This window comes from Arvicanthis niloticus, chromosome 1 (assembly GCF_011762505.2).
Source record: "Arvicanthis niloticus isolate mArvNil1 chromosome 1, mArvNil1.pat.X, whole genome shotgun sequence".
In the NCBI taxonomy this organism is placed as follows: domain Eukaryota; kingdom Metazoa; phylum Chordata; class Mammalia; order Rodentia; family Muridae; genus Arvicanthis; species Arvicanthis niloticus.
This window is the reverse complement of record NC_047658.1, coordinates 166,651,598-166,723,143: the sequence shown is the minus strand read 5'-3', so window position 1 is coordinate 166,723,143 and position 71,546 is coordinate 166,651,598. Positions and strand designations below refer to the sequence as shown.

The following is a 71,546-nucleotide window of genomic DNA, read 5'->3' as shown; positions in this document are numbered from 1 at the left end:
AACTCCCTATGGAAACCAAGCTGGCCTCAAACTTTGAGATCCACCTGCCTCCCAAGTGCTGGGAATTACAGGTGCAATACACCTTACCCAGTCCTAAAATAGTTTTCAGTTATAGAAAACAGTTCTCGCTGGGCGGTGGTGGTGCACGCCTTTAATCCCAGCACTTGGGAGGCAGAGGCAGGCGGATTTCTGAGTTCGAGGCCAGCCTGGTCTACAGAGTGAGTTCCAGGACAGCCAGGACACAGAGAAACCCTGTCTTGAAAAAAACAAAAACAAAAACAAAAAAACAGTTCTCACTTTTATTCAATATGACTCTGAAACTGCCTTATATCTCTAGTCCATCAGACTATGAGAGACTATATGTTCTCAAACTGTTCAGCATGCAACTAACCACAGTGGATACCAGTCTTCACAGATCGAATGGAATGTTAAAGGAAATAGTTTCAGTGAAAATAAGATTTAATGTTTTCAAGTGTGTATCAGACAGAATCTAAAGCTTATATTCTTAAGTCCTTTTAGATATTTTGGTTGGTTTGTTTGTTTGGTTGGTTGGTTTTTGTTTTTGACCTTGAAGCAGTCATACCTTTTTCAAAACTGAAGAATCTGGAACTTCAACTGTAGTGACATAAAACCATGTTCTTCGGTACTGACCAAAAACAAAAGGGTGGAGAAGTTTGTTTTCATCAGTTAGACAGCATTTTCGGAGCAGCAGATTCCTGAGTGAGGCTGTCGTAGAAGGATAACACCACACCCACAGAACTTCTCCATTAGTGTCCTTTTCTATGGTGGAAAGATGGTCACTGTGAGAATGTCAAACAGCAGCAAGGAAGTAAATTGATTGGTTACTCAGAAACATTTTGTGGAATCAGTTTTACCACCCCGTTTACAAAGCAACCCAGGTCATGAGACATGAAATTCCTATGAACTCATGATTTGTATTTGCTTGGTTGTTTTTATTATCACTCAAGCTAGTCATATGATACAGTCAAAGGCAACCTTGAACTCCAGATTCTAAGTCTTATCTCCTAAAACTTGAGATTCCAAGGTATCATGTAATCTTATGATCATGTAAACATGACATCACTATCATTTTGTTTTTAGGCTACCTAAGCAAAGCAGGTAAAAGTGCTTGCTACTAATCCTGATGACCTGTGTTTTACCCCCAGGTCACACATGGTCAAAGGAGAGAACTGACTCCCCAAAACTGTCCTCAGACCTCCATGTGAGCAAGCCTGCCACATGTTCACATACACAAATAATTAAATGGAAAACTAGCCTTAGATATTTGTTAAGATCCTCTATCACCTCTCACAAAATGGCTATTGACTTATGTTTTTATGCAACTGGAAGAATTTTTAATAAAAATATATAGAAAGGGTTGTTAAAGGGAAAAATGGAGGGCTGGAGAGATGGCTCAGTGGTTATGTGCACTGACCTCTAGAAGTCCTGAGTTCAATTCAATAGATTTGTGTCACTATGCCTCTGATAACCCCTTTACTTAGAAACACTTTTTTTTTTTTTTTTTTTTTTTTTTTTTTTAGACAGGATTTCCTTGTGTATCCCTGGCTTTCCTGGAACTTTCCTGCATAGACCAGGCCCAGAAACCCACCTGCTGCCCCCAAGTGCTAAGCTAAAAGCAGGTCACCACCACCTAGCTTAGAAATAAATATCCTTTAAGTGTATGTAGAAATAAAATCAAAGGAAAAAAAGGAGAATAAAAACTAAAGAACTGTTGAGCAGGCAAATATATTGAGTTTTTGTTTGTTTTGTTGAGAAAGAGTTTTTCTGTGTACCCCTGCCTGTCCTGGAACTCTGTAGACCAGGCTGGCTTTGAACTCAGAAATCTGCCTGTCTGCCTCCTGAGTGCTAAGATTAAAGTGCACCACACCCTGGCACTTTAAAAATGACTTTATAAGTCATTTTTATCTTCATAGTTTAACTCAATCTTAATTTTGAAGTGCTGACAGGTCCAAGATTCCTGAGGTACTTAGGTTTTGTTTTCAAGTAGTTTTAAAATCACATTAGAAATGAATACAAGCCCGGCGGTGGTGGCGCACGCCTTTAATCCCAGCACTTGGGAGGCAGAGGCAGGTGGATTTCTGAGTTCAAGGCCAGCCTGGTCTACAGAGTGAGTTCCAGGACAGCCAGGACTACACAGAGAAACCCTGTCTCGAAAAAACAAACCAAAAAAAAAAAAATTAATACAAAGGAACTAGAGATAGTTCTGCAGTTAAGAGCACTGGTTGTTTTTCAAGATTAGGTTCGATTTCCAGCACCTACATGACAGCTCACAATTGGCTCCAGGTCCAAGGGATCTGATGATCTCTTCTGACCTCCACTAAGAATGCACAAGGTGCACAAACATACAGTCAGGCAAACATTCACACTAAAAAAATTAAATTTTACACAAAAAGAGAAAGCAAATAAGGATAAAGTCACTCCTTTGAGCTCCTGAAAAATAATTACAGCAGTTATTTGATAAGCCTAAGGAACTCGATTGTACTCTGCCAGGAAGCATAGTGTCCTACGTGTATTAGAACCCCAGGAGACTATTCAAAGAAATTCATAAAGAGCCATGCATTCATGCAGTTAACTATCACCTACCACCTGCTAGGGCTGCCACGGCTCACACATAGTTTGAACTATACAAAAATACCTATGAATTCCCTCCGCATGAATTCCTATTAACTAGCCGGGGTCCCACATGTGACCATGAAGGAACTCCAGGAACATCTGGATCAACTGACACGAAGTTCTCCGCCGTGGGGGTGGAAGCTCTGGGTTACCCTCCACCGGTTTCAACATCGGTTCTGCCACTTCCTGGCATGTCCTGACAATGGCACCCGGGACTCTTGGGGTGTCACCCATACTCCCGGGGAGGCGCAAGCAAGCACAGCCCAACCCTAGCTCTCCAACCCATAGTCCCAAAGTGGACCATCAACGGGAGTACGGAGCCCCGCCCGCTCGCCCGCAGGCCCCACGTCAGCCCCGGGGCTGAGGAGGCCGAAGTCCTTGGCCCAAGTCTAGCTCCTCCATGGAGAGGCAGACCCGGGGATCCCAGAACCCAGGCGGAGCTGCGGAATGGCCTGGCGGACAGAGAGCCTGCATCCTCACCGATCAGCCCAACTCCGAGCATCAGCTGGGTGTCCAATGCCACAACCGCAGCCATCTTCCGCCGCTACCCGGGCTCCGCACTGCAGGTCCCACCCCTCCTCTTGGCCACGCCCACACACAAGTCCCGTCCCTTCCGGCAGGGTGCAGCAGGCACTACAGGTGGCGCCCCAGGCTTCCCTCTCCTGGCCAAGCTTCCTTCTTGCAGCCCTTCTACCCTTAGGTCCTTGTTCCAATCACAGGGACACATCACATTTCACATCCAGCTCTGCTCTGGCAGAGAATGATGTCCTCAACTTGATCTGCTTCGAGAGGTATCCTGGCAATCCTTTGGAGCCTCCAATCCTGGGAGCCAAGGAGTACAGTCACATCACACAACAAACCTCACACAAGAGATTTATTTGGGGATTGGGAATGAATCTAGGAGGGTGGCTGCCTCTATTCAGCAGGAAAATGAGTAAAAGGCAGGGTTTATAGAATTTCTTGGGAGGCTGAGCTTTCCAGGGTGGAGATTGGTAGGATTTAAAATCTCGAGTTTAGGACTAGCTCAGGGATTGGTGGGAATCTGTTTCTTTCAAGTTAGGGTCAGAGTGTTCTTTCCCAGGCCTTTTACCCTACACAGTATGTGTTGGGTGTGCTCAACTTCCTAAATTCATGACCTTGAAAGGATTTCAATACATTTATTTAGAGGGTGTGGAGGCAAAGCATGTAAGAGTTAAAATACTGAATTCACTGATAATAATGCTTTAGGGGCTGGAGAGATGGCTCAGTGGTTAGGAGCACTGAGTGCACTTTCAGAGGTCCTGAGTTCAAATCCCAGCAACCACATGGTGGCTCACAACCATCTGTAATGAGATCTGATGCTCTCTTCTGGTGTGTCTGAAGACAGTGTACCCATATATAATAAATAAATCTTTTTTTTTAAAGGATGCTCTAGGATGTTGCAGGATATTTGATCACACTGTGAACCCCAAGATTGTGGTATTTACTGCAAAAAAGAAAGAAAAAAATCTGTTTCTATTTGTGGTGTGGCTCAGCCCTTAACACACACTAATCTCTCTGGCTGGAATTCAGACACACCCTTAGTGCATATCTTTAATACCAAACAATGAAGGTAAAGTTAGTTTGTAGAAGGAAACACCCATGTTTCAAAGTGAAATCAAAGAAAAATTTGACAGAACAGGATATGTCCAACTCTCATTAGAAGAGAGAGGAAAGGCAAGCTACTTGAGGGGCAGTGGAGAGAAAAAGGAAGGGGAAAACTTTACTGGGACAGTTGTACAGAGACAGGTTGCAGAGAGAGAACAAGCTACACACAGGTGAAAACAGAATGAGCCAGAGAATGAGAAGGAGCCAGAAGATTAGAACAGATTGCCAAAGTCAGTATGAGACCAAGGAGAGCAATTCAGGAAAAGCCAGATTGAATCTGTCAGCTTGGAGAGGAGTTTGAGCTAGCCAGCCAGAGTTCAGAAAGGATTAGAAAGGATGAGCAGTAAGTCTCAGAGGCTGAAAACATTCTAGGCCGAGATGAGATTGTAAAGAGGCTAGAAGCTTCCACAACTAGGTTAATAGACAGAGGCAGTAAACCACCAAGATGCAAGTTATTACAGGTGAATAAAAGATACATTTACACTAGGATTTAATGTGAAAGATAATATCAGCATCACTGCAATTGCATCCTGATTTTGTGGCAGTTCATAATGATTTTCTGGAAAGTATTTGAGTTCACTTGTGTAAAGAAAATATACTAATGAATGAAGCTTTTTACAAAGTAGATTGACAGTGTCTACAGAAATAGAAAAGTAAATAACCATTAATTTATATTTTTTGTTGTTGCTAAGATAGCTCTGTCTAATTATCCCTAGCTAGCCTTGAACTCAAAATTCTTCCGCCTCAGACTCCTAAGTAGCAGGAATTTCAGACCTGTGCCGCAGCACTAAGCGTTCAGTATGCTACTTTTAGGGAACAGACCAAGCCTATAAAGGGGAACCAGCTATCTTTGAGCAACAGGTCAGAGTTGATTCCAAGGTCCATCATTTCACACACAGGATTTTAGGAATTGAAGAAAGCACTAAATGAATTAGGTCCTGAGAGAATGTGTATTTTGAAATGAGAAAGTTCTGCCAAAGACTCCAAGGCCAGGTGGCACATGGGAAATTGGCAAAGTCGTTATCCTTATGAGATAGGCTCAAGAGGGAGGAAAAACCTTTCCTTAGGAGTCCAGGTATGGCTGGGCAGTGGTGGCGCATGCCTTTAATTCCAGCACTTAGGAGGCAGAGGCAGGTGGATTTCTGAGTTCGAGGCCAGCCTGGTCTACAGAGTGAGTTCCGGGACAGCCAGGCTTACGCAGAGAAACCCTGTTTCAAAAAACCAAAAACCAAAACCAAAACAAATAAACAAACAAAAAAAGGAGTCCACAGATGAGTGTTTATGAACAATTAATCACTAGCAACTGCATCTTTCTTCTCCCTGATCTTTATAGCATGAGACCAGTGGCCTAGAGATAACTCCTATAGAGACTAGCTATCCCCTCCACCAGTGCTGTACCTAACAGATATGCTGAGGTTCAGAGATGTGGAGGTTAGAGACTGCCACCTGATTCCAATGATTCCAATTCACTGTATGTATGTCTTTGTATCTGTCCTTTCCTCATTCTCTCACCACTCCTTGCTAGGATCTAGGATCCTGGGACCCAAGTCTCCATGATTGAGCCACAGATCCTTTGTTACCACTGCTTGGATGCAATAAAGTCCCTGAAGAAATCTTTCCCCCTTAATATACAGGTACAAAGATGTTCATTAGGTGCTGCTGATAGTAGTGAGAATGTGTAAACGCACTTTTAAAAAGCTTTTTTTTTAAATGATGGAGGGATGGAGAGATGTCTCAGCAGTTAAGAACACTTTTTGCAGAGGACCAAGGTTCAATTCCCAGCACCAACATGAAAGCTCATGACTGTCTATGACTTCCACTCCAGGGCATCTGACACTCTTGTCTGACTTCTATGTATACCAGGAATGCACATGATAAACATTCATATACATTCAGGCCAAATACCTGATATGGGGGTTGGGGAGAAAGAGAGAGAGAGAGAGAGAGAGAGAGAGAGAGAGAGAGAGAGAGAGAGAGAGAGAATGAATATGAATCTTGTACTATTCTGTGCTATGAAGTTGTGATGAAAAGAGAGGTAGAGATCTCAAATGACCACTCTTCTCAGGGGGTCCTTAGTGGTCACTTCTGCTCCCACTCACTTTGTTCTTCTGCAAGGCTGCTTGCTTGACTTTCCTAATTCTTCACACAGATTAGATCTCATTCTCTTTTGCCAAACATTATGGTTTGCATCTTTTAAATTATTTAATTTTTAAAATTTTATGTGTTTAGGTCTGAATGTATATCTACCACATGCATGCAGTGCCTGAGGAGGCCAGAAAAGGCATTCAGATACTTCCATTACTCAAATTAGGGATGATTGTAAGCTGCCATGTGGTACTGGGAACAAGACCTGGGTACTCAAGAAGAGCAGCAATAACCACTGAACCATCTCTTCTAGCCCCTTAAAAGATATTTAACTGTGTGTGTGTGTGTGTGTGTGTGTGTGTGTGTGTAATAGGGAACCCTAAAACAGCCCCCCAAAGCTCATGTGTTGAAGGCTTGATCCCCAGTTGACAGTATCACTAAGAGGTGGCAGAAACTAGGGGTGGGGGTTAGTGGAAGGAAGACAGCATTGGGGCATGCTCTTTTTAATTTGTTTAACCACATTTATTTACTTATTAATATTTGCTTTTTTTTGGTTTTTCAATAATATTTGCTTTTTAAAGACAGGATTTAACTATGTAGTCCTGGCTGACCTGGAACTTGCTATGTAGAACTTGCTTTGAATTTGTAGAGATCTGCCTGCCTCTGTACTGCCTGAGTACTGGAATTAACAGCCCACTATTTATATGTTTTTTGAGGCAAGTCCTCACTCTAGCCCAGTCTGACCTACAAGTCATTTTGTTGCCCAGGCTTGCCTCAAACTTATGAAGCTCTTCTTATCTCAGCCTCCTTAATGCTAGAATCACATCATATCCAGCCTTTTCTCTCTTTTCAACCACACATTCCCCATCACAATGTCCTGCTTCACCACAAGCCCAGAGAAGGAACCCAGCTGACTAGGGACTGAAACTTCAGAAGCCATGAGCCAAAATAAACCTTTTGTCCTTTTATTTCATATATTTTGACCACAATGACAGAAAGGTAACATGCAGCATTCTAAGTTCTAAAGATACATCTCACTTTAAATGTTTACTGATAAAAATAACTTTTTTTCCAGACAGTTTGGCTATGTAGCCCAGGCTAGCCTTGAGCTTGAATTTTGTACCTTGACTAATACAAAACATGTAACTTGCTGTGAGGAATTTGCAAAAAAAAAAAGTAGTGTCTGTCTAAAAAGAACTAAAGGAACCAGTCCCAAAGAGTTGAAGTCCATTGTGATGTTCTGACCAGAGGAGAAAGGACACTTCCTGGATGATGAAGACCACCTCATCATCTTCCCACTCCACTCCCCATTACCACCTCTATTAAAAAGACAGGTTCCCTGAGATGGAGCTCTGAGTGTGACAGATTGTCCAACTTCTTGATATTGTCCCTTGTAGGAGGCACAGGGAGGGGTTCTTGTGTACACATGTAAGCACCAGGAAAATCAGGAATGTTAAACACAAACTGTTGCCTCTTCAAGAGAAAAAACACATAACCTGGTTTCCACTCAGAAGGATGGGAGCAGAGGTAGTTAACAGCCTAGTGACATTTGTGCTATCTGTATGACTGAGCCCACATCTGTATTTCCTCCCCAGACCCTTAAGATGTCACATGTACTCAATCTACAGAAGCTATCTTTATGGAAGCTCTCACATGCATTTAAAAAGAGTCCTAATGTAGTCATGTCTTAAGCTATATGGTAATATGGAATTGTGATATTACCTCCAGGAATCTTTTCCTCAAATTGCATTGTGCTTAAATATGTTTAAAACAAACTACTCATGGTCAGACTCTAGATCCTTGACTCAACACCGGCTACTGAGTTATGTTGAACTAGACTGGACAGTCTTCTTGCTTCAAGTGAAATCGGCACTCTGCTGGCCATGGTGGTTGCAGAGACCCCCCCCCCCCCCAGACCCTTGAATAAATATCATTCTTTCCACCAACTTAAAGTTACCAGATATTTGTTTTTGGAGCTTCTGTTAGAATCCTTTGTTGATAAAGTCCTTGCAGCAGGGACACACAGGTTTTAGAGGATTGGGAGAACTGGTGACATATTAAGTAAAATTCTCTCTTATTTTTCTTTTGAGCCAGGATCTTCTGAATTTCAGATTGGTCTCCAACTTTCTATGTAGCTGGAGATGACTTTGAACTTAAGCTCCTAAGTGCTGGATTTAAGGAAGATGGTGTTGAGTGCAGAAAGGGGAAGGATATTGAAGGCTGTGTTTAGTCTATACTGTGGGACTCTAGGCTGGAGGTGGAAGTATGATTTATGGGAAGATAGGTTTGGTGATTTGAGTAAGAATGTCATTGATAGGCTCATATATTTGAATATTTAATCACCAGGGAGTGGCATTATTTGAAAGAATTAGGATTGGGGATGTGACTTTGTTGGAAGAAGTATATCACTGGGGGTGAGCTTTGAGGTTTCAAAAGTCAATGATGACTTCCCCTTCTCTGTTCTCAGATCAGGATGCAGCTCTCAGCTACTTCTCCAGCACCATGTCTGCCTGCTGCCATGCTGTTTGCCATGATGATAATGGACTAAGCCCCTGAAATTATTAAATTTTTCTTTTATAAGAATTGTTTTGGTCATGGTATCTCTTCACAGCAATAGAACAGTGACTAAGAGAAAATCTGCCTCCCTTCCACCATCTTTCATTACTTACTGCTGTCAGACCTTCCAGACAAGTTAACCAGACAACCTTTGGCTGTAAGACTGGTCTCTTCCTTCTACCATAGATAAATCTGGGTGTAGAAATAGACTTTCTGGGTTCAAAGCCCAGCTCTGCACATCTTAGCTGTACATCCTGACTTACATCATTGTTCTCCTCTTGTTCCCTTGGATATCAGGGGATGCTAAACACACTTAATTGTGTGCCTCTCCCAGTAAAGTTTATATCACTATTCTCCTCTTGTTTCCTTGGAAATCAGGGGAAACTAACCACACTTAACTGTGTGCCCCTCCCAATAAAGTTTAAATTACTTTAGAAAAGTGTAGCTTTGAATTGGGGGTTTTCAAGACCACCACTAAATCTAATGGTTTGTTTGAAGGACTCATCAGTTGCCACTGACCTTTCTTATAGGTGGGGATGATTTTTATAACTTTTGACTCTTTCATCTTGCCTTCCAGTTACTGGGATTACAGGTGTATGCTGCTATACCTAGCTAATTATTTACTTATGTATTGTGGGTACTAGGGATTTTAACTCAGGGCCTGATGTATGCTGGGCAAGCACTCTTACCACTGCTTCTCTCTCCAGCCCTGTATATCAACCTCTTTTTTTTCACACCTTGCTCACTCTCTAATCCCAGAAAAGAGTCAGGAGCCATAGACATTAGCATAGATCTAGATGGTGGAGGTTGTGGTTCATGTCTTTAATCCCAGCACTCAGGATGCAGAGGCTGGTGGATCTATGAAATAGTTCGAGGCCAGCCTGGTCTATAGATTGAATTCCAGGACAGCTAGGACTACACAGAAAAACTCTGTCTCAAAACAAACAAAACAAAACAAAACAAAAATGTAAAATGTCTCAAACCTGTCTGGTCATGTGTTCAAGGGACCCCATCTCTCACAGATGGAATTTGGGAACCACCTGAGGAAGCAATGAATCTTTTTTATTGTTATTTCTGTCAGTATTAATCAGACACTGGGCCTTTCAATCAACAGAGCCATCAAAGTAGCAACTCAAATCCTCAAAGGGTACACCCAGGGTGATAGACAGACACACCAAACAGAATTGCATCAGTCTGAGTCTTTCCATCCAGTGACACACCTCCTCCAACAAGGCCACATCATTCCCAAATGGTTCACACAAGCTAGAGAACCAAACGTTCAAATATTATACGTGCCTAAGAGGGTCATTCTCATTTAAATCGCCACAGATCCTTCAAAGAGCACTAAAAAAATTATCATTTATGGTGGTGTATCTAAAAAAAATTTCTTCCTGTTTTAAAGGAAAGCCACAGGGCAGTACTGAGAGTTACCATATAACTTGCATCCGGTTTCCTCTGTCAATCTTGTATCAATCAAGACATTTGTTATAAGTAATGAACTAAGACTGCTGCAAAGCTACAGTTATTTAAATGCCCTTGGTGAGCCACCTGTGGTGGTATACTCCCTTTAATCCCAAATACTCAGGAGGCTGAGGCAGGTGGACTGCCATCTTGGCTACAGAATGAGACCAGTCTAAAAAGGAAATTCCCCTTGGTTTTATGATGTGCAGATCATATTCAGATTACTCATTCAAAAAACAAGTTCTGGGCTGGAGGGCTGGCTCAGTGGTTAAGAGTACTCATTACTCTCTTAGAGGACCTGGTTCTTCCAGCAACTATGTGGTGGTTCACATCTGTAACTCCAGGTCTAGGAGATCTGACACCCTCTATAGCATCAGGTATGTATGAGGTGTGTGGACATAAAACCATGCCAGGAAGTTTGGTAAGGTAGAGCAAGTTGAGATTCAGAGATTCGGTGGGCACACTCGTGAGGCTTAGACAGCTTCTAGCTCCCTATCAGACTCCTGACTTGGAATATGTGCCATGCTTCTCACATAAAAGAAACGTGTCCTATGGTCACATAGGCTCAAAACAGAGTTCTCCATGCTTAGCCAATAAGCTTCCCTTCTCAGACATTCCTTCCTGCAAAAGGTATTTAATCTCAGGCCCACCCTGAGAAGTGGGGTATGGTTTTATGCATCTATTTTCCACAAACTGTTTAGAACCACGAACTGTCTCTTTTCATCAAGATCTGCCGTAGGGAGCCATGAAGAAAAGCCTTTACCTACAGAGCCATAGCCTAATCTCCCGTAGAAGGCTTCTCTGTTCTCCCAGCAACAACCACCACCAAGCCTGCCTCCATCAAGCCAAGGACAATCATCCCTGTGAGACAAGCTGGAGCTCCCCTTTTCTCAGGCAAAACACTCATATACATAAAATAAAATAATCTAAACAATTTTAAAAAACTGGTGCATCCTGCATCCACAAAGCTCTTTGGGATCCTTCTGTACAGTTTCATGGCCTTCACCTTCATCTTTTTTTTTTTTTTTACGAGTTATTTTACTTATTTTATGTATGTGAGTACATTGTTGCTGTCTTCAAACACTAGAAGACAGAATCAAATCTTGTTACAGATGGTTGTGAGCCACCATGCTGGGAACTGAACTCAGGACCTTTGGAAGAGCAGTCAGTACTCTTAACCACTGAGCCATCTCTCCAGCCCCACCTTCATCCTATATATATGGGAAACATCTTATTGGTGTTCAGGGCCAGCTTTATTTCTGGCAGGTTTAACTGTATCAATTCCCAGTAAACCCGACTTATTAGATGTGATAATTAGTTGCGGTATTTATTATTGCTACTTTCTATTGAGCATTCTGTTTGAGAATCTTTTTTTTTTTTTTTAATTTTGTTTTTCAAGCCAGAGTTTTTCTGTGTTGTGTTTCAAGACAGAGTTCCTGTATGTCTTGGAACTCACTCTGTAAGCCCAGGCTGGCTTCAAACTCAGATCTGCCACCTTTCTCTGACTCCTGACTGCTGGGATTAATGGCCTTCACCACTGCCATCTGGCATGAGAATCCTAGTCAATAATGTAACTGGACTTCTGACTTTGAGTCTTGGTATTGAGTATCACCTGACCATGGCACCAACAACTTAATCTCAATGGTTCTCACCATTAGACCCTCCCTCCCGTTAAAAGATTCCTTGTATCAGGTGCACACAAGGCTTTACAGGGTTTGGGGAGAATTGATGACACATTAACCAAAATATTCTCCTCTCCTCTCCTCTCCTCTCCTCTCCTCTCCTCTCCTCTCCTCTCCTCTCTTTTCGCTCCCTCCCTTCCCCCCTCTCATAACTAAGGAAACAAAACTATCAGCCAAAGGTGAGCATTCTGCAGAAAATTCAAACTAGGATGTAGAAGGAAAAAGGGAAAGGGGAGTTAAAGGGAGTAATATTATTTCAAAGTACATGATATGCTCTTATGCAAATGCTATAATGAAGCTGGGTGATGGAGGTGTATGCCATTCCTAGTACTCAGGAGGCTGAAACAAGCAGATCTCTGAGTTCAAGGCCAGCTAGTATACACAGGAAAAAAAATCATAAAAACTAACCAACAAACAGGAAAGAAAAGAAAAGGAAAGGAAAGAAAAATAGAATGTCATAATAAAACCCCTTACTTTGTACAACTAATATACACTATTAAAGAGTCTAAATTATAGCTGTGCAGTGGTGGCACATGCCTTTAACCCCAGCACTCAGGAGGCAGAAACAGGCAGATCCCTGTCAAATTGAAGTCACCCTGGTCTACAGGGTGAATTCCAGGACAACAAGGGCTACACAGAGAAACTCTTGTTTCAAAAAAGTTAAAAAAAAAAAAAAAAAAAGCATAATTCAAACATAAGTCCACAGTAAAATATACAGAAAAAAAAAGATCTAAAGTCTAAATTAAAGGAAAACCAGAATGATCTTCAGATTTACATTTAGGTATTAGAACAGGGCTCTCTGAATAGGTTTCCTTTAAGTTCCTCTGTAGCACAATTTGAAATCTCCATAAAGATTATCTTGACCTCTCCAGAATGAAAGCCCACACCCTGTGGCTTCATGTCACCTTGTAATCATGTTTGACATATTTGACAGAGACATTTGTTTTCGAGCCACGCCCCAAAACCACTCTTCAGTGTCTTACTCATTTTGTTTTGGCTCAGTTCATTTGGGTAACTTTGAGAGACTAACTTCCTAAAGCCCCAAGCAGAAGCTGAGTTCCATAGCTACTGAGCTGCTTGGTAGAGGCACAGTACGTCCTTGGTGTATTACTGTTGAAGAGTTCAACCTTAATTGGACCTGGTGAGGTTTTGGATTTTTTTCCTTGCAGGTGGAATAATCAAGGTACTCTGAAAACAGACAGAGAATCAATGTTTTCTGAGTTTTGTCCATGAGCCTGGCACTACCTGCATACAATGATAAGCTGTTCCAGTCACTGCCTTTCTTGAGACTACCAGGATCACACAGGAAATCATCAAGCCAATAAGCAGTCATAACTGAGGATTCCTCTATGTCTCCCTGGATAGTCTGTTTCACTGGCCAGGCTACACACTACACTGTCACTGTAGCTTCCAGTGGATCCGATGACAGGTGTGTGCCACTCTGGCACTAAAGGCCTGTTTTAATCAACTAAGAAATCAACAAACACTTATTGAGTGCTTTCTAGGTGACACATACACAGCAAATAAAACAGAACTGGCCTTTGTCAAGATGACTGTATTTTAGAGGGACAGGCAACAATAAACAGATAAAATATTGGGAATTAGGTGGTGATCAACGCTATGGAGGAAATAAGAGAATTATGCTAAGAGATGTAGGAGAAAGAGAGTTGTTATTACTGTGTGAAGGAAGATTTCACCAGTGTCACCCTTACTGTGAAATCTTCCTTGACACTGGTGGTGGTGGAGACCTGATAAGATAGAGGACAGAGACTGTGCAAGGCCTTTTGAGACACAGTATAGAGTGATTTTCATCAAGTGAGCTGGAATAACAAAACAGGTCTTCATCAGGGGACCGGCACCAACTTGCTTTTACTTCACAAGAATTCCCTTCCTGATATGTGAGGAGTAAACAGAAAGGGTCAGCATGGAAACAGAAACCCAGTTTAGCAGTGTACTGATTCCTCTACACAAGAAATGTCAGTGACATGGACCAGGCCTCTTGAGGAGGTGGTGATAACTGTAGAATATGGAATTGGATGGACTGACTGATTAGATGCAGAGATGAGACAGAGAACTGGGCTCAAGGATGTCTTCGTATCTTGTATCTGCGTAGATGGCAGAACAAAATTACTGACATTAATTTGGGAAAGATGACAAGGAAGAGTGAAGGCAGAGGAAACCAAGAAGTCCAGTTTGTAATAGGCTAGATGTATATAGTATGGTAAACATTTATTTGGTATGTAAAACAGAGGTGTGGTGTGCCAAGTTTAACTCCTAGGAGAGAAATCCAAGGGTATTTTGTATATAGGGTAGAAATAATGTCTAAAACCTTGAACTAAAAACAAGGAAAATGAGATCTAATTGGAGAACAAGGTTCAAGGTCTAAGCCGTGGGATAGTTCAATTTCAGAGATCGGAGAGAGGTGAATGGTAGTCCCAAGGTGGGGTGAAAATCAGGTCCTGAAAACCAAGAGGGAGAAAATGTTCCCAAGTCCTGGAAGCTAACGGGGAGAAAATGTTCCCAGGTCAATCCTGTGTTGGAATACAGGGTGGCTTTAGCCAGATATCAAGGAAGGGTAGAGATTGTACAACACTAAGGCAGCTGGGTTTCAGACAGAAAGGGCCAACATGCTGAAGGTAGCAGAGGGAGGGATGGATGGGGTGGGAAATACTTGGCTGGGAAAATGGGTAGTGGCTTAGAGAAGTGCAAAAGAGTAGCTGAGAAGTTGCTAGGGTTATGGGATTTGAGGTGACATCTGATTCCATGGCTGCACATTTTTTTTCTAGCTAACTTTGGCTGCAGGAAGAGGTATGTGGTCAGATTTGACCTGCAGTTGGGTTTTTCAGTTGATAATAAAGTGAGAGGAGTCAGAAAATTATATTTAAATATATGTATAATATATATATATATACATATATATATAATACATATATATATATAATCACCAACAATGAGAGAATCTAAGTTGGGAAAGGAGGAAATAGAGGATGAGGGGTAGCAAAATGGAAGTGGAGTTTTCCTTGGAGGCAGAATCTGATTATATTGCCCAGCTGGCCTTGAACTCATAATCCTGACTCAACCTCTCAAGTAGCTGCGCTTACAGATATATAACACATATCTCTCTAGCTTAGAGATACAGATTTGAAAGAATGCAAATTCTAAATTATTATAAGATACCGTGTGGGTGCTGGCAACTGAACTTGGGTCCTCTGTCAGGGCAGAAAATACTGGTTTTTGAAATATTTTTATTATCATTATATGTGTGTACAATGTACATACATGAATGTGGGTGTGCATATGGAGGTCAAAGAACAGCATTCAGAAGTTTTACCTATTGAACTCAGGTTATTAGACTTGTATACAGAGCTTTTTACCTGGTGATCCATTTTGCTAGCCCTACAGTAAGTTCAGACTCAGCCTGTAACTCTAGCCACCTAGGAAGCTGATGCAAGAAGACTGGAAGTTCAAGGCTCTGCCTAAGCAATTTAGGAAGACCCTATCTCAAAACAAAAGGTAAAAAGAGGGTTGGAATACTGGCCACAGTGGTGCATGCCTTTAATCCCAGCACTTCTGAGGCAGAGGCAGGTAGATCTCTGTGAGTTTGAGGCCAGCCTGGTCTCCAAAGTGAGTTTCAGGACAGTTTAGGGTTACACAGAGAAACCCTATCTCAAACAATCAAGAGGGATGAGGATATAATTCAGTTCTGGAGGACTTGCCTAGCATGTACAATGATTGGGTTCAAACTCATTAAATGCTTTCACATGTCCCCAAACTGGGGATGAAAGGCATGGTCTAGGATTTATACATGTTTTAGGTTGTAACTGTGAGGGGTTTCTTAAACTTTTTCTATGTTTGACCCCTTTCATCTGAGAAACCTTTAAATGGCTCCAGGTATATAAAATAAGTATGTAAATTAAACTGATAAGAAATCATAAAGAACTTTATCTTAAAACAATTTTTGGTATGCATATAAATTCAAAACTTTATTAAAGATGAAAGCAAATTTGCATACTGAGATTGATATGCTTGTTTGTCTAACAGGATACAATCTAAAGATAGACTAACTTGATATATGCTGAGGAATGATGGTAGGGAATACTACAAGCCTTCATGTTTTGTAATTAAACTATTAGTTTTTTAAGAGCAGAAAACTTCCTATATAAATACTAATTTCAGTCCTCTTAAAATTTGTTTTTTCCATTTAAAAATTTCATGTGTTTGAATGTTTTACCTGCATGTCTGTTTTGTACCACTCATGTGGCTGGTACCATCAAAAGGCCAAAAGCTGGTGTCATATTCCCTGGGACCTGAGGTATAGATGGGTGTGAGCTTCCATGTGGGTGCTGAGGATCAAACCCAGGTCTGATGGAAGAGCAGCCAGTGCTTTTAACTGATAAGCCAACTCTCTGCCCTAATTCTAGCTAATTTAGCTTTTTTCAGACTTTCTCCATAGTTGGGTATAAAAGCATGTGCAAAGTGCACATGTTCAGAACCAAGGCTGTATGATGCAACATGGGGCTGGCTCTACCAGTAACCTCATGTTTTTCTATGCATTGGATTTTGAATTAATTTTTTGGCTGTGTGTGTTCAGGAACTTTTCGCTGTTGCCTAACATTTTGCAACTACCACATTTAGTTACATAATCCCATAAGCAGCTTTGGTCTAATATGAAAATAGTGAGCTTCAAAGTTCCAAGTTCACGGAGGAGGGAAAGAGAATGCTCTGAGAGTAATTACTGAGAAGTGGTTAGTGTCTGATCTCTCCTCTGGGGGCCAGTAGACTGAAGGATGAACTCAGCTAGCCCTTTCATAGGACTGCAGGATTGGCAGGGTGGCCAGAGAGATGGGTTCTGTGATGGAATTTAATGGTGTTATGGGCCAAAAGCACAGGGAGTGGGGCAGCTAAGATGTCCTATGGTCAAGAATGGTTTGGTAGTGGAAGGCTTTGAGTTGGAGCCTGAAGTATTGTGTTAAGGGGTTGGTAATCAAATACAGGAAAGTACAGTATGTTTGGACACTCAGAAAAATCACAACTGAGCATACAGGCTTAGAACTGTTGCACCCAGGAACTTTGTGTAGAGATCAGTGCATTTTCATTTATATTTGTGTTCTTGTGTTTAAGAGATCAGTGCATTTTCATTTATATTTGTGTTCTTGTGTTTAAGATGTGGGAAACTGAAAGTAGATGCTAAGAACTAAAGATGATACATATTGGGCTTCTAACCTTGTTCTTCCCTACAGATATAACTGGAAAGTCTTATTTAAATATTGATGTGGATTTTCATTTGTTAATCTCCCATGACTAGTTTGTAAGCAGCCTATCTGACTGTTGCTCTGCCAAGCATTCAGATACATCAGTGAACAATACAAAATTTTGTCCTTATCCATTTGTAAGTATATTAAAGGGTAAGACTTGATGTTATTAATGTTCAAAATACATACATATGTATATATACATATATGTATATACACAGAGAGAGAGACAGAGAGAGAGACAGAGAGAGAGACAGAGAGAGAGAGAGAGAGAGGGAGAGGGAGAGGGAGAGGGAGAGGGAGAGGGAGGGAGAGGGAGAGGGAGAGGGAGAGGGAGAGGGAGAGGGAGAGGGAGAGGGAGAGGGAGAGGGAGAGGGAGAGAGAGAGAGAGAGAGAGAGAGAAAGAGAGAGTGTCTTTCTTTGTACTCCAGGACTCACAGATACCTGAATCTAAATTTTTGGCATCTAACCTTATCTGGTGTCAAGGAAGATTTCTGAAGGAAATGACACTAAAGCAAAACTTGAATGAGAAGGTTGAGGCAAGTGTAGGGTTAGGTGGGTAGAGGTCATTAAGCTCAGAATTTAGGACACAGGGGCAGGTGGATCTCTTGTTTTGACCAGCCAGATTACATAGTGTGACTGTTTCTAAAATAAAATAAAATAAAATAAAATAAAATAAAATAAAATGGAGTGACTAGTTCCTAGTGAAGTGATGGCAGGAGGTGGGCAGGGCCTTCTAGGGTCCTGAAAGACACAGTATGTGGGCCTGGAGCCATATAAGAATCTGCACTGCAGTGGTGTCTGTCTTCATGGAGATTATGGTGAATAAGGTATGGCTTCTTCTTAGGACTCTACTAAAATAGGAAGTTAAGACTATTTTATTTACTATTGTAATCCTTACACCTATTAGAAATATATATGTTATGCTTGGCACATGGTACACAACAAAGATTTGTTGAATGAGTGCATTACTATGAATCATAGTTTATAAGTACATTGCCGTATTCTTGAGAATAAAGTAATAAATGTGACGTTCAGCATGTTGGTGCCTGTCTGTAGTTTGAGCACACTTCAGGCTATGGTGGGAGGATTGAAAATCCCAGGCCAGTTTGGAATGTTTTCGTTGCACAGTGAGATCTTATCTCAAAAGCAAAACAAAAGAGAAAAACCAAACCCCTCTCAAAAATACTCCCTACGTTGTATTAGAGAAATTATCTCAGGAAGTACAAAAGTAACTTGACAAGGAAAAAATAATTCATTGACTTTCGACATGCCTGGATGGTTGTTTTCTGCTAAGTGAGCATTAATCAGCAGACAATTATGCTTTTCTCTTGGTCCAATTAGATCCTATCTCAATTTCCATTGTATAAACATCTATTTTTTACCAGGGCCTCATTCATTAATTTTTTGAAAGGAAGCATTGAGGATCTTAACATCTCTAACACTTAACATTATGGCTGCTAGCTGGTATCAAAAACCTGTTGTGGGATGTATTTACCCCTGGTAATCAACATTATTACTTTCGTTAACAAAGAGTACCAGACTCTAAGGAAATTGTTGGAGATGATGTCTTGTTTGTTGCTCAGCTGGTCTTGAACTCCGAGATTCAAGCAATCTTTCTATCTTAGGCTTTGAGTGGCTTGGACTAGATACCAGCCACTGTATATAACTAATTTGACTCATTTTTTTAATGCACAGACATGACCATTGGCTACTATGTCACCGATGATTCCTGTGCTTTAAATAACATGAAGAGGAATCATCAATATGAGGGATATTTCATTTCGATTCTTTTAATTTTCTACTGTCCAGCTGACTGTGGGCCTACCAAATAGGTAATGCTAAACCTATTTTACCTTTATGACTATTTTGCCTTTATAAATGTTTGTGCACCACGGGTGTGCCTGGTGCTTGTAGAGGTTAAATGTGTAAGGTATCCTAGAATTGGAGTTATGGACGGATGGTTATAAACTACCTTATGGATACTTAGAATCAAACCTGGATCCTCTTCAGGAGCAAAAAGTGCTCTTAACTGCTAAGCTATTCCTTCACCTCCTATCTTTACTATTTTCTGATATGATAATGGAGTCGAGAATGTGAGAAAGCCTTTTCTGATATTTAGGCCAAGTTTCTTTTTATTTTACTGCTTGCATCTTTCTTTAGCCTATGAAGTAATTTTATGTAATTAAAAACTGCATGAAAGAACTATTTGTTCTTTATGTTTGGCTTTTAAAATGTGACTTAATAATAATATACACAAAGAAACCCTTTGATCATACCCATAAAACAGTTGCTAAAGCTTGTAAGTACTGGATTTTTTTTTACACCAATCCTATTTTAGAAGGTGAAAGTTCATTCATTTAGCATGCTTTCAATATTCTGGAGGAAGAACTCTTGAAATCAACCTTGAAATATTTTTTATTGTTTTTAGTGTGTCTGTTTCTGTGTGGGTATGTTCATGTGAGTGTAAGTGTTGGGAAAGTCAGAGATGATGGATACTGGGAAATAGAGTTATAGGTAGTTATGAGCAGCCGGATGTGGGTGCTGAGAGCTGAACTAAAGTGCTCTGCAAGATTAGTATCTCTTCAAACCTTTAAATAGCTTCAAAATATTTCAATTGATTAATTTGTTTTTCAAGAGAGGGTTTTTGTAGCTTTTGTCTATAGAATTTGCTTTATAGACCAGGCTGGCCTCAAACTAACAGGGATCTGCCTGACTCTGCCTCCTGAGTCCTGGGACCAAAGGCATGGATTCTCACGGCGCTCAGGTTTTTTTTTTTTTTTTTTTAAAGGTTTCTTTATTCATTGATACAATATCTCATTAATTCACATATCCCATATTATTGTAAAATATGTAATAAACTTGCAATAATTTATTCTTTTCCTTCTAAATTTTCTCTGAACCTTTCTTTGTGTGGTGCCAGGGATTATGGGCCTGTGCGTGCTAGAGAGCTCAGCCACTGTACATTAGCAGCCCTGAACTCAAGTCAGTTTCCCACCAAGAGCCTAATAATTTGACGCGGTTTAAATGGCTTTCAAGCTCTAAGCATAGTAATTGATCTGTGAACACTGAATTTGTTAGGTAGCAATAAAAGACATGGCTTGCAATAAGCCATTCCCTCACCAATACACATTTCTTGTATTTGTTTGTGACGTGAGCTGTATGTAAAAACCGATGACACTCGCGTATTTTCAAACATACAAGTCAGCTCCTGGGTTTTCTACTCATAGGAGGTGGCTCTGCTCCTGCTCGCCTTCTTTCGGGAATCCTTGAGACACTAACCCTACAAGGATCCCAAATAACTCTGTTTATTATTCGTTTGTTCCCGCCCCTTCCTTGTCAATCAAGCGACTGGTGCCCTATTTCTTAGCGATGAGCACCACTGGCCAGCGATACTGGCTCAGCAGCACTTCCGTTAAGTATTTTCAACCTTTCCGGGCGAGGTCCCAGCAGAGCCGAAGCGACCTTAACGCGGCCTGCTTCCGCGCACGTCATTTTGGGAATGACTGTGTAGATACTTCCTTTTCCCGTTGTAGATCTGACTATAAATTTCCCTTCCTCACTCCCATGTCCGACCGGACAGAGGTGGTCGGAGAAAACTGTTCTTAAGGTTCCCTCCCGCGACCCAAAGAACACAACAGCTCGCGCTGCCCGGCACCCAGCGCCACGTCAGCCCGCGCTTGAGACGCCAGCGCGCCTGCGCGCGGAGAAAGGCGGAGCATGCGCAAAGGCCCGCCTCCTACATCCGGGGCTCGGGCGGCGGCGCTGCCGCCGCGAGGGAATCACGTGGCCCCTTCCTTTCCGTCTCTGGCCGGCTGGGCGCGGGCGACTGCTGGCGAGGCGCGTGGAAGCTCGCGCTAGTTCCCCTCCGCCTCCTCTCCCGGTCCAGGCCACTAGGGAGTTCGCTGACGCCGGGTGAACTGAGCGTACCGCCAAGATGCCGGCCTATTTCCAGAGGCCGGAAAATGCCCTCAAGCGCGCCAACGGTGAGTAAGAGAGCGGGTCGCGCCGCGCAGGGCCGGCCCGAGGCCTGGGAGTTCGAGGGCCCCCGCCTGCTGCCCGCAGCCCGGGCTGTGAAGGCCAGTGGTCACGTCCGCCGCCACCCGGCCGTGTCTTCGCACGGCCTCCCTACTCAAGCGGGCCGCGGCGGAAGGCGAGGATCAGGAACCGTCGCTCCGGTGTTCACTGGCTACCGCCCGGGGCTTGCGTCGCAGGGCCACGGTCCGCGGGTCAGGTCTCTCTGGTCTTGCGATCCTTCGCCACGATCGGCCTCCCGGTGGCTTTTCAGACCCGCGGGCTGCTTGAGAAGCCCAGCGCTCCCTGCCGCCATCTGGGAGTGCCGAGAGGAGGAAACATGGCTCCCTCCCGGGGACAATGCACGCGAGAACCTCGGCTCCACCTCCCGCCGGGGTCGGGATCCCGGCCAGTCTACCTTCACTCCACCTCCGGCACGTCTGGCTTCAGATCCCACGCGGAGGCCTTCTGGGTCAGGGTCTACTTCCCTCACTACTAGTTTGCACTTTAGGCCTCTGTCCCATTAACTTGTTTCCTGTGGTGTTTCCCTTCCCTCGAATTGATGAGGGTCATTTCGAAAGTAATTCGAATCAAGAAAAGTTAATATTCTTTAGGGATTTAAAAATCATCCTCCCCAGAGAAGCCCTAGAAAGAGTGGTTTCCCCAAGGTCACTTGGGAGTGTCAGGAAACTAAGACCAAGGTCTCTTGATATCCAGATCAGTTTTTGTTTTTTTGTTTTTTTTCTTCCACCGCAATGCCACTGAGTGCTATTTCTATTTCCATACGTGTGCTTAATTAAGGCTGGTGCTTGCAGGAAAGACTTGTCCGGATCTCTGACATTGTGTGGTGGAAAAGTCGTGTGCACATATCTGATCTAACCTTTAAAAACTGCCTTTTCCTTAAAATAAAACCTGACAATTCTGTATCTGTGCCATTTTTAACCCCTCCAGTTCAAGCAGGTATACCATTTATGTTCCAGGTTTATGTTTGGCAAGCTTGCTAGAAGTGGAAGTCTTATTTTGTGAAAAGGCCATTTGAGTCAAAACTTATAAGAGAATACTGCTGATAATTTGTCAGGAATAAATGTGTGCTTACATAATTTTTTTGTGGCTAGGAAGCAGTCTGGAATAGAATAATGCAGTGTGGATAACTTAATACTACTAGCACTAATGACTATTGAAATTAGTACTGTAGCTAATTTAGGACTTTTTGACGGTTTGAAACTTAGAATTACATTGTGCTGTAGAAAATGGAATTGGGTAGACTTTACTAGGTATAGCTATTGTATATGTTTAAGATGTAACATTCAGCAGCAGTCACTTTTTCCCAAGTCTTTGGCCTACATACATACATAGGAACATGCTGACCTTATTTTTCTCCTGTTTGGAATCTTCATGTGAACTTGGTTAATATTTCATTAACTTTTTTTAAGTAGAAAGGTTACATAATGTGTTCTAAATTTTTTTCACAGTTTCTTAAGTTGACTTGATTAATGATGAGTAAGTTGGAGAAAGTATCAGCAAAGTAGGCTAGTACTTTGTGGTACTGTGTGGCTAACTTGGGTCTTGGTGAATTTTTCCTAAAGCCTGTATGTATTGACTTCTTGTTGCAGCCCAATTACAGTTTCTGAAGTAGCAAGTAGTGATGCCTTAACTTCCAAGGGACTGGACAGGCACAGATTGTCTATTGGCATTGTTTATAGAACAACTAGATGATAAAATGGGTTGTCACTTCTCAGAAATCTGTTTACCTAAATGTTTTATCTGTAGCACTTTTAGCCCCAGGGATATTTAGACCTAACCTATTGCATAATTTTAATAACTAAAATAGTTCTTCAAGTCACTCGTAAGCAGTAATTTGGGGGTGGGAAAATGTCAAAGCCTTTTACTCACACTCTACAACTCCTGCCTTAAAAGGTAAAACTTATGAAACACCACAACTGAGTAGTAACATTATTGTTTAGATAACTTAATCTGTTGCACAAAATAGTGAAAAACGAAGGATTGATTGATGGTTTCATTTCAGTCATATTCTAAATATAAATGCAGAGTGCCTATTCTAATAATACATATAATTCTGGATTTTAGTTTATAGAACTTTAATCTCAAAATCATCTATGTGTTGAAATAATACCTTCTAGCTGCAAAAACCTTCCCACACTATTAATTAGATAATTTCAAGGAGCTAAGTCTCAGTTGTAAGTTAAGAGTAAGGACTCACAGCCATGGATCATCATGAAGGGTTTTTTCGATTTCAGTATATTGTCTATATTTTCTCTCCCCCTATTTTCTTACGGGGGTGGGGGTGTTAAGGGGTGTGTGAGTGTGTGCATGCCTGTGGTCGTTCCCAGCTCTTCTGTGTTTTTGGAAACCCGCTGTGATCTGTCTCTGCCTTCTGAGTGTTGAAGTTAAAGGCATGCTCTATCATACCGAGCAAATGATTTATATTCAAGTGAGCTCTTTTAGCTTATTTTTTTTTTTTGGTGATAGAGACTTAGGTTTTTAATTTAATTTAGGTTAAATTGCTTTGAAAAACACCTAAAGTAACATGGAAAACAACCTTAGGCACATTTCCAGGAAGAGGATAATACTAAAAACAGGAAGGCATTTTTGTTCCAATATAGTATCTAGTTATACTTGGCCCAAGTGAAATGGTCTTTCCCTACATATTTGTTTGCATGTGAATGCTATTTGATATAAGGGGTAGGGCTAGGGTTGTGACATGGCCTGGCACTCTGTAGGCAAGCCCCTAGGTTTGGTCTCCAGCACTGGAGGAAAAACCATTGCTGATAAATATGAGTCAGAATATTTTGTAAAGATGTTTAATATGGTATGTTTGATATGCTATGGTTTTTGGTTAGTAGTTTGGTATGTGATTTGTTCAGGTATAAACTGAATATATGGGAGAATTGGAGTAATATGTTTCACTGGAAGAACTGGGAAGCACCATTCCTGAAACCAGAGTCATTAAACCTGTAGATCTAGTAAGCTTCTAAATAATAAACTTTTATAGGCCTTTTATGTGTATGGGTGTTTTGCCTGTATGTGTGTTTATGCACCATGTGTGTCTGATGTCCACAGAGATCAGAAGAGAGGGTATCAGAGTCCTGGGATAGTCGTGAGCCACAATGTGGGTGCTGGGGACAGCTTGTGTCCTCTGAAAGAGGAATAAGTGCTCTTGGACCACCTCTCCAGCCTCAATTCTGTTCACTGAAAAAAATGGTGCTGGGATTCAATCTAAGGCTTCTAATGTACTTGTTTTAAGCTAGAGCTTCTCCACTTAATTCAGGTATATCCAGAAAAAAAATTGTTCAAGATTATTATTTTTTAGGGGGTGCTGGAGACAGGGTTTTATTGTATAGACCAGGTTGGCTGACCTCATACTCAGGTTTGCTTGTCTGAGCTTCCCGGCTGGATTGAAGATGTGGGCCACTACCTCTGGCCCCAATATTCTATTTTTTTCATATGAGTACACTTTAGCTGTCTTGAGATATACCAGAAGAGGACATCGGATTCTACTTATTACAGATGGTTGTGAGCCACTATGTGGTTGCTAGGAATTGAACTCAGGACCTCTCTATAGGAGCAGTCAGTGCTCTTAACCACTGTTGCATCTCTCCAGCCCCTAATATTATTCTTTCTTTCTTTCTTTCTTTATTTATTTATTTTTATTTATTTATTTTTTTGGTTTGTTTTTTGAGACAGGGTTTCTCTGTGTAGCTCTGGCTGTCCTGGAGCTCACTCTGTAGACTAGGCTAGCCTTGAATCCGCCTGCCTCTGCCTCCCAAGTGCTGGGATTAAAGGCGTGCACCACCACAATGTACCACCACCGCCCGGCACCTAATGTTATTCTTTAGGAGGAAAATAAACATTTTTTAAAAAACCTGAAGATGTAGTAAAACTAGTGTCTTAGCTTTCTCAAATAATGTTTTAAATGTGCACGTTTTAAATGTGCACGTGGAACCTTTTTGTGTTTGTGTGAAATTTGGCTTTTCTGTCTTTTTTTTTTTTTCAGCTTTTCAAGATTATAGGCATAAACCACCACTCCTGGCTTTAAGATAATATTTTTAATCTAGAGTCTTTTCTGTTGCCTAATTTGAAAAGTTGCTACATATGGCAGCTAGATTTGGAAATCTAGTTATTATACACAATGCTTTCAAGCTCATAAAGTCAAAAGTTTAAAAACCTTAATTTAAATTTTATAGGACAATTTTTAGTTTCACAGAATCATTCAAAGATAGCACAGAGTTGTCACCGTATCCATTTGTTCTCATTAATGAACATCTAAAATTTGCTATGCCTCTTTTATAACTGAGGAGTCATCAACTGAAGTTATTTATTCATTTATTTTGTTTTGTAGTAGAGGTAGGATCTTAACTTTGTAGGCCTGGAACTCACTAAGTAGATCCAGCCAGCCTCCAACTCACAGATTTGCCTATGTTTACTGTGCTTTCCCTATTGTGCACTAGGATCCTGTTCATATACCACATCACATTTAATTGTCATGTCTTCATTGTCAGTGTCTTAGACTTTTCTATTTTTTTCTTTCATCATCACAGATATGAGAAGTACTCCTGCATTTTGTAGAATGTCCTTTATTTTGATCTGTTTGTGTTACTGTAGCAAAATATCACATCTTGGGTACATTATCAAAACCAAGAATATATTTCTCTTATTTCTGATGGCTAAAAAAAATCCACAGCAGGTAGCAGGTTCAGTATCTGGTTAGAACTGGCTGGCTTGTTACTGTTACTTGTTACTAAGGAGATTAATGATGTTCCCTTGCCTGATAAGAGAGGAAAAAAAAAGGGAAGCTATCAAATATCTAGTATAACAGCTACTTGTTGCATCCAGTCACCTCTTTAAAGGACAACTCCTAATGGTATTTGGTTAGGGAGTATGTGTCAATCCAAAGTTTAGGGGGACACTTAAACATTTAGACCACTGAATCTTAATCAGTATTTCTCTTGATAATTGTTTGAAAAGTACTAGTTTTATTTTTCCCTCAAGTCAATGTTTTTCTGTGTAGCCCTGGTTATCCTGAAACTCTTTAGACCATAGACCAGGTTGGTGTTGAATTTTTGCCTATGCCTCCTGAGGGCTGGGACTGAAGGCATGTGCCACCCACCGACCAGCAAAGTTAATTTTAAAAATACATTTCTGGGGCTAGGTACATGACATGGTTCAGTTAAAAATACTTGCTGCTCTTGGAGAGGACTGTAGTTCTGGTCTAGTACACATATTAGGTGGCTTTTACACTGCCTGTAATTCTAGTTCCAAGGGTTCAACATCCATGGAGCACAAAACACACACATGCACATAAGATAAAATTAATAAGTCTTTTTATCATATTTCACCATGAACTTTCTCCTGTCTCTGTGTGTAGCCCTAGTTCTCCTGAGTCTCTGTAAATGGGGTTGGTTCCAAACTTAGAGCTCCACATGCCTCAGCTGCCTCTGGAGTGCTAGGATTAAAGGTGTATGTAATGCTAAGTCCAGCAGCTCCTTTTACCTTTTAAAGGTTTACTTTTGAGTTGTGCTGCATGCAGAGACCCTGTTTTGACCCCTCCACTCAAGAAAAAGTATGTGCATGCATGCATGCATGCATGCTGTGTGAAATGTTGAAAGAGGCCAGGAGAAGGCATTGTATCTTCTGGGAGCTGAAAATTAGCAGGCAGTTGAGCTGCCTAATTGTGGGTGCTAGGACTCAGATAATTGAACCATCTTCTCCAGACCTGTGAACCCCCTTTTCATTTAGTTTGTCTTTTTTTTTTTTTTTTAATGGTATGTGTATATGTGACCATTTACATGATAGGGGTGGATGGACTGTCACATCTTCAAACTCACATTTATATTCAGTGTGATCCAAATCAAAATCTTAGCAAGCTGTTTTGTAGATGGTTATAAAATTTTTCTGGAAACAGGTATGGAAATACCTATATTAGTTAGGCCATAGATATCAACTGACAAAGGGAGCACTTACTATCCAATTCTAATACTTCACTAAATTCCTTGAGAATGGATGGAATGCAGGGTCATGAAATAAATACATTTAAATGTAGCCAGCTGGTCTTAAAGTAGATAGTAAAGGTAATCTACCTTCATCATAAAATAACATCAGAAATTTAATCAGCTACAGAAATGTGATGCAGTCATACTTGAAATTTTAGTTACTATGGGAGATTCTCCCATTCATGATTTCAGTTTCTGGGATTTTAAAATCACTGAGTCCTTCCACATAAACACAGTATTTTCAGGTCATGCTAATCATTTCATCATTAGACATTGAATGATTATAGGATTGCTATTAAAAGCCAAACATGTAAAGAAAAAAGTTGGGAGGGAACTAGTCAGAAAATTAAAGCAATCAGTAAAGAGGCAAGCATTAATTTATTTGTGGAAGTGACGGGACATGTACAATCTTGTGTGTGCATGTGGCATCCAGGGGACAATTTTTAAGAGTGAGTTCTCTTATTCCTAATGTGGGTTCCAGAGATAAAACTCAGAGGATTAGGCTTGGCTGTGAGGACCTTTTACCTGTTGACTGAGTCATTTTCCTTGGTCAGTCATTTAGATTTTTATATAGTATGTACAGTTAATTTTAATTCAATTTTTCCCCTCCCCAGAATTTCTTGAGGTTGGCAAAAAGCAGCCTGCCCTGGATGTTCTTTATGATGTTATGAAAAGTAAGAAACACAGAACATGGCAGAAGATACATGAGCCAATTATGTTGAAATACTTGGAACTTTGTGTGGATCTTCGTAAGAGCCACTTGGCTAAGGAAGGATTATATCAATATAAGAACATTTGTCAGCAGGTACAGCGTTTGTTTTTGTGTTTTTCAAGTGCTTTTAGTAACTTTCTTGGAGGAATTTACCTTTTAAATTAAATTTTATATCAAGATTTGCTTTTTAACATTTTTCTCTTTTGGTTTATTGGAGAAAAATTTATTTTTTTTTTTTGTAGGTAAACATTAAATCTTTAGAAGATGTTGTTAGGGCATATTTGAAATTAGCAGAGGAAAAAACAGAAGCTGCTAAAGAAGAGTCCCAACAAATGGTGTTAGATATAGAAGATCTGGATAATATTCAGACTCCTGAGAGGTATGTGATTTTAAACCCTTATTTTTCTGTACATGAGGCACTGTCTCCTACCTCCTTTGAAGGTAGATGATTATCGGGGGAAAACTGCTTATCTTTAAAGTCTAAAGTTTATATACTTCAGGAACCATGCAAGCAATACTTAAAATTTATGCCTTGGGGTAGAACATGTATTAAAATGTAGACAGTTGTAATATAGATTGAGAATTTGGGAACAGATGATGAGGGATGGCTTGATAGTATACATGAGGTTACCAATGGGAAGAAATGCTGTATGTGCTCATTTTTGCTTTGGGATTTCTGATCACAGCAAAGTAGAAAATCATCTAAAATAGTTTTCAATGCATTTTTCTTTCTTTGTAGTGTTCTTTTAAGTGCAGTAAGTGGGGAAGACACTCAGGATCGTACTGATAGATTGCTACTGACTCCCTGGGTCAAGTTCCTGTGGGAATCATACAGGCAGTGTTTGGACCTTCTTCGAAACAATTCTAGAGTAGAGCGCCTCTACCATGATATCGCCCAACAAGGTAAAAATGACAGTGTAAAATGTAAATAAACTGATTTAAAAAGTTGACTTTAGAATTTTGTAGAGTAACCTTCTGTTCTCTATATTATTTAAAAATAGAACTAGTTTTATCTTTAGTAAAGTGAGAATGGCATTTGTTTATTAGATAAGTAGCTGAAAAAGATATTTGTCTTTACAGTTATATATTTCCATATGAAATCCCACTGACTTTGAGTCCCTTTCTGCTTTTAAGGTTAGCACACAGTAATAATGCTCCATTGTGGTGTTTTTGTTATAATTCATTCTTGATCATCACCCCCCCCCCCAACTTTTTGCTCTCTGTGTTGGCCCTAACTTCCCACCAAATACCAGATACTCTTCTCTCTTGGTTCCATGTTATATGTATTGCACGCTCCCTTCCCCTCAGTCTCTTACCCCTCCTTTCTACTTGTATGGCCTTACACACTTGGACTTATTTTTTAGGGGGAGACATGTTTCTCTCTAAGTCCTTGATATCCTGGAATTCACTTTTGACCAGGGTGGCCTTGAACTAAAAAATCTGCCTGCTTCTGTTTCCTGGGTGTTGGGATTAAAGGCAAGCACCAATATGCCCACTGTATTTCTTCTTCTTTTTTTGTTCTTACGCAGTAGTTCTTACTCAGTAGTCATGTCCTAGATCACTTCCTACTTTGTTGCCTCTCAGCACACACTTAACTCTGAAGGACTGGATGATTGACAGCATTTTTTTAAAAGATTTATTTATTTTACATATATGAGTGCACTGTAGCTGTCTTGAGACACACCAGAAGAGGGCATCAAATCTCATTTACAGATGGTTGTGAGCCACCATGTGGTTGTTAGGAATTGAATTCAGGACCTCTGTAAGAGCAGTCAGTCAGTGCTGCTGGTAGCATTCTTTACTCCAGTGTAAGTTTGTAACTGAATGACTTGACTTCTTTTTTTTTTTTTCCTGTTTTTTTTTTTTTTTTTTAAATACTTACAAGCTTTCATTCCCAATTTTAAGAGATTATTACTCTTAATTTTTTTTCTTCCTGTGTCTGTCTTTCTGTCTTGTTTTCCTATGTAGTTTAGGCTTGGTTGCTCTTGAATTTCTAATCTGTCTCCCAGGTGCTGAGGATTACAGGCACACATCCACCACACCTTGGCTCATTATTTCTTTACGTGTTGGTAACTTTCAAAGAAGACTGTTTTAGTAGGAATATAGGAACCTCTGTTTATTTATGTCTATACCATATGTGAATATTCATGTTCCCAAGGTAACTTGGGCCTTTTCTGATTTGATAAAAGTACTGAGTTGAGGTTAAATCAGATTGCTTGTTTTAGGTTTGTTGCGTTAGAAATACTGTTTGTACATTAGATACATACGTTCATTGTATTTCAGCCTACGAGTTTGTGTTCTTTAGGTCTTTAAAGGTGAGTTCTAAATTTATTTGTTTTGAATTAATTATTTTTTGTGTGAGGGTGTTTTGACTGCATGTATGTCTATGTGCCAGGTGCATGCCTGGTGCCTGAGGCCAGAAGAGGACACAGGATAGCCTGGAACTAGAATTACAGTTGGCCTTGAGCTGCCATGTGGGTGGTAGGACTCTAAACTGGGTCCTCTGGAGTAGGCAGAAGTTCATCTCTGCAACTCCTGAGTCTTTCCTAAATTTAAATTCCATTCATTTTCTATTTGTAAATTACTAGAATTTATTTTGGGCCAGAACTTATGACTCTGCCTCTTGGTTTGCTTAGGATTCAGTGTTGTGCATGGTGTGTACATGGAGGGAGTTAAGTGAATCTTGTTAAAGTCGATCTTAATATGTAACATAAAAAAGTTGACAAAAAATATCTAATTCTTGTTTGACAACTATGCTTACAGCTTTCAAATTCTGCCTCCAGTATACTCGAAAGGCTGAGTTCCGCAAGCTATGTGATAACTTGCGAATGCACTTATCCCAGATTCAGCGCCACCATAATCAAAGCACAGCAATCAATCTTAATAATCCAGAGAGCCAGTCCATGCATTTGGAAACCAGACTTGTTCAGTTGGATAGTGCTATCAGCATGGAATTATGGCAGGCAAGTTTAACTATTAGCTTTGTATCACATCACTTCTTTCCTCTTCTTGAGTACTGCTATTACTGGTTAATTTCAGGAGGTAACCTGAGAATTTAAGATTGGCACAAGAAGAGCTCTAAACAGGAAGGTCATATTTTAGTTTTTAATTGCTTGCAAGAGCTAGGCCAAATCATGTTATCTTTTTATGAAAAAAAAAAACCAAACCAAAACCCTCCATTATGACTGATACCTTTCTATGAGCTGCTGGGTAGTCTGATGAAACAAGTATGGGGAGAACATTGCAAAGATGGAGGTGCTTTTGTGTGTCTTGGTTGTGCGCCCATGGTGGGGGGGGGGGGGGCATTTTGTTTGGTTTTGGTAAAGGGGGAATTAGTACCTGTTTGTGTGTATGCATTCCCTTCTATGCTGGGTATCAAACCCAGGGCATGTGCAATGCAGCCGATTACATCTAAAGACAACTATAGCAGTTTCCTGATAATTTTGTGTTTAATCTGATAACACATTCTAACTATATTGTGCTTTATGGGAAGTGTTGCTTTAGCACTGTACGTACATCATGTAAGCTACATATTAGAGATGGCAGTGATACTGAAGCTTCCTGACCTCTTCCTCCTCACAGCATTTTGCTGCTTTATAACTTAAAGGCTTTTATATTTAACATAAAGTCGGAATGATAAGGGATTAATTAAAAAATGGGCCAAGTGAAATTGGTCTAATTTTTCTGCTCTTGCCCATGGTCAGTTTTTCTTTTTTTTTATAGGGACACCCATCTTAATTACTACTTGTAGAGGACAAGCAGACATTATTAGGAAAAAAGGATAAGCTTAAAGAAATGCTCATCCATTGTGCCATCATCACTCACAGATCACCTGGATTCTTTGTTTTTTATTACTAATTTATTCTCATTTATTTTTATGACCACAATTTCTCCTCACTTCTATTCGCCCCAATCACCTGTAGTCTATTTTATCTATTTCCTGATTTTTTCTTTATATTGCTGCAAGTATTATACTAATAAGCAAATATTTTCTTATTGTGCTATAATTATACTATTACCTAAAAATTGTTTAAATAGATTTCCAGGTAGCATTTTTTTTTTTTTAGAATTTATTTATTTATTTTGTGTAAGTACACTGTAGCTGTCTTCAGACACCCATATGAGGGCATCAGATCTCATTATGAATGGTTGTGAGCCACCATGTGGTTGCTGGGATTTGAACTCATGACCTCTGGAAGAGCAGTCAGTGCTCTTAACCACTGAGCCATCTCACCAGCCCCTCCAGGTAGCATTTTTATATTACAATCTCAAATTTATCAGACATTCTAGAAATAAAAGCATGTTAGGCATTTTTGATTTTATTTTTATTTATAATCTGTTTTAGTTTTGCAAGAGATTTGCATTTGTTTTTTAAATAAAGTGATTAATTTGTTTAATTAATTAGGAATTAATTCCTAATATTTTAGGAAGCCTTCAAAGCTGTGGAAGATATTCATGGACTATTTTCCTTGTCTAAAAAACCACCTAAGCCTCAGTTGATGGCAAATTACTATAACAAAGTTTCAACGGTGTTTTGGAAATCCGGAAATGCTTTGTTTCATGCATCTACACTTCATCGTCTTTATCATCTGTCTAGAGAAATGAGAAAGAATCTTACACAAGATGAGATGCAAAGGTAAAAATATTATAGTCGGATGGTAGTGAGGCTAAACTAAGTGGTAGTATGGCCTAAGCCCAGAGTTTCTTTGCTTCTGGACATTTTAAACTGACTAAATCCTGTTATGGTGTATTGCTAATGCTTGGTAGGATGTTTATCACTATTCCTAGACTCTACTCCTTAGGAGCTGGGGGGGGACTCTCTCGTTGTCTATACCAAGTGTCTCCATTGTTCTCCTTGGGAGAATATTGAGCCATCTTCTATCCTTCCCACCCCCTGAAAAAATGCTACCAGAAACCCAAATGAGAACGTCATATATTCATAGAGGTAGTATTAACATGCGAACCTTCTATCCATGTATTGGTAGATTCTATTCTTAGAGAAAGTTGTATATTTAAGTAATTAATTAAAGGTTTTTTTTTTTTTTTTTTTTTTGGTTTTTCAAGACAGGGTTTCTCTGTATAGCCCTGTCTGTCCTGGAACTCACTCTGTAGACCAGGCTGGCCTCGAACTCAGAAATCCACCTGCGTCTGCCTCCCAAATGCTGGGATTAAAGGCGTGCGCCACCACTGCCCAGCTAGTTCAAGTTTTTCATCCCAATTATGAAACATTAACCGACATAAAACAGCTCTTGACTTGTGGTAGGGTTATATCCTGATATCCTGGTGTTTTCAACCCACTGTAAGTTGAAAATAGTTCATATTTTGTGTTTTTGTTTGTTTTATTTTGCTTTTTGAGACAAGGTTCTGTAGCCTTGGCTGTCTTAGAACCTGCTCTGCAGATCAGGAGGTTGGTCTTCAAACTCAGAGATCTGCCTGCCTCTGCCTCCTGAGTGCTGGGATTAAAGGTGTGCACCACCACTACCTGACCAAAAAATTTTTTTATAACATGAATCATAAAATGGAGACTATTTGGGAGATAGGCATGAAACATACCCTGTAGGCTATTAAAGTCATAGTATAGATTATGGTGGCACACACCTCTTACTCTTAGCACATAAGAGGCTTACCCAGGAGGCTCAAAAGTTCAAAACTACTTTAAAATACACAGCAAATTCTGGCTTAAATTATATAGTAAGACCCCTTCCAATAATTAAAATCCACAACAAAACCCGTCATATATAGCCTGTTTCATTTCAGTTGCCTCCTCCACCCACCCACCTCAATTTTTTTTCTTTTGTCAGGGTAGGAATTAAACCTATTTATTGCCTTGCAGAAATTATGAAATTCACATGTCACTTTCCTCTTTGTATTAGTAAACTGACTTTTTGGTTTTTCAAGAGAGGATTTTTCTGCGAAGCCTTGGCTGTTCAGGAACTTGCATTGTAGACCAGGCTGGCCTTGAATTTAGAGATCCTCCCTGCCACTACCTCCCAAGTGCTGGGATTAAAGGCATGTACCACTATGCCTGGTGTACACAGACTTTATTTATTTTTGTTTAATGTATGAGTACACTGTAGCTGTCTTGAGAAACACTAGAAGAGGGCATTGGATCCCATTATAGGTTGTGAGCCACCACATGGTTGCTGGGAATTGAACTTGGGACCTCTGGAAGAACAGTTAGTGTGCTCTTAACCTCTGAGCCATCTCTGTAGCTCCTTACTGTCCTTTTTCTTAGTTTTATAGAAGGATACAAAATCAACTAAATGTTTTTCTCAATGGAATTAATACTGTTCTTTACGCAAATGCTGTAATACTGTTGAGTCATTTACTCCTGTGTATGTTATTGAGGCTTTTGGGCACTGAAACTTGTGCTACTTAGCATTTAATAGTGCTGACTTTTTGTGTTTCAGAGAAGTGAAAATTGAGCTTTTCTCTCCCTTCCCATTTTATGTCATTGTATTTAAAGTCTACTTTCTTAGTTTCTAAAGCTACCTTTAGTTATTTTGGTAAGGAAGTGTTTCTTTACCGCTATTGGGCCACATTCAGTGTTGATGAGATTGAGTCTACAAGGATGCATTTCCTCACAGTTCAGTTTTCATGATGTGTGATATATATAATCTGGTATACATTAAGTAATTAAATAAGAGCACATTTACAGTCTTAAATAAAACTTTGTTCACCACAGAATGTCTACTAGAGTCCTTTTGGCGACTCTTTCCATTCCTATTACTCCTGAGCGAACTGATATTGCTCGACTTTTGGATATGGATGGTATTATAGTTGAGAAGCAGCGACGCCTTGCCACATTGCTAGGTCTTCAAGCTCCACCCACACGAATTGGCCTTATTAATGATATGGTTAGTATAAGTTCTGAGTATCTCTATGTAGAGAAAACTTTGTGGTAAGTTTTAATTCATGATCAAATACTAGGAATTCAGATTCATTGTCAGGCTTCTGCTGTGTGGACAAGAAACCACTGATGAAATAGATACATTGCATATTTGAGGTTATTGGTTAAAGCAGTGGTTCATGAATCAAGTACCTAGTATTGGCATGGTACTGATTCAGATCCCAGTAGACATTAAAACCCACTAGTATGCTAGTAGTCTGAAATATAGGACAGTGGTTGTATTTACATGTAATTTATATAAAATCATAAAATTGAAATTATCTCCAGATCACTTAGAATACTCATAATTCATCTGTCATGGTTAGGTAACAATGACAAGAAAAAGGCATTTGAGATAGCTGCAGTTATTTTCTTGAGTATTTAAATATGATTGCATGTAGCACCTGACGATAGCAGGGACCAGAGCTGTTAAATGAACATGTTACTGTACTGTTAATGGACACTGGTCCCTTTTAATTTTACTCTAAAATGAATAGTGCTGTCCTGGTAATTTTGTGATACTTGTATATCATTTTACTTTATGGTTTATTCTATTTCCAAGTTTTTTTTTTTTTTTTTTTTTTTGTTGTTGTTGTTGTTGTTGTTGTTGTTTTGTTTTGCAGTTAATTATAAGTAGAAACAATATGGGTATTATATTTGGGTATTTGTTGAGTTTACAAGGAATTGAGGCCAGATAATCTAGTTTTAATTTATAGTCAGTTCAGATTCCCAGTTGGAAATTTTTCTTTAGCAGTTAAACTTCTTGCTTTTCTTACTATAGGTCAGGTTTAATGTGCTACAGTATGTTGTCCCAGAAGTGAAAGACCTTTACAACTGGTTGGAGGTGGAATTCAACCCACTAAAACTCTGTGAGAGAGTTACAAAGGTAGGTTTTGGCATAGGCATTTTGGTCTTTACTATATGGCTGGCATTGCAATTTAGCATTGTATTTGTCTAAAGAACACATTCCCCAATGTGTTGAGGAAGGCACATTTTCTTCATATCAAGAGAAAAGGTATTTCTGATGGTAAACAAAGTTTGGGAGGTACATTATTAGCAGCTTGACTACTTTAGCCACCTCTGTCAGTTACTTCAGACAAGAATTGATAGTGTTCTTGGGTGAATTTTGTATGTTTGTATATGTTGTTTTGTATATATGAAGAAGTTGAAAGAATGTGAACTTTTTGGTTTTTTGAGACAGGGTTTTTCTGTATAGCCCTGGCTGTCCTGGAACTCACTCTGTAGACCAGGCTGGCCTAGAACTCAGAAATTTGCCTGCCTCTGCCTCCGCCTCCCAACTGCTGGGATTAAAGGAGTGTTTCACCACTGCCTGGCGAAAGAATGTGAACTTTGTGTCTTCTGCATATAAACTTTTTCTCAACTTAATTGATTTTATAGGTATTAAATTGGGTTAGAGAACAACCTGAAAAGGAACCAGAATTGCAACAGTATGTACCACAGCTACAGAACAATACCATACTTCGCCTTCTGCAACAGGTAAAAATAAAAGCAAATGATTTATGGAGAAACTGAGATTTGTGCTCTTGTCTTTGTATCTATCATGTAGTATATATATATCTATACACTCATTTTGTAAATGTGCACATGAGTATATGGAGGTGGACATTGGCTATCTTTACTGTCTTCTATTTTGAGATCATCTGTCACTGAACCTGCAGCTCACAAATTAGCTAAACTGGTTGGCTCCAGGAATCCTCTGTCTTCTATAGCCATATTTAAGAATATATATTTAAGAATATATATTTAAGAATGAAAGCTACCCCAAATTCCACTCTTGCCCAATTTTCTGTATTTGTAATTTTAAAGCAGAGTCAATGGCTTCTTCCTTCCCCTAATTTTCTTTCTTTTATGGGTTACTGCTCCTGAGTCATGAGATTAAAGGTGTGTATTGCTATTCTTTTGTTAATATAGGGATACCTTATTTCTTTAAAAATCTACCTACATGATTTTTTATAGTCTGAAAGATCTACAGTACACTTGCTCAGATGATAGTAATGAAAACATTTTTTTAGTGCCACTGGAGCTACCTTTACAGGTTTCTCTCATTAGAAATTGTTATAGCGTCAAACATATAACATGCTCATGCCTTTGTATATGAGTGAGACTTCTGTAATATGTGGAATTAGTCACACAGTTATATAATACTTTAGCAGTGCCTGAGATTATATTACAAGAGCATCTTAACAGTAGTGAATGAGTAGTCTTTCTTTTGCTTACACTAGCTATTAGTGTTTTCATCATGTAGGCCAGTGTCATGACTATGATTAAGCGATGCGTTTTATTAGTGGAATAAGTGCTTTGTACTTTATTTTTATTTTGTGAGGATTTATTAAGATGTGTTTGCACATTTCATTGACCTGCTTTCTTTTGAATATGTGAGCAGTGTTATTTCTTATGTGCTATACAAATAGTTGAAGGTTAATTAGCAGAGTAACTGCATATAGTAATTCTGCCAGTCTCCTTCAGACAAAAAAAAAAAAAGGAAATATTTTTATTAGGTAAGTAGCAGGCCTATGACTATGTGACCATTAGGTTTTTTTTTTCATTTATGAAATTTTAAATTAGCATATGATTTGGAACCTGGGCTTGAAACCCTAGTTCCAGTAGTCTACTGCTAGGCTGAATTGTATGAACTTCAGTTTTTCCCTTTGTGAACAATGGACATAATTTCTGCTTCCTGTAGCTACCATGAAATTGCACAGAAAAAGTCTTATTAAGTAGTAGCTGTTATTATTAACCCTGTGTTTTTTTGTGCAGGTGGCACAGATTTATCAGAGCATTGAGTTTTCTCGTTTGACTTCTCTGGTTCCTTTTGTTGATGCTTTCCAACTGGAACGGGCCATAGTAGATGCAGCCAGGCACTGTGACCTACAGGTATGTGTTACAAGGAGCATTGGCAGGTTAGAAGGTCTTTGAGAACTAGAAAGACAAATCTTTTGTTTTTCTGTTTTTGGTACAATGGTATCTTTTAAAAACTCACTGAGCAAATTTTAATTACTTTTCTATTAACTTTGACTTGATAATTTTCTTCTCAAATTCACTTGTAATACATGCTTGGTTACCAATAATTTAAATTTTAAAGGTTCGTATTGACCATACTTCTCGGACTCTGAGTTTTGGATCAGACTTGAATTACGCAACTCGAGAAGATGCCCCAATTGGTCCTCATCTGCAGAGCATGCCTTCAGAACAAATAAGAAATCAACTCACAGCCATGTCTTCAGTGCTTGCAAAAGCACTTGAAGTCATCAAGCCTGCTCATATTCTGGTATGTGTCTTGAGGGATATGAGTTATAAAAGTTTTGAAGGACTTATATTATCTTTTACAATATGGTTAGAGATGAAATCTGCAGAAAGGATTTTATGGTTTTCTATTCACTGGTGGTTGAGATGCTTTTGTCAAACAAGACATTGAACTGCTTTTAAATATGTCTCATGGGTTATATAGTAATAATGGGTTGTTGTATAAGATAACCACGACTGTGGCCCAGTTGTTGAGGTGATTGGGTTTAATTATTGTTGATGAACTCTCTTTATATTTTTCTTGGTTTGCCAGAATACATTTGGTGCCAAGAACAATAATAGACTTGCAAATGGTGTCTTAAGGTTGTCTCATTGCTAGTTAGAGACTGGAAGTGCCACAGTAGTTTGTACTACTAGAACATCCATCCATCCATCTATCTATCTATCTATCTTTCTTTCTTTCTTTCTTTCTTTCTTTCTTTCTTTCTTCATGGAAAGCCAGTATTTCACAATTATTTTTACTCTTGCTATCTAATACCAGGGCATATTTATGATCACTGTAAATGCATATTTTTTTTTTCTTGAAGCAAGAGAAAGAAGAACAGCATCAGTTGGCAGTTACTGCATATCTTAAAAATTCACGAAAAGAGCATCAGAGAATTCTGGCTCGGAGACAGACAATTGAGGAAAGAAAAGAGCGTCTTGAGAGTCTGAATATTCAACGTGAGAAGGAAGAACTAGAGCAGAGGGAAGCTGAACTCCAGAAAGTGCGGAAGGCTGAGGAAGAAAGGCTGCGCCAAGAGGCAAAGGAACGAGAGAAGGAACGAATCCTACAAGAACACGAGCAAATCAAGAAGAAAACTGTTCGGGAACGGTTAGAGCAGATCAAGAAGACAGAGCTGGGTGCCAAAGCATTTAAAGATATTGACATTGAAGTATGTAGTCTCTTTACTCTGGAGCTCTCATTTGCTTAATTTTGACATTTTTCCTGACTGAATACCCATTTAAAGAAGTGAAGTAGGATTTAATTCTAGAAAGCAGTGAGCTCAGCTGATGGTTAATTATGTTTGTCTTTAATTTGTGGCCTGGAGAAGATGGCTTGATGGTTAAGAACATGTACTGCTTTTTCCAGAAGACCCAACCAAGTTTAATTTCAGTATCCATATCAGATGCCTTATGACCATCTGACATTGCGCATCTGTACTCAAGTGCACCTACACTCTTCCATAATTAAAATCTTCTAAAAAATATTTAAATCTTTTTTTCCCCCCCCCCCCAGAGCTGAGGACCGAACCCAGGGCCTTGTGCTTGCTAGGCAAGTGCTCTACCACTGAGCTAAATCCCTAACCCTTGTTTAAATCTTGAAATCTTCTAAAAAATATTTAGAGCCAGGAATTGTGGCACACGTCTTTAATCCCAGCACTCAGGGAGGCAGAGGCAGGTGGATTGATGAGTTCAAGGACAGCCTGGTTGGTCTACATAGTGATTCCAGGATAGCTAGGGCTATATATAGAGAGAAGTTCTGACTCAAATAAATAAATAAAAATATTTGTAACAATTCTGGCTTTATGTTACCACCAGGACCTTGAAGAATTGGATCCAGATTTTATTATGGCCAAACAGGTTGAACAACTGGAGAAAGAAAAGAAGGAACTTCAGGAACGCCTGAAGAATCAAGAAAAGAAGGTAGTGAGGGAGAGGGTGGATTGTTATTTTTAAACAAGGTCTCCAAATTGCCCTTAAACTGCTTTGCAGCTGAGATTGCTCTTGGATTCTTGATCCTGCTGCCTAGTGGGATTGTTAATCTTTTCATATAAATTAAAAAGAATCTATTTTAGCCAAGTAGTGTTTGTGCATTCCTTTAATCCTACACTTGGGAATCAGGCAGGTCTGATTTCACAAGTTTGAGGCCATTTTGGTCTTTTAGAGGAAGTTCCAAGGCAGACAGTATGCAGTCCTGCTTCAGAAAAGCAAAAAAAAGGGGGGTTATTTTGTAACACTTCATTTGTTTCCATCCCATTCAGATTGACTATTTTGAGAGAGCTAAGCGTTTGGAAGAAATTCCTTTAATAAAGAGTGCTTATGAGGAACAACGGGTTAAAGACATGGACCTCTGGGAACAACAAGAAGAAGAAAGAGTAAGTTTTTCATTATATTGTGGTATCATAGACTGTAAGCTAAGTTATAAGTCAGCCAAAAATTTAAATTCTTTTGCTAGTTGTAATGCTTTAGTGGCTCCGCTTACTGGAAAAAGAAATGTTCATAATAGAGGTTTAATGAGAAACTATTAATTACATTCTGATATGCACACAAATGAGAGAAAGGGTATACTTGTGGGGCCATGTGGCAGCTGCAGTCTCAGGGTCTACCATCTGGAGACTTAAAGGATTGTGTTAACTCTTCCTGTTTTTTAAAGGATAAGTTAGGATTTTGTGATAATTCTCCTTAGGCATAAGTATTTAAGTAGAAATAGAAAGCACTTGGGACAGTATGGAGTCTTTTGTATTTTCATAGGGCTGAGAAGAAAGTCTGACATTTTGCCTTAATTTACAGTAAAATTAAACTATTCAAAATCTTGTAGGACTCACTTACCCTTGTCCCTGACTTCTATTAGGGGATCTGTTGGGATGCTCTGTTTATACTGCAAAATACAATAGGGAAGGAGAAGCTTCTCTCTCAGTTTTAAAGAATGTTAGAGTCTTTTTGGTAAATTAGTAATAATGTGCTTTTGAGATTAATCTAGTGTTGTGTACTTTCAGATTACTACAATGCAGCTAGAACGAGAAAAAGCTCTGGAGCATAAGAATCGGATGTCACGGATGTTGGAAGACAGAGATCTATTTGTGATGCGGCTCAAAGCTGCCCGGCAGTCTGTCTATGAGGTGAGCTCACTATGTTTTGTTTAGGGAAAAGTTAATTTGTGAACTTTTAGTTTTCTTTTGAGGATTTTCCCTTAACACAGTCGGTCTTAAATTAATATTTAACAGGTAATTATTCAGTATTTGTATAGATGAGTTGGGAGATATTTTAATCTCAAATGTTTCAAAGATGGAAGTTGATTATTTTGATCATATTTTTTTAAGTGTGGGGTTTTTGGGGCAGTTGCAGAATGGAATTTCAGGCCCACCACATAACTACTTCCAGATTTTTTTTTTAATTTTTATTTTTACTATTTGATTCAGAAGTGAATTAATTAGATCGGGGCCAGGCATCTAGGTACATTCTCTTAATAATAGTACTAGAGGCAGGCAGATCTTGAGTTGGGGGGTCAGTTTGATCTACATAGTGAGTTCTAGGACAGCCATGAGTATGTAGAGGGACCGTGTCTCCAAAAAAAAAAAAAAAAACAGAGAGAGAGAAATTAATTATATTAAAGATATTTTATTGTTAAAAGCTTTAAGTTAATTTCTTTATTATAAGTAAAATATGACTTTTTTGAGGTAGGGGGTAGAACTGGGAGTTGAATCTACAACCTCAGATGTGCCAGGCAAGCTCTCAATGATATTAGTCCAGTGTGTAGATAATATTAATTCATAATTTAACGAACATGATACAATATTTCTTTACCCATTAAGAGATTCTGCTTTTGTATTTACTTGGTGGCCACTTTTTATGGTTTTCAGATTGTGTGAACTTACAAGTATAAAACTGTTACTCGTGTTTATATCTTAAAAATTGACCTGTGTTCATTTTGCAGGAAAAACTGAAACAGTTTGAAGAACGTTTAGCAGAAGAAAGGCATAATCGCCTGGAAGAAAGAAAAAGGCAGCGGAAAGAAGAACGCAAAATAACCTACTACAGAGAAAAGGAAGAGGAAGAGCAGAGGAGGGCAGAAGAGCAGATGCTCAAAGGTAACCATGGTGACCATTAGATTAAACTGCATGATAGGTGTGGGTTCCATATTTCACAGTCTTATTTAGAAAACCAAGGGATCAGATAACCCAGTGCATTGAATTGTTGGTGCTGTTTCCTCTATCAACCTATCACTACATACTTTATACCTTTCCTGTTGGTGTTTAATATCCTTTGTAATTAATGATAATTACATCTGTGGTTCTATACCTAGAACCCCATATATTCAGTAGAATTTGTTCTAGTATGGTTTTTGTTGCTGCAATAAAACACTGAACAAAAGCACTTTGGGGGATAAAGAGAGGGTTTATTTGGATTCCATATCATGGTTTATCATTGTGGGAAGCCAGAGTTTGTGCCAGGAGTCTCAAGGTACTGAAACAAAGACCACAGAAGAAAGCTGCCTTTGACTTGCTCAGCTACCTTTCTTATATAGTAGCCCAGGCACACCTGCCTAGGGATGGTATTGTCCACAGTAGACTCTCCTATAGCCATCAGTAATCAAGAATATATCATATGCTCATAGACATAGACCAGTCTGATAGAGGCAGTTCCTACGTTGGTATTCTTCCCTCCCAATTATGCCTAGATTTGTGTGACTGAACAAAAACATGATTAGTGTATAGGGCTATCCTAAATGATTGTGGACTATTTGTGCGTTTTTTCTTTTTGTTGGGGGGGGGTGGGTGGGTGGTTGGGGAATGTTTCTTGTTTGGTTTTTGAATCTTAATCTCTATTTGCTGATTGCCATCTACCTTAAATTTCTTTTAAGTTTTTCTAAATTATTGGGTATGTATGTTGTGTAGGGGAGGGTGCATGGTTGAAGGTCAGAGGCCAACTTTGGAGAGTCACTTTTTAGCCTTTCATTTTTATGTAGGTTCTGAGGATTAAATACATAGAGTTAGATTATGTGTAAATGCTGGCCGTCTTGCTGTCATGTTTTAATATTGCCTTTTAAAACAAGAGTGCATCTCTGCTTTATACTAGAAAAGTAATCCTGATGGTAGGAGAAAGGCGTGGGTAGGAAGCACATTTTAGTAACCTAACAAATTTTCATAGAGAGAGAAGAAAGAGAACGTGCTGAGAGAGCAAAACGGGAGGAAGAACTTAGAGAGTATCAGGAGCGAGTCAAGAAATTGGAAGAAGTAGAAAGGAAAAAGCGGCAAAGAGAGCTGGAAATTGAAGAAAGGGAAAGGCGCAGAGAGGAAGAAAGGAGACTTGGTGACGATCCACTTTCTAGGAAGGTGAGTAGAGAAGTTATTCTTGTTTTTTTCTTTGGTGCTGGATTGTAATCTTGACTTTATCTGGCAAATCCCCTATCACTGAGCTGTCTTCCTAGACCTTGTTTATTTTTTCTGTTTTAATTACATGTAGATACACCAGTGAATTTTCTTGTAATATTGTGGCCTGATTTCTCGAACTGCTTGATATTCTCTAACTACTTAGATACAAAGATCTGTTTATATTCATGGTGTCTCCATCACTTGGGAGAGATAATTGGGTCTATTCCAACTTCATTCAGAATGTATAGTACAACAATATAATTAGACTCCTTGATATTATTAGTATGCAAAAATGACTTGTTTCTCTCACCTCTTGAATTATTCTGATTGATGGTTTTGTTGCTCATAGTTCAGTTTTAGTTAGCCCATGTGTCATTTCTGATTTCTAAACTGTTTGCCCAGTCATAATCTCCTTCCATACTTCAGATTGCTCCAGTTTTCATAATGGCAACAAAAATGTCCCTTAAATCTATTCTTCTGCTTCATTTGGTTTGTACTCATTTCCTAGAGCAAAAGGCAAACATATACTTAGTGAGCCCAGTTTTAGATATCAGCTTGTGCTTCAGTCACTCTTAGTTATTGCTTTGCCCTTTAAACAAAATACTGCTTGTTTATTGATTCCCTTTTTCCAAAAAAAAAAAAAAAAAAAAAAAAGAGAAGTGCACATGAGTGCTGAGTTGTTGGATTCACTGGAGCAGGAGTTACAGGTAATTAATTGTGAGCCATCTTATGTTGGTGCTGGGTACTAAACTGTGATCCTCTGGAAGAGCATTAACCACTGAGCTCTTTCCAGTCCCTAGTTTTTTATTTCTGCCTCATTTTAACCAGTCTTATTTTAGGATCTTGAGGTTTGCTTAATTAAAGAATGAAGTGCTTGATTGGTAACTCCAGTAGTTGTAACATAACTTTTATTACTATGCATGAGCCTTTTTGTTTTGTCCGCAGGACTCTCGGTGGGGAGATCGAGATTCGGAAGGCACCTGGAGAAAAGGACCAGAAGCTGACTCTGAGTGGAGAAGAGGCCCACCAGAAAAGTAAGTAGAATCATGAGATTAGTGTACTTTGTCTTGGATCCTTGTATCTGGGATTTAAAATCAGATGTGTAGAAAAAAAGGTGAAGTTTCTGTAAGAATTGTGTGCAGGTCCATCTGTTATTTGAGCCAAGGTCAGGGTTTTTTTTTTTTGTAGCTTTAGGATGACCCTGAACTCCCGATCTTGTCTACCTCCTAAGGATTGGATTTACAACCTTGTTGTACCAACATACCTGGTTTTATTAGTAATGAGTATAGAACCCAAGGTTGGTAAGTTCTACCACTAAGCTAGCTACTTGCTCAGTTCTTGACTAATTTTTACGGTAACAGCTAGTGGTGGACAGGAACAGTGGCTTTAATTTTATGCAGAAATTAAAGTTTAGAGGAAGCTCATTGTAAAATGTATGGGTAATTTTTTTTTTTAGGCTGTTACCTGATTGTTAGTCTATATTGATTTAAGAGTGAATTTTGCATAGTTTTTTTTAGAAAACATTTTTAAAGGACTTGAGTTAATGAATTTAGACTTAGTGATTTGTAAGAGATAGTGAAATCAAGGATTCATAGTCTTTTTGAAAGATTTGGTTTTAAAGCTGTACCTTGTTTCTCCTTAGGGAATGGAGACGAGAAACTCGAGATGATGAGAGGCCTCACAGGAGAGATGAAGATCGGCTGAGGCGCTTGGGGGGGGATGACGAAGAGAGAGAGTCTTCTCTTAGACCGGATGATGATCGCATCCCTAGGCGTGGTCTGGATGATGACAGAGGGCCTAGACGTGGTCCTGATGAAGATAGATTTTCTCGTAGAGGAACAGATGATGACCGTCCTTCTTGGCGTAATGCAGATGATGACAGGCCTCCCAGGCGAATTGGTGATGATGACAGGGGAAGCTGGCGTCACACAGATGACGACAGACCACCCAGACGGGGACTGGATGATGACAGACCACCCAGACGGGGACTGGATGATGAGAGAGGAAGCTGGCGCACAGCAGATGATGACAGAGGACCTAGACGTGGCATGGATGATGATCGGGGGCCAAGACGAGGAGGTGCTGATGATGAACGGTCATCCTGGCGGAATGCTGATGATGACAGGGGTCCCAGGAGGGGCATGGATGATGATAGGGGTCCCAGGCGAGGGCTGGATGATGACCGAGGACCTTGGAGGAATGCTGCTGAAGATAGGATTTCTAGGAGAGGTGCAGATGATGACCGGGGGCCTTGGAGAAATATGGATGATGATCGTGATCGGATTCCTAGACGGAGTGATGATGCAAGACCTGGTCCCTGGAGACCATTTGTCAAGCCAGGTAAGATTCTAGTTTTTAAATTAAGACGCTTTGTGGAATGTTTGATATATTTGTTTACATGTAAAAACAAAGGAATTATAGGGCTATGTGATAGTTATACTGTGTCTGTGTGTGTTTCCTTGTGCCTATGCAGTAGCTTTTACATAAAAATTTAAGTATTCGTTTGCACAACTGTCCACTCATGGGGTCATACTCAGGAGCTCATTTTTGTTCTAGTCAACTTTGGGAGTGCTCACTGATACTTAAAACTTAAGCTTTTTTCCACTCTCCAAATACACACCTGCTCTTGTGAACCACTGTCTTAAATATGTAAACTAGGAGTTCTCTTTCTGTTATAGCCTTTGTGTTAAGTCTGTCATTTATCCCAGTTCTTTGTTAAATGATTCATTATTTTTTAAATTACATATGCATATGTGAATGCAGGTGTCCATGGAGACCAAAAGACAAATCTGGAAATGGAGTGAAGGCAGTTGGTTACAAGCTATCTGACATAGGTGTAGAGAATTGAACTGCAAGAACAATATATGCTGTCAACCATTGAGCCACCTCTCCAGCCCTTACCTGCCCTTGATGATCCTTAGATCTACCTACTTCTGCTCCATTGCCCTGGTTGCTGCCATTTTTTTCCCCTACTGCCACTTCTTTCTGCAGTACCTAGAATAAAATTTCATGACTTATCTAATTACTAATTTGCTTTTGCTAGTTGTGATATCTGTGGCAAACCTTTTGGCTTTTCTTGCTTTTGTCATATTTCACTGTCAATTATGTGACCTTAGGATAAGTGGCTTCCATGCCTTTTGTAAAATGGGGTTTACAGTATGGTAGATTCTCAGTAAATTGTAGCTGTGTCCTATAAAAAGTTGTCAAGTACTGAGGAATCCTAGAAGAAATACAAGGTTATATGTCTTTAATTGTTCGATTATAAATATTTTGAATGTAGGCTGTGCATAATGGCACAGCCATTATGATCTCAGCACTCTTGGAGGCAGAGGATCTTTCTAAGTTCAAGGCTAGCCTAGTCTACATGGCAAGTTTCAGGACAGCCAGACCTACATAGAGAAACTCTGTCTTAAAAAAGTCATGAATCTGGCAGTAGTAATGATTGACTTAAGTATTAAGATAATATAAAAGGGATTTAAGTCTGTATTTTTGCACTTGTTGATCTTAAAGCCAGGTACAATGGTGATGACTAGCTTTGTAGCTATGTTTTACTAACAGTGAGAACTTAGCTTAGCTCGCTTTGACCTCTTGCTTCATGTATAACACTGGGCAGAATCTAAGCATTTATTCTTGTTTTATGACTGGATGGTCTAATGATGTCGCAGACAACAGGACTAAGGAAGAGTCTTTGATAAAGTGTTACAGGGTTTCAATTTATAGTTGGATGATCACTCCTAGTAAACTCTTAAGTTACTTGTTTAACTGAGTAGTCTAGTAGAGTTAGATACTGGCAGTCAGTGTATACAGCAGGAAAAATTTGATAGTCTCTTTATTTTATGAAACATTACATCCAGACTGTTTAAGCTTCCTTATATAGGTACATAACTCAATAATTGTTAATGACCAACCATTCATGGATATACATGCTTTTTTGTTAAAGGGGCATTAAGAGTATCTTCAATTTGTGTTTAGGATGATGAATTAATGTTATGATACCGTTGTAAAGGGATGAGCTCAGATGATAGAGCACTTTCTTAGAATACATCAGGCCTTATGTTAAATCCCTAGCACCACATAAACCTACAGTTACTAATTTGTTAAAAATAAAATTGCTTTTTTTTTTTTTTTTTTTAAATAAACTAGGTGGATGGAGAGAGAAAGAAAAGGCTAGAGAAGAGAGTTGGGGGCCACCTCGAGAATCAAGACCATCAGAAGACCGTGAATGGGATAGAGACAAAGAGAAGGACAGAGATAATCAAGATCGAGAGGAGAATGACAAGGATCTTGAACGAGATAGGGACAGAGAGAGAGATGGGGACCGGGAGGATCGTTTCAGAAGACCCAGGTTAGTAATGACCTACTGTGGTAACCGGTTTCTCTTAAACTCTGCTGTGCATTCCAAAACACTTGAGAAATTATGTTCCAGTTTCATTTAGAGTGTGAGTGATTAACACTTCCACATCTAGAAAATGAGACTATGGGGGTTTAACCTGTTGGCTGCTTGTAGGTTACCTAACTTGTAAAGGAACCAGTCCAGATGTCTACTTCTCCTACTTCTTAGAGCAGTGGATCAGCTTAGTTGGTTTTAATCCTTTTTTGTTTTTGAGAAGATGGCATTTTTCTGTGTAGCTTAGGTTGACCTGAAATTACATTTATATCCAATCTACCTGTGTTGAGATTTATAGTCAATTGACAGCACACTCAGTTTTTATTAGTGGTCAAAGTCCTAGCTTGTTCCTTCTGCCTAGTAAAAAAAAAGCTCTCTGTACTAGTGGTATGGCAACCAGCAACTTTTTTGTGGCTAGTGCACTAGCTCTCTGGGAATATGTGTTGTGCTATTGTAGGATCTAAGGTCTATTTGCTTTCTATGCCCCAGATACCAGATTAAGCTGTTAGTTAAAACTCAGACTGATAAATTTAGATTAATAAACTGGATTTGGTATGTTCCTTTTTTTGTTTGTTTGTTTTGTTTTCCTGGAGGGGGGTGTTGGTTTCTTGGGGGTGTTGAGACAGGGCTTTATGTAGCCCTGGCTATCTTGGAACTCACTCTATAGACCAGGCTAGCCTAGAATGCAGAAATCTGCCTGCTTCCTAAGTGCTGGGATTAAAGACATGCACTAACACCACCCAGATGGTATGTTGTTTATAATTATCCATATATTCTGTCAAGAACTGAGCTTGTCACTTTAAATGGCCACAGGGATGAAGGTGGCTGGAGAAGAGGACCAGCAGAAGAATCTTCAAGCTGGAGGGATTCAAGTCGCCGTGATGATAGGGACAGGGATGACCGTCGGCGGGATAGGGATGATCGTCGTGATCTGAGAGACCTGAGAGACAGAAGGGATTTAAGAGATGATAGAGATCGGAGAGGACCTCCCCTCAGATCAGAGCGAGAAGAAGGTATATACTTTGCCTATTGGAAAACTGATTGTGGCATGGTGGAGGTTTTATAATTGTCTTTTAAATTAATATGAACCCCAATGATTCGAGTAAATTTAGTGTACTTGTCAGGTTGTGAGGTAAGCTCATCTCTAAGGTGAGTGTAGCAATACATTAAATGATAGGCAGCAGAAATTGATATTAATAAAAATGGAGACAGTATTATGTAAGGTCCTTTTGGATGAACACAAGTATAAATGTAGAGACATTAGAGCTGGTGATATGGCAAAATGAAGAGGGGCTTTGTGTAACAACTTGATTTCAATCTGGGGGATTCACATGGTAGCAAAAGAAGCCACTCCCTCAAAGTTTTCTCTGACCTCTACAAAATCCGTAAGTACTTCTAGTGACGTTGAAGTGTCCATTGTACTTACTTTTCTCACATGCTTTTAACAGTTTGTTTAGCAGAATCAGAATAGTATTAAAACTATTATTAATAGTTTTAAAATAGTATTAAAATCTTACATTTTATAACTTATTTGATAAAATTCTTCAAGAGCCAAAAATCTTGTACCATAACATTCTGATTTTTGTTATCCTGTCTTAGGTTTATGACCATTAAAATACTTCCAGTTTTCAATTATGTCAGCAAGTTCATATTTTAAAGATTTTGGTCAGAAAATGACACAGTAATTAAAATGTAGGGGCTTTTAGTGTGATTCTGCATTGTTGGTTTTCCAAGTAGCTTCAGGCAGACATTTCTTAAGTTTCACTTATGTTTATTTTGAACCAATAAATAGTTCAAGCCTACACTTAAAAGATGTTTAAACTTTTCTAGCAAGCTCTTGGAGACGCACTGACGACAGGAAAGATGACCGGACTGAAGAAAGGGATCCACCTCGTCGTGTTCCTCCCCCAGCTCTTTCAAGAGAGAGAGAGAGAGAGAGAGAACGAGAAGGTGAGAAAGAGAAAGCATCCTGGAGAGCTGAGAAAGATAGGGAGTCCCTTCGTCGTACTAAGAATGAAACTGATGAAGATGGATGGACCACAGTACGACGTTAAGTCCCAAGATGATGGAGTCAAACTTGTGGCTTACATAGGTTTGATCACATTCAAGGATTATTATACTTGTGCTTCAACCAGTCTAAATTGAATTCTTTAATGTTGTCTCACCATAACACAAAAAAGCATGAACTTGTATTAATCATATATAATAGATTGATCATGCACTGTATTTACAGGAGGTTGGAAAACCATGCCATTTTCTGGAACTTAAGGTGTTACATTATTTCATCAATCATTTGTTAAAAAAAAAAACTAAAAAATAAAAATGTGAACCCTTCAGGTGTAAACACCTTATCTTGGTATACAATTGATCTTTTTGTTTTGATTTTGAAGTATCAGATATTAATTTGGAATAAGGTAAGGTTCTCTTGAAACATTTGAAAACCCTTTAAGCCAACTGATCTGACAGCTTTCCCATCAGTAGAAGTGGGAACATACCTTCCTAGGTATTTACTATTAACTACATTAGGCAGTTCATAGCTTCTGATCAGTGTAGTAGACATCACAAACACTGGCTGTAATGGGGTTTTCTGTAGACTTGACTTGAGAGAGGTGAGTATAAAGCATTTTTTAGTCATCATCATGACGGTGCTGCTCAAGTGCAGATCCAGAACAGTACAGCTTTGGGTTCCTAGAATATTTGGTAAACTGTTGAGGGTTTCTTTTTTTCTGTTGCCAAAAGAAAACTGCTTTTCCACTAATTCATGCCTTTCAAGCATTTTAAATATGACAATATTTATAAATGTGTGGTTTGGAGGAATTGTTTAAATTCTTTTTCCTAATTTTCTTCAGGATAGATTATTTCAACAAGTAATTTGTAGTGATGACTGTGTTGACTTCAATTTTGGAGTGTAGTAGCTGTGTTAAAAAAGAGTAACCATTTGGTCTTATTGAAGCCAACACAGAACTTGCTGCTGTGTTTTTTTCCTTTGGTGATAAATAAAATACTTACATAATTGGTGTTAGTGTTGATTTGTCAATTACGTTTCTGTGAATTTTTATCAGTGCTGTTAAAATATGTTATTGTTAGTATCAAAAGAGTAACTTACAGAGTAACACAAAACACAAATAGCAGCTAGCAAATTTGTGAAGTGCCCTTGTTCATGGAAACATCATTTTTAACACCTTGGGTTTCATTAGGAATTCGGGGGGGAAAAACATAGTTGTAGAGGATTTTTGTCACAAACTTAACAGTCTGTGTAAGCCTATAAATTTTACTAAGCAGTGGTTTAAAATACTGTACTGTTAAAGCTCTCAGGCCTGGCGGTGGTGGCACATGCCTTTAATCCCAGCACTCGGGAGGCAGAGGCAGTCGGATTTCTGAGTTCGAGGCTAGCCTGGTCTACAGAGGAGTTCCAGGACAGCCAGGGCTATACAGAAAAACCCTGTCTCAAAAAAACCAAAAAAAAAAAAAAAGAGCTCTCAGGCCAGAAGAGATAGTACTGATTTTCTACTTTGTTACCAAGGACTGAAATTTCAAACATGGAAGGTTTCTTGTGGCTAGAGGGCTCACTTGGTCAAAACAAGTAAAAGTACTTAGAGACACTGTTTTTTTGTTTTATTTTTGGTTGTTTTTTTGTTTGTTTGAAAGACCACTGGTTTTATTTGGGGCAGGAACCTGCTTATGTATGTTTTCACTAGTGAGCCAGGTGCTGATATGATGCCATATTTTGATGAGCTACCTTTAGATGGATGCACAGGTTGGGGAGCAGGTTTCTCTGCAGACCCCAGCCTTGCAGCTCAGTTAGGGTTTCCAGATACTTTCTGCTTGTTGTTCTGGGAGAGAACCCAGAGAACAGGGTGGGGGCAGAAGTATCTGATGCTTTTGCTTTGTGGTCTAGCTCATGGGTTCTCCTTCCACTGCCACTCCACCAGCATTAAAGAGGTTAAAGGAAAGCTGATTAATCTTCTCATGTGCCAGGTGAGCCCTGTGGCTTCTGCAGTTGTAAACAAATGGAGCCTTAAAGCTTCTCTATCTGTGCTTGAAGGTGGAGAGAACTCTTATATAGGGTGCCAGCCAGGACGGGGATCAAACATATGTCTGGGGTATTAGTCAAGAACCACCAGTGTCACATGGCTCTTAATCCCAGAATTTTCCAGGTCAGTTTTGGCTGGTGAAACTCAGTCCTAATGTTTTTCCCAAAGACACTTTGGCAAAGTTGTACTTATAATAGAACTATGAGACAGCAGAGGGAATGTTATCAAGAAAACCCGAGACAACAAAACCTGAAATAAACACATTTCTGGTAGTTTTGAAATACATGGTTTTAGTTTTGAAATACATGGTTTTGGTTTAATATATCTAACAAAAGTTCTAATCCAAGCCATTTAACTTCTGTAAAGGACTTGATAGGAACAAATAAAGTACAAAAAAAATCTGTTAAAATGAACAAGTTTGGATAAACAAATGCAGGCTAAAGCACAGCACAACCTGTGCCTCTGCCCATGGTGAAGCTGTTACAATGCTGTGATCTTTGTGGTCTAGCCAGATCCACAGTGTATTCTTAGGCAGAAGCTAGCTTTATCAAAGCATATGAAACTTTGGGTTTTAAGTTTCATTTTTGTCCCTTTAATAATTGGTATTGATCCTAGGGTTTTGTGCATTCTAGGCAAGTGCTCTTATTGAGCGTATTATACCCCTGCCCTAAACTTGGATATCTACTGTAAACATTTTTGCAAAACCCTTTTGCAAAACATTGGATTCCAAGGATTGCTTAACCTTCCTCTGCCTCCCGAGTGTCAGGATTAAAGGATTATTTTTAGAGCTAAGTTTATTTGCTTTAGAACACTAGAAAAACAAGTACTTTTTTTTTTTTTTTTTTTTTTTTTTGCTTGTACACTATCAGGATATGTTAACTGGGAAGCAGACTTGGCATGGGTTGGAGAATACTCTGGGATACAATTTTATGTGGACACGGAGGTTAGAGGTTAAGGGTTGCCCTACTCAATCATACTCTACAAGGTGTTTCTTTGAATCTGGAGTTTTCCATACCTGGAGCTACAGCCTTGGTAGTGATTCCAGGTAGAGGGCCCTACCTCCCCAGTGATGCAACCACAGCTACCTTTGGCTTAAATTACCCAAATTTGCAGATGAATATGGAGGTCCCAACTTAAGACGACCACCTAGCTTATGAGATACTTTTTCACACAGATCTGGACCTCATCCATGTAGCAAGGCTGGCCTCTGCCTTGCCTCATCAGCACTGGGGTTGTAGGCATACCACTATTCCTTTATGTAGGTATTGGGTCCTCCGTGTTTAGAAGCACTTATCTGACAGCTATCTCCCTGTTAATATATACAGCTACCTAACAGGATATTTTCCAGAACCCTCTCAATACCATGGAACAGGAATGCCAGTTTCTAAAGCCTTTAGTTTTAGTAAGATGCCAAAAGCTAAAAGCTGGCATTAGGTACATGTGTTTGTGGTTCAGCTAATGTACTTACATACTGGCACCATACACACATGTCTGATGGGATTACAGCAATTCTGACTTGATCTTGCTTTTGATATTGAGAATACCTTTTTGAAAAGGCAGATCAGAATTAGAGGATGTGAATTTATGTTGATTTAAAAAACTTCACCTCAAAACAAGTGGTATTTTAGCAAAATAACAAGGAGCATGGTTTTATTAAGTTGAGGCCCAGGCCCAGTGAATGTGGGGCTATAACGGAGTTTTCCTTGCTAAGAATGTCCTCCCTTTTACCAATAGGGCTCACAACTGTCAGTATTTTCACATTAGCCTCTTCTATACGGAAAGCAAATTTGCTGTAAAGTTACTGCTTAATATGGAAGGCAGTCTAGCATAACTCCCAGTATTCCTAGCTAAATCTGACTATTGCAAGCTTTACATACTTAATCTCCTGGCTGGTATTTGCAAACAGTGGTGTTGGTGCATGTCTGAATTTATCTTAAGTCACCTTTACAAACTTTGTCTTTTCTGTCTAAATGGTAGGTAGTTTTGTGCCATATTCCAGCACTTAGTATGATGGATTTACAGGAGTACTGGAAAGGGTTAGGAACTTTTGCATGAAGATCTTTTGGGTTTCTGGAAGCAGACAAGGGTCTCTCAGTTATAGTGGAACCACCAAGTGGGAGGTTATGATACTTGTATACAACCGCAATTATTACAGCCTTGAAGTGGTGGTTATTCGGGTACACCCTCTGTAAACTGGAAGGTAAACAGCCCAGAGTAGAACCTTTTGGAACTGCGTTATTGCATTATAGTTCCCCATTTTCTATTTAGGAACCCTGAACTTGAGCAATCAAGGTGGGTTAACACTGCTCTATAAAAGTTTCCTCTTTTCTGAGGAGGAAATGTCTTAGCATCAGACACAAAGAATTGGACCATCAGAGTGGTGCATAGAGAAAATGCTAAATAGGAGTTACAGGGGAGTTAAATGGATTCATAATACTGTCACTGTATAAATACACATCTCTTAAACAGCACCATTTCCAAATATGTACACGATATGATTAAGCCTTGGCACAGTTAATTTTAAGGGTTGGAAGGCCTACTTGCTAATTCAGTAGAATATCTGATGCACAAAAGGGTAAGAAACTGTATTCTACCTGCTACAGATTGTGCCTTCAAGCCTCCCTCCCATCTAGGACAGAAAGAAGCCACGAGGAGGAACACCCTCTCAAATACTGGGAAGTGTACTAAGTTGCTTTACCTGCAATTAGAATGACAAACTAAAATAAATAAATTGCATCAAACAATAAAATAGTCGTTTTTCCAACATTCCATACAATTGTTAGGTTTACACTCAGTTCAGAGGCTATTAAAAATACTCTAGACCTAATAAAGTGCCTCCATTCATAAAACGAAACATCCAAGATCAGAGACAATTTCATACGGATGCGCACCTAAAATAGGCCGACGTATACAGTAAACAGCGCCTCATTCACCGCACTTCAACTGGTGGTACACCCGCACAACCCTCACCGTTCTGGATGCGCGTTTTAGAAACTAGGGACAAAATTCAAGATTTCAACGTCAGAGACCGACCACTCCACAAGAAAGTGCTGCGCCCCTGCGGCATCAGTAGACTTCCCAAGTTGAGGCAAGGGAGAGGAGCGCGGGCTTCAGGTGTACGCAGCTCGATGCAGCCTGCTCCTAGCGCATCTTCTGCTCCTAGCGCAGCTTCTTGCTGGGTAGATTGTCCCTGTTGCTGCGCGGCGGCGGGCGGACGGTGGGCGGTGGCACTTTGGAGAGCGGGCAATACTTGATGGTGTGTGCGTTGTCGCCGCTGGCGCCGCACAGGGGGCACGTGTAGCGGCGCAGGACCGGGCACAGAACCCGGCCGTCTGGGCCCTTGAGGATGTGTGTGGTGTAGAGCGCCACCGCCTCCTTGTTGTTCCGGCAGAACACACACACCTGAAGCTCCGGTTTCAGCAGACGCGCGGCGGTCGCCCCGGAGGCCGCGTGCAGACGAGGCTCGGCAGCCCACGCAGGGCTCGGCTCTTCGCGTGGCGTCACTTCGGCCGTGGAGGCGGCGGAGGCGGAGGGTGCGCAGCCCAGCAGCACCGCGGCGGCGCGCCCTGCAAACGGGTTCAGCTCAGCGAAGCGCTCCTCCAGCAACCCGGTCTCAGCGGGGCGGGCGCACAGCTCTAGCGCGCGCAGTTCCAACGCGCCGCCCAGGTAGCGGCCCCCGGCCTCCGGCTCATCGCCGTCATCGTCTTCATCGTCCTCGGGCGGCCCCAGCGTGGGCCCCGCCGCCGTGGGCCCGGGCCCCTCATGCGGGGATCCGCGGTCGCTAGCCCTGGTGATGAGCGTGGCTAGCCCCAGGTAGTCGTTCCAGGAGCTGAAGGGCTGCGGGTGCACCGGGCCCGAGGCGCTCACGTAGCGGGCGCTGGGCACGAGCGCCATAGGCGCGGGGGCGCGGGCGCGGCGGGGCGAGCGTGGCGCCCAAGGGAAAGCCTCCATGGGCCGGCAGCGGGCCGCGCGCCTCCCCGCCGCCGCCGCCGGCAAGGGCCGGACGGAAGGGACGCAGGAGCCTGCCCGCTGGCCTGCCGCGGGGTGGGGTAGCCTGGCTTCCTTTTATCGCTCCCGCTTTCTCCCGTGCCCCTCCTCGCAGTCTCGGCCCTGCCCCCTGCGATCCTCCGCCCGGGCCACTGCGCCCGCGCCCCCGGACGGAGGCGGAGCGGAGGCGGGCGCGCGCTCTTCTCCAGCCCCGCGCGCTTCCTGCGCCCCGCGCGCTGCGCCCACCTCACCAGCTGCGGGGCGCCTGGCATCCTGCGAGGGGGCGGGTGAGGCGCCGCCTCGGGCCCTGGCGCTCAATGGCTGTCGACCTGACTCCGCGGGCGCCGGTCGGGACGCTGATTGGTGGCGACGGGGAAGGGGCGGGCAGCGCTTGGGGAGGGGATGGCTGTGCAGAAAGGGGCTGGATGAGGCGGTGGCTGGGACCTGCTTTTGCACGAGGGTGGAGACCTCAACCCGTGACCCAGCTTGGTTTTTTGTTTTTGTTTTCCCTGCGGGGTATTGAGGATGCCGGTAGCACAGATCGCGATGAAGCCCCTGGGATGCATGCATCCACTTGCAGCTTTGGCTGGACCGGGTTTATAGTTTGAAGCCACCACTCTCCCCTTGCTTTTTATCATCATCAGCAAGAAAAGCTGTGGGAGGCAAGGCTAGGCGCTAACTCCCATAAAAACCCAACTAGAGACCCAGTGACTTCAGTTGGCACAGCGCTCTGGAGCTCTTTTCACAGGGTGAAGTCCTCCCACAAACCTTGAGGCTCAGAGAGGAAGCTCACGATTTATATGGTTTATATGGTAGCGAGTAGTGGAGGATCACAGCAGGCCCAACAGGTGTTCAGAAGCTGGGGCCTTAGGCTGTTCTCTTACTTAGGTAGAGGCGACAACTGGGCTAGAAATTCTTACTATGGGCCAGTTTGTGTGAAGCTCCTCCTCCGGGTGCTTATATAAAAATCTAGTGTCTGTGGAACTTGAAAACAGCATATTCTATGCTATGAAAAAGGTAACAAACCCTGGAAAATAAAGAATTTGTTAGGAGAGAAAGAGTTAGTCTTGCCCTTCCCTGGAAAAGAGGCAACTTAAAATGATAAACGACAACAACCTCAAAAAATAATTTGAAACTAGAAAAAGACACTGAGGGGGCTATTCTGGAATGTGACCTAGGATGAGGGACAGAAAATGCCTTCTCTTTGTTGGCAAGGCAGAGAGCTGATCTTGCTTTTCCCACTCTGTACCCTACAGTGTCAATGGAAGCAAGACATAGGAGCTCTGATGCTATCAGTTTTCTTTAGGTGGTAGGCCACGTTCACATGTTTTGGCTTAGATTTTTTTACAAACCTACTTTAATAAGGGTTCTTAAACACATCAAGCTCCCTTATAGCCAACCAAAGATAGGAGGGGAAGAAAGGTTAATATAGGACAAGGGGGTCATATACGTGTTTAGAAGTAGTTCTTTGGGGGTGATTCCAGTCTTTGTTGTCAGTATATCAGCAATCCAGTTCAATAGTGTTACCAAACATAATCAGTAGTAGCAGATCAATCCAGGAGAAACCACGAGGCTCCAAGAATTAGCACGAGTTCATGGAAGTAAGCCACCAAAATATGAGAATTTTTTTTTGGCAAGTTACACTCTATGAAATAATCACAAAAAAAATGAAGATCAGCAAAGACAGAAAGGCACACCAATGCCAGAGCATTGTCAGAGAAGACCAGTGTCAGTCAGCAAAGTCCAATGAAGTAAGGCAAACCAATGCCACAGCGTCATCCACTGTCTGTTGGGTTATACTTATATTCTTTCCAAACATCATGTGTCCTCTCAAGAATCCGTTTTAGCAAAACATCACATGCCCTTTCACCAGGCAGCTTCCAGAGAAACACCACATGTCTGTTCTTAGTAAAATATCCTTTCATAAGACAGTTTTCAGAAAAATGTCACATGACACAACTGAGCCTCCAGTGAAATCAGAAATTTCCACTTCACACATGTCATTCTGGCAAAGGATGCTCAGAACTTGGTTCTGGTTTGGATTAGTGTTAGGATGAGTGTACGGGTGAAACAGGTCGTTTGTAAGGGCAACCTTTGGGATCATCTCATCTAGTCTTTACAAGTAAAGAGAATGAGACCCTAAGAAGAGATGGAGTTCTTGAAGGTCAAACAGTGACTATGTGACAGTCAGAATCAGGATTCAGGCCAGGTGACTCCCTGAACACCACAGCACAGAAGGTTTTTTTTTGTTTGTTTTTGTTTTTTGTTTTTTTCCTAAGTTGGTATTTGCATCAGTTGGTAGCTGGAATGATGTGGCTTTGCTTGAGCCTGTAGCCATGTGCTTTTTCCACCCATCCACTTTGTTCCCTGAAATAATGACCCTCTGACTTCTTATATAAGAATAAATGCACCGGGCAGTGGTGGCCACGCCTTTAATCCCAGAATTTGGGAGGCAGAGGCAGGCAGATTTCTGAGTTTGAGGCTAGCCTGGTCTACAGAGTGAGTTCCAGGACAGCCAGGGCTACACAGAGAAACATTGTCTCAAAAAACCTAGAGAGAGAGAGAGAGAGAGAGAGAGAGAGAGAGAGAGAGAGAGAGAGAGAGAGAGATTGAGATTGAAGGGAGCTGTAGAGAGCCCACTAGAGACAGGGACAGAACCTGAAGCAAGAAAGGGACTTCTGTTCTGATCAACTGTCAAGTTAGGGTTTGAAGATATGTGTTTCATGTTCTTTCTCATGTCCTAGTTTCCACTGTTTGGTAGAGACCCGAAGCCAGGCAGGGATTCTTTATACTTGGCAACGTAGTTCCTTTTTAAAGTTCTTGTTGAACTCAAGTTCAAAATCACCCTTTATCCCCACCTCACCCCATCCCCCCCCCCCAACACCAAAAATAAAGTCTCTCACAGAAGCTGGCAGGTTTGCTGACAAGGAACTTGAGCTCTTACCACAAGCATGGTGGCCCCCAGAGTGGTATAAAGATTGTTATTCTATAAATGGAAAATTCCACTCTGTACATCTGTCTATGCAGCCTGCATTCTTTCAATGTATGCAAAGTTTGGAGAAGGGAGTTCTATTCTGAGAAAAACTTCAACAAGCAAAGTTTAAACCTGGTTACTATGTCTGCTTCCTCTAAGATAGGCTAAAGAAAACAAGAAACAGGACTTTTGTGTTCCTCCATATGTTTCTTAGTTTCTGGGGTGAGTGAGAATAAAGTTAAAAAATTTATTACTGTGTTTTTGTGTGCTCACTCCCAAGCCATCTTGACAGCCCCAGTCTAAAATGTTTATGTGAGTAAGATCAAATGCCTTGTCTAAATTCCTGCAGCCTCAGGGTATGAGTGATGGTATAGAGAGGTCCTGGAAGGATGTGGGAGTGTGAGTATCCTGGAACACAACTGTTTCTCACTGCCACCCTTACTCATTCTCAAGTGTTACATAGATGTTTGACCCAGAAAGAAAGTCTAAACATGAAGGAAAAGATCACGAAGGCCTTTTAAATGTCCTTAGGTGCACACATAACTTCTACACAAAGGGAGATTTTGCCATTAATGATTTTGGAAACCCCAGAGTGGGTGACTGCTCTACATCTGGGCTAAACAAACATTTGCTTTTTGTCACTGAACATAGGCCTTAGCCTGGCCATGAACTCTCCAGCTCTCTCTGAGGCAGAGCAGATAATATATCTTCCAGTATCTCCCATGGAGTTGAACTGCCTGTTCTTCACTTTCCAAGAGTCTAGAATGCAGTAGACAGAAATAGCCAGAGTGTGAAAGTTTTTGTTTTGTTTTTCATAAAATAATACACACATCCATTGGAGGCAAGAAGACAGGTGGACATGGACCTCATCTCAGCTCCTTTTAAAGTGTGCTTGGCTGGCTCGACAGAAGGCTCTAGTGGGCAGCGGTGGGGGACTCTTTGTGCTATGTTCCTCTCTCCATACACCCCTAGCCTGACTGTTTGCTTTGCTAGTAGCAGAACTGAACCATAAGAGGCTGTTTACAGATTAGGTGGACTGAGTTCTCCAGAAGTGTGTGGTTAGCCCTGGGTAATGAGGCAGTTTGTTCAGGCACTAGGAAGCTAGAGATACTGTTTGTTGGGCAGTGGGTTCTCACTAGGCTTTCTGCCAGGCTCTGAGGAGTACCTCAAAGTGCTTTTTCCTATCCACTTCCTGCTGTAGGCTTTGTAGGCAGGTCCAAGTCAGAGGTACTGGAGGAATCTGTTTGAAGGACCTTGATTTTGTCCATGCCATAACTCTGGCCAAGTTTTGGGCCTTGCCCTCTGTGACTATATGGAATCTTAGAGCTGGACATAGTGGAGACATTCCTGGGTGAAGTGGTTTTACTGGGCCCTGGTGGGGTCTTTGAAGAGACTTGTGGCTTTGGATGAGAGACTTAAGGTCTCTGGGCCCCAGTCTCTTCCTGTGAACCTTGAAGGAGATCCTCAGGGGAAAATGGCAGAAACCCTGCCTTGCTTTTCCACTTCTGTATTCCACCTTCTCCTCGTAACTTGTGATAGGCTTAAGGCAAGCAGAGATGTCTCAGTTTTATAGTTTCCACTAGTGATCCAGTCCTAGCCCTTGAACTTGAGATGTAAGTAGGTGTTAGGAGTTTTCTTCTGTATATGACATGCTGCATTCATGAAATCTCAACAGTATGGCTGCCTAAATAAGACCTTGAAAAATGACAACACCAGTTGACATGTGTCGAGGCCGGAGCAAAATGTTGAGGCCCGGGCTGCCCTGCGTTTGGTGGCCATTGTATCCTGGCCCAAGCTGCCGCTCTGGTCTGCGGGGCAGGGTTCAGCAAGAGAGAGAGTGAGGACGGACTCGAAGAATGGAGACCAGACAGAGTGCGATTCAATCCTGTTTATTCTTCAATCTCTCTTCCTAATCCAAGTCCCAAGTCTTGAGTTTCTAGTCCCTAGTTCCTAGTTGTACTCCTGTTGTTCTCTTCTGAGTGTCTAATGTCTACTCCTACTCCTAGTGTCTGAATCTCTGTTACTCCAAATTGTTCTGTCTAAAGTGTCTGATTCTCTCTGTCTGCCTCTGCCTTTTATCTGTCTCACTTCTAAGCCTTGCCTCTAAGTTACACCTTTAATCATGCCCTTAGGTCTTGTCTCTAAATCTGATCTCTAGGTCACACTCTTAAATCACATACCTTTAATCTCACACACCTTTAATCTCACGCACCCAAGGTATCTAAACCAAGATTATCAGAGTGTGCTCAGCTGTTGTAGGCTACTGAAATCCAAGTCTCATGTCAGGGTATATGGCTCAAGATGGCTGCAAAGCTGATAGCTGCTTTCTGCTAAAAGTCGGCCCCCAACAGACATGCCTATATGAATGGGGGAAATTTCACAAGGTCTCATCCCTAGATGAAGAACTACAAGTAATTAATGGTTGTTGAGAGAAGAGGTCTTCCATAGACATGAGCCCAATAGGTTATCCAATTCCAGGTGTCAGCTCTAGCACACATAGGAGCAACACTAAAAGGAGCCCGCAGGTTTATAGGTATATATGCAACAATAATAACTAATGAATAAGCTGGGAATACCTTTGATCCTAGCACTTTGGAGGCAGTGACAGGTGGATCTCTGTGAGTGTGAGGCTGGCCTGATATACATAATGAGTTCCTAACTAAAGAAGGAAGAGGCAGAGGAGGAGGAGGAGAAGGAGAAAAGGAAGGAAAGAAGGAAGGAAGAAAGGATTAATAGTGGAAGGACACGGGAATTGGAGGAAGGATAGGAAAAAAGAAAATGACGCAAACATAGCATTCATATATGAAATTCTCAAAAAAACCTAACAACTCAGAGGCCCCTTCCTCAGCTCAGGTAATGGAGCTGAGGTAGACCTGAGATAACAAGGATTCAGGATAAAGCTGGCACAGTGGTGGGTTACGGGAAATGCTTATTTTAAAGAAGCTGTGGTGGCATTTTTGTTGATGACTTGTTACAAGATACATAGTTATGTGTCTTTGTGATTGGGGCACTTGGAGTTGGGTCCTTTTACTTGCAGCTGGCTTTGTGTCTCTTTTGGAACTTTGTGGTCATATCAAAATGTATTTGTCATCTGTCAAAAAGCTCTGCCTTGTTCTGGCCAGGCAGAGGTGATACCTGTGTCAGACTATTTTTACCTTTTTCCCCTACCTCCTTCCATTTTTCCTGTTTGAGCTAAGGTCTAACTATGCAGCTCAGGTTGGCCTGGAACTCGATGTGTATGTAGCCCAGGCTGGTCTGTAATTCAGGATCCTCCTGCCTCCACTACCTAAGTGTTGGAATCAAGTGTGGGTCACCTTACTTTGTATTGTATCACCATTCTGTGCATGTGGACTAGGGCTGGAAGGGAATCAGGAGAATCAAGTCAGGGCATCTCTTCTCCTGCCTTGGGTACAGTCTCCCAGCTGAGGGTAATGGTTTCACCATCACGAGCACCTGGGACTTCACTGGCCACGGCCCACGAGCCCAGGTGCTTGATTAACCTCGTGCTTTAGACTTACCTACTGCTGTACCTGTTTCACGGACGTGAATGTGGGGTTTAGGTAGGCTGAAAACATGTCCAGCTTCTTACAGCTGGACTGTGGTGGGGTTTCTCTAAACCCTCATATCTCTGACTATTCCTATGGATAAGCTGTGGATGATTTATTTAGGGTTCCCTACATCTAGCCTCACCACTCTACTCATGCACCCCCTAAGGGACTGTCTTTTACCTCACACTCATCTTCAATTCTTCTCAGACAGAAGTGGTGAATGCAAAATGATCCAGTCACATTGGAAAACAAGTTTATTTAGTTCACTTTGGTATAAATACTGTGTAGGGTAGTATCTGAAGAACTGTCTGCCAGGCACATTTTTTTTTAAAGTTAAACACAGGCTGTGACTATAGTTCAGTGGTAGGACACTTTATGAGCACAGGCAAGGCTCATCTCCAGCATTTCAAAAAAAAAAATGAGAAAAAAGTCAAACATATAGCCATATCTGATGGTATACATCTATTTTCCCATCACTGGGGAGGATGAGGCAGAACAATTACAAATTTGAGGCCAGCCTGGGAACAGTGTGTTTCAAATTGAAAAACTCAAACATAAAATTACTCTCTGTTCCACTAATTATACTGGAGAAATGAAAATACAGGTCTCCACAAAGCATTGCATGCAAACATTCTCAGAGTATCTTTCAGCCAGAACCTGAAATTCAACTTTCAGTTACTGGGCTATAATAAGCAAAGGGACAGAATGGAACAATCTTCAGCACTGAAAAAGATCAAACATGGAGCCAGGTGGATGACTCTCAAAACATTATGCACCAAGAAAGGAGTCAGATTCAATAAACTGCTATTGTCTGCAACTTACTTATATAAAATTTCTAGAAAAGATCAGTGGTGGTCTATGATGGGTGGGATTGGCTGCAAACAGGCATGAAGGGCTTCTGGTAGTGATGGAAGTGTTCCTAAACTCAGTGGTGGTGAGGTTTGCACAGCTATATGAATTAATACTCTCTTTATGATGGGTAAATTTTATGGTGAGATGCATCACACCCCAATAAAATTGTTTCAACTGTTCACTGCAGCATTGTTTTTAATTTCCCAAATAGTAAACAACTCAAATGTCCACAATCAGTAGAGTGGATAAAATCTGATACGTTTATTCAGTGGATCCTGTTGAACAGTATTAATGAGTCAATTATAGCAACATGAGAAAATGTGGCACCAGGAACATAAGATGAGTGACAGAAATACAATTGGAAAAGAGTAAACTCTACCATTTCCATTTTGCCAAGATATTTTGTAAGTGGCCTTCAGTATGCCCTGCTATCTGCTCTGGACTCAGCATACCAAACTAATAAAGAAGTTTAATGGAAGTAAATAAGGTTTTGGGTGATTGCAGGAGCTCTGTTTCAGGAGTAACCAATTAACTAAGTTGTAAACAACTAGTTAATCTGTAACAAACTGACAGATTGATTGAGGAGGTCATAGCCAATTTATTTATTTATTTTTTTATGTCTCAGTTCTGCTCTTTTCTAATAGCTGTCTGATGTTGGTAGTTTCAGAGTCACTTCTGATTTTGCTTAAACACAAACTACTCAATATAGTTGGTCTAAGAAAATTTTTCTTCCCACCCTTCCTTTCTTTCCTCTTTCTTTCTTTCTTTCTTTCTTTCTTCTCTCTCTCTCTCTCTCTCTCTCTCTCTCTCTCTCTCTCTCTCTCTCCTTCCTTCCTTCCTTCCTTCCTTCCTTCCTTCCTTCCTTCCTTCCTCCTCTTTCTTTTCTTTCTTTTGATGGGGTCTTACTATATAGCTCTGGTGGGCCTGGAACTTACTATGTATATCAGGCTAGTCTTGAACTCACAGGGATGTGCTTGCCTCTGTGTCCCAAGTACTGGGATTAAAGATGTGTGCTACCATGCCCGGGGAAAATTTTCCTTTTAACACTAAAACATAAAACAAAGTGCTGCCTAAGGATGAAAAACACATATGGTGTAATTCTAGAGAAGTATTCTAGGGGTGGTTTGAGGAGATAACTCAGTCAGTAGAACAGTAGAGTGATTGCCTTGAGAGTACAAGGACCTGAGTTCCATCCTCAGAACCCACATTAAAACGTGTGCGTACACACACACACACACACACACACACCAATTAAAACAAACCAAAAGCTCTGTGTGCCTTAGTTAAAGTTTTATTGCTGTGAAGAGACACCATGACCACAGCAACTCTTGTAAAGGAAAGCATTTAACTGGAGCTAGTGTACAGTTCAGAGGTTTAGTTCATTATTACCATGGTGGGAAGCATGGTGGCATGTAGGCAGACATGGTGCCGGAAAAACAGCTGAGAATTCTACATTTGGGTTGGCAGGCAGCAGAAAGAGAGAGTGACATGGCCTGGCTTGGGCATCTGAAACCTCAAAGCCCACACCCTCCCCCCAGTGACACACTTCCTCTAACAAGGCCACAACAAGGGAATAGTGCCACCCTCTATGGGCCTAGAGGGAGCATTTTTATTCAGTCATCACAGGTACAGTTCTGACATATTACCAGTGATTTCCCTGGACTGATTAAACTTCTCCCTCTTCTAGTGCAGTGGTCCTGAGCTACGTTTTGGGGTCAACACATTCTCTTACCTTGGAAGTCAGAAATGGGTATTGACCATCCCCTGTAGTATTGTGACACAGACCCTCCTACCTTCTTATTCATAAGTTATTCATAGTGATCAGACTGGGTCTACCTGGCTGATCCAGGCTCATCTCCCTACTTTAGGGCCAATGGACTAGGAACCTTAACTCCATTTCCAACTAGACTTTGTTCCCTTTGCCATGGAAGACGATGTACTTGCAGGTTGGCTAGCTATTCTTTTGTCTCCTATACTGTCTAGGGGACCTTGACAGGTAGTTTCTTCATCTGCTATAAGCTTTTTACTACCTTCACCTCTTGGGTGAAGGTGGGCAGTTCTTGGTTGTCTTCTGTCCTCCACATTGGAGAACTCTAACAGTATCCCTAGGCTGTTTATCAGGAGTGGCAGCATTCTTTCTTTTTTTCAGCCTTTGCCACTTGTCTTTTGGAGGGGAAGTCACCCCTGAATGAGTACTGATCTCTAAAACTTAGTCAGTAGAACAGTAGTTCTTACCTTTTGGTACGGTTGTGAAGATCAGGTGTCAGAATGTAGTAAGGTTCCCTCCATGGTGTCTGACTGTATTTTTTTTTAAAGAGTATTGCTACATAAAACAAAAAGATTATGTATGTTTATGGGGTACAATGCTTATGTTCATATGTACACAGTATATAAATCAGAGGTATATAAAACCTGTCCATTCTGCCAAGGATCTATCATTTTTGTACAGTGGAAGCATTCAAGCTCCTTCTAGTTCTTATGTATAAGACTTATAATACATAAATACTTATTTATTTAAAACTATTAAAAATTAACAATGGTTTGGTAGGAGAGTCAACACCTCAAAGGCAAAGGTATCTTTTTTCCTTTTTTAAAGATTTATTTTTAAGTGTGTGTGTGTGTGTTTGTGTGTGTTTGCATGTTCATATGTCTGAAGGTGCCCATGGAGACCAGAAGCATCAGATACCCAGGAAGTAAACCACCTGGTGTGGGCACTGAGAACCAGGCTGGGTTGTCTGCTAGAGGAGTGTGTGCTCTTAACTGTTGAGTCCTCTCTCCAGCCTCAAAGGTACTTTTTAATGAAAACTCTAAAAAAAAAAACCCTTTAAATTATTCAAATACTAGGTTCCCCCATGTTATTAAAAAATTAAAAATACAGATAGCTTTATTATTTTTCTTCTGATCCTGCCCATTTTGTGCCATTTTCTCCCCACTGGTGACCCAAGTACACAAGGATAGAAACATTATTTATTAAGACAGAGTCTCACAATGTAGAGAAGGCTGGCCTGGAATTCATAGAGAAAAACAAACAAACAAACAAACATTTGCTCCAAGGATATAAAACTTTTTATAAAATATACAGAAAAGAAGGGCCAGCAAGATTGTTTAGAGGGTAAAAGCTCAATTAAGTGGTTATATAGAGAAGCCCTTTGCCACTTGTCATTTAACTGCATTTTGAAAGCTTTTTTTTTTATTGATTTTTTTGTGAGCTTTTCATCATGCACCCCAGTCCCACTCTTCTCCCTGTTCCCTCACATCTGCCCCCTCACTCTTGCAGCCTCCCCCCAAATAAAACACACATACACAAACAACAACAAAAAGCATAGAAAACATCTCATCATGGAAGCTGTAGTATGTCACAGTGTTTCCCACAGTATATCCCTCTGTCCATGCATTTCCACTTGCAAATGTTCATTGTAATGAGTCATTGGTCTGGTTCAAGATCTCTGGCTTTTGACACCATCAGTATTGGATCCTCATCTGTTATCCTTTTCCTAGCTATCCTGTTATCGCCCCGTGTCATGGAGATCCTGCAACTTTGGAATAGCATGACTGGCTCTTACATACCAGGCAGATAATATAGATTTTGGGGTGGGCCATCTTAGAGCATTGTATCTGGGCCTGGCTGGTAGCAAAGCTGGTCAGCCTCTTTCTAGCACTGCTCTGGTTAGGCCACTCAATGCTGCCACCAGTAGAAAGAAAGCAGGGTCAGCTCACCCACACCCACACCTCCAGCTCCACTGTGGTGCCCAGTCAAGGTATTGACCTCATTCTCCCAAATGCTACAGCCTATGAGGGGCTGGGCCAGCTCTTTGGCTCTCACATTTTTAGGGCTGGCTCACTCTGCTCCAGTGTTGCAGCTAGCAAGGGACAGGGCTAACTCACCTACTCTCATGACCCCAAAACCAGCTCTCTCAACTGCTGCAGGAGGTGGTGAGGGGGGATGTCATCACCTCCACACCCATGCCACCTCATGAGTTGTGGGGCCAGTTCTCCTTCACTCTCATCCTTAGGGCTGGTTCACCCATGTCCCCATGACTACTGTGCTGCCCAGAAGAGGTGCAGGGCCTGCATTCCCAAGTGTTGTTAACCGAATATTTTCCAACTGTACATGGATATTTATAAAAAATGGATCACTTACTAGCCCAATGCCACAGTTTGGATGTATCAAGCTAGTATACATCTTACTTAGGTTCATATTTTAAATGTGTTATCCCCAGATGGTGGCTATTCTTAGGGCTGTGACATCTATAGGAAGCAAAGCTTGGCTGGTGGAAATAGATGAGTGGGGCTGGGCCTTTGAAAGTTATGGTTCAGATACGATTCTTGTTATTGTCCATTTCCTGGTCCACCATGCTTTGAGGGGGCTCAGCCACATGGTCCTGCTGCTGTGGAACAAGCTGCTTCTTCATGCTTCCCCACAATGATGGGTGGAAATGGTGAGTCCTAATAAGCTTTTCCTGTCTTAAATAGATCATATCAAATAGTTTTGTCACAGCAACACAAAAAGTAGCAACTATACTTATTAAGTAATAAAGAACTGACGTGTACAGACAAGATAGATTTACAAGCATTAATACAGTAAAATTACAAACTAATACTTTGCAAAAAAGTTAGCTCCAAACTGAAGGAGATCGTTCCTAGGGTTACTCAACAACATCCAGCACCCTAAACACAGGTCCTAGGTCCTACAGTACCCAGTTACTGTGATGGCTAATTTTATGTCAACTTTACACAGGCTAGTGTCATCTGAGGGGAGTAAGCCCCATTTAAGAAAATGCCTCCATAATATTGGGCTATAGGCAAGCCTATAGAGCATTTTCTTAATTTAATAATTGATGTGGGGAGGGCCCAGACCATTGTGGGTGGTACCACCCCTGGATTGGTAGTCCAAGGTTCTATAAGAGTGTAGGATAAGCAAGCCGTGGTAGCAAGCCAGTAAGCAGCGTCTCTCCATACCCTCTGCATCAGCTCCTGTCTCCAGGTTCTCTCACTCTGTTTGAGTTCCTGTCCTGCCTTCCTTCAGGACTATGGATGTGGAAGTGTAAGCCAAATAAACTGTTTCCTTCCCATGGTGCTTTTGGTCATGGTGTTTCACCACAGCAATAGTAGTCCTAACAAAGATATCATTCCTGGCAAATCACCCCTTCCAGGCTGGGGTGAGGATCCTAGGGTGTCAGGTGCACTGTGAGCATGGACTATGGTAACAGCTCAGAGGCACTTAAATTGAGTGTTACAACTTGAGGTTGATTCTAGCAGCCCCAACAACAGAGTAGAGAGAATGGACAAGGCAGAGAAGATATTTTGAGCTGTTTACCTTTGGCTTTCCCTCTAGTTTCCCCATGACTCTGAATATCATTCAGGATAGAAAACTCCCTTTGAGTTGAAGCAGTCTATGCATTGACTGTTTTGGAATGGTTCCCTTTATGCCTCTGAGGCCTGGATCCTGTCATGGGGTGTATGCTTGTAGGGTGATGTTGCCAAGTGAATATCTCACTCTCTAATGGCTTTGGGTTTGTTCTAGTGATGAACCCAAGGCAGGGGAGAATGTCTAGTAAACTAAGTTTCATCCCCCTTTGAAGCTGCTTTATAACCCCAAGCAAAGTCACCATTGTCCTCATGCCCAGAGTGTATTCATTATGTCAAGGAAGAATAAATCTGAGGGAATCTGGGAGCCTTATCCAGGACTCATGGCTATAGATTACAAAAAGCCACTTGAGGCTACAAAGAAATTGATTGATGAAACCAGAATGTGTGGCATTAGCTTCAGGCATGGGTGATTCCAGAGTCTCCAAGGCCATTAGGACCTTGCCTTTCCCTCCATCTCTCAGTTTTGCTCTCTCTTAAGTTGGCCTTCCCCTGGGCTCATGCTCCATCCATCCCCTCATCAGCGAGTCACCTGAACTTCCAGATGCCCACCAATCAGTTTCATTGCCCCCATGGGAAAGAAATGCCTCTTCTCTGACAGCCTCAGGAAAAAAAAATCCCAGGACTGACTTAAGTGTCAGCAGTCAGCCATTCTGATGAGATTAAGGATTGGATACCAACTGACCAGAGTTGACCATGGCTTCTCCTGGAACTGAGAGGAACTGGCAGCACTGAGCCTGATCTCCCCTTCACTGTTTGGGAATCTGATGGGGGTGAGCATATGATTTGGATCTTGGGTTGCTCATACTCTGGGGAGGCAGACAAATATTCCACTAAAAGCTATTGTAATGGCCAGACTATCAATGTTGTTGGAGATCAAAAATTTCAGTGTGCCTTGGACGCCAGGAAGAGCATCATAGGGGAGATGACATCTCATTTGGTCTGATATCTATTTTGCATACATTTGTGGGTAGCCTAGACCTGTGGATGATTCAGAACAGCACCTGAAAGAGGGCTTTAAAGTCCACCCAACAATTCATTAGGGCCTTAGCCTCCACTTACCCAGGACCTCACTTAGCCTCAAGCCCACCTGAGTGAAATGTGGAGAATTATGGCCACATCTGCTGATCTAATTATTGGGAACTGAATGACTTCCAAGGACCCGAGAAGAGCCTGGTTTTGCATATCTAAATATGGAAATTTAATAACTGTACTTGATGCAATCCTCTATCTCTGTCTGTAGTGCTGTAGAGAGAAAATTAGTCTTGGTGTTTTTAATTTTACAGATATTAAGAGACTGGTGCAAACAACAAGACTCATGAGGTGGAGGATTTGAAGTGGCAGAGCTCATCTCATGGCCCATTGGGCGGTGATAGAGCTGTACAGTATGAGAGTTGGATTCATTATTGCTGAATCAAACACAGGCTCTGCATGTGGGGATAGAGAAGGCACCTAGGTTGTAGGCAAACTGTGTGTGTGTGTGTGTGTGTGTGTTTTCTAGGCAGAATATGCATTGTTTTAATCAGATTCTTTTTAAATTTTATTTATTTATTTATCTATTTAAATTTACTTATTTATTTACTAATTTATTTATCATATGAGTGCTTTGCTGCATGTACACCTGCATGCCAGAAGAGGGCAACAGATCTTCTTATAGATGGTTGTAAGCTTCCATGTGGTTGCTGGTAAGTGAACTCAGGACCTCTGGAAGAGCAGCCAGTGCTCTTAACCCCTGAGCCATCTCACCAGCCTTGGAAGGGACCCATATCTATAAGAACACTAAGAACCTTGAATGTGGACCATGTCCTTTCATTGGTGGTGGAAGGACACAGAGTCCCGAGGAGAAGGAATGCCCAAGAGCTCTTCAGGTCATTGTTTAAACTGGTGTCAATCCTCAGGAGTCCAGATTCTAGATGTGAGAGTTATGCTTTGTTTTAATTTATGCCCTCAAGCCTGACTAAGCACCAAAGCCCTCAAAAGGATTAACAATTTTGTACCCTGGCCTGGCTCCTGCCTCACTAAACCCAAGGTGTGGGTGAGCCCTGAGAGCCTGAATGCTTAGAAAGCTGTCCAGGTGGCTCCTTTGGTTGTAACCTGGAATTGGTACTGGGATAAAGCTCTGGGCCCATATTGTGAGAAGAACATTCTTAGAAATATGGAGCGTGGAGGGGGCTGTGTGTTATGTGTGGTGGTGGTAGTGAGTCGGTGTGCATTGGTTGTCAAGTAGCCTTTCAGATTTGGTAATTTATTATAGGGACTCACAGGACTCAACATAGAGTCACATTCATGACTGAGATTTATTACAGCAAAATAATAAAAAGAAGAATAGCAAAAGACATAAAGACATGCAGTGAAGTGCAGAGGAAACCAGGTGTAAATGTCTGAGTCCTCCCCACATTGTGTAGTCACACAGGATATGTTAACAATCCTCTAGCAGGTGACCTCAATGGCTGGTGTGGACATGGGCCACTATGGAGACTTGTTTAGGCTTTGTGGAAGAAATGCCTAGTCAAGTCCTTTGTTTATTTTGAACCAAGGTTTTGTTGAATTTATGGGTTTCCTGGACAATTTGAATAAAACTCTGTTGTTAGATACATGTCTGGCAAATACTTTTTCTCCATTGTATATGCTGACTTTTTGTTCTGTTGATAGCATCATTCGATTCACAGACATTGTGTGTGTGCATGTGTGTGCATGGGTATGTACCCACAGGATGTACCCATGTGGAGGCTAAAGGAGGATATTGGATATCTTCCTCTATCACTCTTTATATTATTCCCTTCACTCAGGACCTTTATTTATTTTCCTTAGTATTGTTTGATAATTGCATGCATGTATGTAATATGTTTGATCCCCCCCATTCCCTCCCCTCTAGCTTCTCACCTATCGCCAAGACAGGATCTCTTACTGAACCTGGAGCTTGCTGTTTTTCCAGTACTGCTGGCCAGCAAGCTCAGCCAACCAGCAAGCCTAGTCATCATCCTGTCTCTCATCTTCACCCACCCTCTGTGCTGGGGTTACAGGTGTGTGCAGCCATGACTAGCTGTTTTACATGGGTGCAGGGGATATGAACTCA

The 71,546-nt window shown here is 40.9% G+C and overlaps 3 protein-coding genes and 1 non-coding gene across 6 annotated transcripts in view; 2 read left to right on the top strand and 2 right to left on the bottom strand.

The window, feature by feature from the left end:
- Dennd10 (DENN domain containing 10) overlaps positions 1–3,247 on the bottom strand; it is a 21,007-nt gene extending 17,760 nt beyond the window's left edge. The window contains exons 1-2 of one of the 3 annotated variants that reach the window (XM_034510891.2): positions 3,115–3,247; positions 584–780 (exon numbers count right to left, since the gene is read on the bottom strand). In XM_034510891.2, coding sequence (XP_034366782.1) covers positions 584–780; positions 3,115–3,169 — 252 coding nt within the window. In that variant the 5' untranslated portion in view covers positions 3,170–3,247. Of the gene's footprint in view, positions 1–583; positions 801–3,114 lie in introns of all 3 variants that reach the window. The other 2 variants (XM_034510899.2, XM_034510906.2) reach the window with 2 other exon arrangements.
- A 17,735-nt stretch (positions 3,248–20,982) lies between these two features.
- Positions 20,983–50,725, top strand: Eif3a (eukaryotic translation initiation factor 3 subunit A). The gene is made up of 22 exons (XM_034497406.2): positions 20,983–21,282; positions 27,936–28,126; positions 28,276–28,412; positions 28,773–28,936; positions 30,797–30,996; positions 32,461–32,669; positions 34,719–34,890; positions 35,704–35,808; positions 36,321–36,419; positions 37,701–37,817; positions 38,026–38,211; positions 38,774–39,121; positions 39,768–39,872; positions 40,211–40,324; positions 40,946–41,068; positions 41,884–42,037; positions 43,098–43,282; positions 44,267–44,355; positions 44,964–45,661; positions 47,465–47,666; positions 48,522–48,721; positions 49,539–50,725. The coding sequence occupies exons 1-22, from the start codon at positions 21,234–21,236 to the stop codon at positions 49,760–49,762; spliced, it is 4,071 nt and encodes a 1,356-aa protein (XP_034353297.1). The 5' UTR covers positions 20,983–21,233; the 3' UTR covers positions 49,763–50,725.
- Positions 37,284–37,415, top strand: LOC117701403 (small nucleolar RNA SNORA19). The gene has a single exon (XR_004605726.1). It is a non-coding gene; the product is annotated as a small nucleolar RNA SNORA19 (small nucleolar RNA).
- Positions 50,726–54,747: 4,022 nt separating the features above from the next.
- On the bottom strand, positions 54,748–55,823 carry Nanos1 (nanos C2HC-type zinc finger 1). Its single transcript, XM_076926167.1, has one exon. It carries the CDS (start codon positions 55,691–55,693, stop codon positions 54,902–54,904), a length of 792 nt encoding a protein of 263 aa, XP_076782282.1. The 5' UTR covers positions 55,694–55,823; the 3' UTR covers positions 54,748–54,901.
- Positions 55,824–71,546: the final 15,723 nt, after the last annotated feature.

Coding starts and splice junctions, on each gene's coding strand:
- Eif3a (XM_034497406.2), top strand. CDS start 21,234: ATGCCGGCCTATTTCCAGAGGCCGGAAAATGCCCTCAAGCGCGCCAAC. Junction 45,662..47,464: donor GAGACCATTTGTCAAGCCAG/GTAAGATTCTAG, acceptor TAAATAAACTAG/GTGGATGGAGAGAGAAAGAA. Junction 48,722..49,538: donor CAGATCAGAGCGAGAAGAAG/GTATATACTTTG, acceptor AAACTTTTCTAG/CAAGCTCTTGGAGACGCACT.
- Nanos1 (XM_076926167.1), bottom strand. CDS start 55,693: ATGGAGGCTTTCCCTTGGGCGCCACGCTCGCCCCGCCGCGCCCGCGCC.